Source organism: Daucus carota, chromosome 1 (genome assembly GCF_001625215.2).
Source record: "Daucus carota subsp. sativus chromosome 1, DH1 v3.0, whole genome shotgun sequence".
NCBI classification, from domain to species: domain Eukaryota; kingdom Viridiplantae; phylum Streptophyta; class Magnoliopsida; order Apiales; family Apiaceae; genus Daucus; species Daucus carota.
The window spans coordinates 56,235,615-56,306,213 of record NC_030381.2 but is presented as its reverse complement, the minus strand read 5'-3'; the positions used below and the strand labels follow the sequence as shown (position 1 = coordinate 56,306,213).

The window sequence follows — 70,599 nt, the reverse complement described above, 5'->3', positions numbered from 1 at the left end:
CCCCAAACCCGGAACCCCAAACCCCAAACCCCAAACCCCAAACCCCAAACCCCAAACCCGAAACCCGAAACCCGAAACCCTAAACCCGAAACCCGAAACCCGAAACCCTAAACCCGAAACCCTAAACCCGAAACCCGAAACCCGAAACCCTAAACCCCAAAAGTTTCCACGATGCATCGTTTTCTCTCTAGCCCCCAACCCCCCTTCAAGGTGATTTTTTAGTAAATCCAATTTTTAGCCAATTTTTCTTTGATTTTCGTGTTTAATTTGCATCATTATGAAACCTCCTCAATCTCACAATCATCCTCATAGTAAAAATTCGAATTTTCATGGAAGAAATAATCAGTTTGCTGCGAAAGATGATTTTCGTACAAACATGTCATCTGCTACTTAGAAGAGGAAATCTGTTCCCAGGTTTGTGGGAATGGATGATAAGCGTGTAGATGGATTAAGCCAGAATGCTGGGATTGCTCGGACACCCAGATTTAATCAGAGTGTTCATACTCGATTGGGTCGTCATGATTCTGAGTCTGATTTGAATGGGAACAACTCTCTCTCGACTAATCCATTGTACCAAGATGGTGATAGTAATGCGCCTGTGGATGCTGGGTTAGTGGATGGGAATTCGAGCTCTGGTGGTGCTGTGATGGATGGTAGTCAGGCGGCTACATCCTCAAAGTCTGAAAACCCTACCGGTCAGGATGTGAATGGGCTGGATTATAAGGCCCAAACCAGTAGCCCTCCTGTCCAGGGTAATGTTACTAAGGCTCCAGAGAACGTGAAAAAGCCATGGTCTGAAGTGATGAAACCAAAGGTGAGTGTAAATCGTATGAAATTTGAATATCATACTCCGGAGGTTGTCGATGGTCGTGTGTTGATTAAACCTCCACTGCTTATTGATGTTCTTGGTCGGAAAGCTTGGGAGAATTGTCTCGTGGGGTATTTTTTTGAGAAAAGAGTTGCGTATCATGTTATGAATTACGTAGCTCGGAGAAAGTGGGCTAACAGAGGGCTGACAGAGGTCATTATGAATGAGGATAATTTTTTCTTCTTCAAATTTGCTTCAGAACAGGATTTGTTGGAGGTTTTAGAAGAAGGTGTGTGTATGGTGGAAGGGAAGCCTCTAATTCTTCAGCGTTGGTATCCGCAAATTGTGCTCTGTAAAGAGGTACCAAAATATATTCCGTTGTGGGTTAAGATTTTCAATATTCCTTTGCAGTATTGGAATATTGCTGGGTTAAGTCGAATTGGAAGTGGTGTCGGTAACATTAAGATGGCTGATTCTTTGACAGAGCAGATGTGTCGTGAAGCCAGTGGTCGGTTAAGTTTTGCGAAGTTGCTTATTGAGGTTGATGCTCGAAAGCCATTGCCGGAGAATCTGTATGTGCATATTCCTTCTGATGATGGCAGGGAGCCTGTTGAAGTATGTCTTCGTGTTGAGTATCCTTGGCGTCCTACCTGGTGTACGCAGTGCGTTAAATTCGGCCATTCTGTGCATGTTTGTCCTGTTTTAGCTGGTCTACGTGAGATAGAGCAAGCAAAAGTTGCAGAGGAGTCAAAGGTGGGTGATGGTGTGAAGGATCCGGATGCAGGATTTAAGGTGATTCAGCAGAAAGGCAAGGAAAAAGTTACTGAGTTTCGTGATTTTGGAAAATTCGGGAAGAAGAAAGGTGTGCCAGTGAAGCAACCGTTTCACTATCTTAATAAGGGAATTGTTATAAAAGAAAGAAAGGAGCAGGAGGCAATCCCGGTGAAAGCTGATGTGACTAATAAGGATGCTAGGAGGAGAGATTCTTCTCCTGTGAGTACTCGTAATAAATTTGAGTTATTAGAGGATGAGAATATTGTTCAAACTACGCTGATGAATAAAGTTGGGTCTGAACCCATCATTGTTCGTGCGGAGGGGCTGAATGATCATCAAAAGCGGCCAGATAATATGGAGGTGGAGCAACAGCCCACTGCTACTGATATTTTCGACCAAAAAGTTCAAGAGTATGTTTTTAGTGGCAGTAAGTTGTCTCCTGCTGAGATGGCGTTAATGGAAAAAAGAATAGAAGAAAGGGAAAAATTGCAAAATAGGAAGCATGATGATTTCCTCGAGTGTGAAACCAATACAGAGACGGAGTATGATTCTGAGCCTGATGATACGGATGTGTTTATGATGCAGGGTATCAAAAATCCAGGATCAGGAGAGGAAGTGGGTGTTACAGATCCGGCTGCGGAAGGTTTTATTGATCAATAAGAGATAGTCTCTTTTGGTCAGGAGGTTTCTTTTGCTATTCATTATTTGTTATGGATAAGTTAGCTTTCTGGAATGTTAGAGGGTTCAACCAACCCTCAAAACGTAAGGAGGTTGCCGACTTAATCATTGATAATCAGATTGGTTTGTGTGCTCTTATTGAAACTCATGTTGCTAAGAGCCGGGTTAATAATGCTTTTAACAGAATGTTCAGGGGTTGGGACTGGTTTTCTAACTCTGAATATTGTTTGAAAGGGTGTCGTATTGTTGTAGGTTGGAATCCGGATTATTTTGATGTGTTGGAGATTATTTCGACGGATCAGGTGATTCATTGCGTGGTTACTATTTTAGAGAGTAAAGAGTCTTTCCATTGTTCGATTGTTTATGCAGCGAATGAGCATGTGAAAAGGAGAGATTTGTGGCATTCTCTTCAGTCTTATAGCATGCTTACTTCTTCTTCTCCTTGGATAGTTATGGGAGATTTTAATGCGATGTTGGTTGATTCTGAAATTCTTGGTGGTGTTGGTTGTGGGTCTACAGCTATGCAAGAATTTAGAAATTGTGTTAATTTTATTGAAGTCCAGGACTTGGTGTACTCAGGAATTCAATACACTTGGTCTGGAGCTCCGCAAGGGGTTGGGGTTGTTAAAAAGCTAGACAGAGTTTTGGCGAATTTGCAATTTTCTCAGAAATTTCAGGGTGCTGCGGCTAAGTTCTTGCCAAGAGGTGTTAGTGACCATAGTCCGGCTATTGTGGAAGTTATTCAGAGTACTAGAAGGCATAAAGGCTCCTTTAAATTCAATAATTTCTTGGCTTTTCGAGACAACTTTCTGGATTTGGTTTCGGGTGTTTGGAACCAGAGAATGGGGGGTGTTAAAATGTACCAGGTCACAAAAAAGTTGCACAGCCTCAAGAGAATTTTTAAAGCTGAGTCGTGGAAGGGTGGCAATATTCATGATAGAGGCTCTATTTTAAAATCTAAATTGATGGACATTCAAAATCAATTAGATTTAAATCCTTTTGATGATGACTTGAGATCTCAGGAAACTGTAATTTCTCGTGAGTACAGGGCTTGTAAATTAGAGGAGGAGAGGCTTCTGAAACAGAGGGCTAAAATTCATTGGCTGAAGGTTGGGGATAAAAATTCCAAATTTTTTCATAAAAGTCTTCAGGCCAGGAGACTTAAAAAAATTATTTTAGAAATTTCAGATGCGGAAGGCAATTCTTTCCAGGGGGTCGATATGAATGAGCACTTTGTAGACTTTTATAAGAAGCTCCTGGGATCCAAAGATAATTGTGATAAATTCTTTGGTTTGGAGCCGTTTGCCAACAGATTGGATTCTTCTGCTGCGGCTGATATGGTCAGGGAAGTGACTAGTGAGGAAATCAGATTGGTGATCTTTGCGATGGGGGATGATAAGGCTTCGGGTCCCGACGGTTACTCAGCTTTGTTCTTTAAGAAAGCATGGCCGATTATAGGTGGGGATGTGTGTTTAGCTGTGCAAGAATTTTTTCGTACTGGTAAACTTCTTAAGGAAGTTAATGCTACGTTAATAGCGTTAATTCCTAAAGTCGATCACCCTACAGAGGTGGGTCAGTTCCGTCCCATTGCCTTGTGTAATGTGATTTACAAGTGCATAACTAAGATCATTGCCAACCGTATGAAAATTTGCTTGGGAGAGTTAGTGGATGATGTTCAGAATGCCTTTATTCCGGGGCGTCGAATCAGTGATAATATTTTGCTTACTCAAGAGATTATGAAAAATTATCACAGGCCTGTGGGAGCTCCAAGGTGTGCGATGAAGGTTGATATTAAAAAAGCCTATGATAGTGTGTCTTGGGATTTTTTGACTGATGCTCTTCATCTGTTTAATTTTCCGGAGAAAATGATTGGGTGGATCCGCGAATGTATTTCATCTCCGTCCTATTCAGTTATCTTGAATGGCCAGATGCATGGTTTTTTTAAGGGTGAGAAAGGCCTCCGTCAGGGCGATCCATTATCTCCGTATTTATTTACGTTGGTAATGCAAGTTCTTTCTTTGATGATTAAAAGAAGAATAGCTGAGGAAGGAAATTTCAGATATCATCTGAAATGTGCTAAGCAGGGAATTACTCACCTCTCTTTTGCAGATGATTTGTTTCTTTTTAGTGCTGCGGATCCTAATTCTGTTCAGGTTTTAAAGGACTCTTTAGATGAGTTTGGGAGGTGTTCTGGTCTGTGGCCTAATAAAGATAAAAGCAATATTTATTTTGGCAATGTTGCACCTGCAGACAAGTCCTTGATTCATAGTATCCTTGAGTTTAATGTGGGATCCCTCCCTGTCCGGTATTTGGGTGTGCCGCTGATTTCTTCTCGGCTATGGGTTAATGATTGCAGGCCGTTAATTCAGAAAGTGCGTGATAAAATAGAATCTTGGGAGAATAAGTGGCTGAATTATGCGGGAAGGGTGCAGCTGGATACCTCAGTGCTCCTGTCTCTTCAGGTCTATTGGAGTTCTATTTTCTTGTTGCCAATTTCGGTGACAAAGCAAATAGAAAAACTGATTCGTAGCTTTATCTGGTCTGGTCGAGATGTAGCGAAAGGAAAAGCCAAAGTTGCCTGGAAAGATGTTTGTTTGCCAAAGCAGGAAGGAGGCCTCGGTCTTAAATCTTTGAGATGCTGGAATAAAGCTTTAATGTCGTATCATGTCTGGAATATTGTCTCGGACAAGTCCTCGTTATGGGTCAAATGGGTGCACGAGTATCGTATCAAGGGTAGAAGTTTCTGGGATATTAAAGCAGCCTGGGATTCTTCGTGGTGTTGGAAGAATATTTTGGAGGTTCGAAAAGATTTGAGACAATTTATTCGTGTTAAAGTTGGCAATGGACTGAATACGAATTTTTGGTTTGATTGTTGGGCTTTGAATGAGCCATTGTCTAACTTTTGTTCTCACAGAGAAATTGCTGAGATGGGGTCGAATAATCTAGCAAAAGTGGCAGATTTTGTTAGTGATGGGTCTTGGGATTGGCCTGAAGGTCTTTTAATTAAAATTCCTCAGCTGCAGGGGGTTGTTCCGAGGTTGTCGGATGAGCTGGACAGAGTGGTATGGATTTCGAGACAGGGGAGGCAAAAGGCGTTCTCGGTTAATCAAGTTTGGGATGATTTGAGGGCTACAGCTCCAATTGTTGAGTGGTGTGGGCTTATCTGGTATTCTAAAAGCATCCCCAAACATTGCTTTACGTTATGGCTGGCTATTCGAAATAGACTACTCACGCAGGATCGTTTAAAATCCTGGCAAATTCAGGATCGTGTGGCCTGTAGTTTTTGTGATAGTGTCCCTGATTCGGTGCCTCATTTGCTATTTGAGTGTGTGTTTTGCTCTCAAATTCTGCTTGAATTTCAGCGTCGAGGGTACTTGTTACTTTATCAGGGGAAATGGGATAATTTTATTCACAATTCTGCTGCTAGTTGGAGAGGTAAATCAGTTCATGTGTTAATCAACAAGTTGGTTTTAGCTGCTGTGGTGTTTCATATTTGGCAGGAGCGCAATCGTCGTTTGTTTCAGCAGAAACGAAAACATGTCTGGCAAATTATTGCGGAAATTGTTGATGACATTCGGCGAAAATTGCAGGGCTTGCTGGTGGTTAATTCTTTGAGAGTGCGAGAGGAGCTCTCGAGGTGGGATGTTTTTATTGAGCGGCCTTCAATCCAAAATTAATTTTCATGGGAAACTGGGGTGTTTATTCGATAATGTCAGCTTTCTGGCTTATTTTTTGCTTGCTGAAGTTTTTTTCTTTATGCTGCCTGAGTAAATCTGAGGTCTGGTATGAAGGTGTTAGTAATTTGTGTGCTGAGTTTTTTGTTCGAGGTCAGGTCTGGCGGGTTTTTGATCAGTTTTGCTGCTGGGTTTTGCATAATTTTGCTTGTTGCTGTGGTATAGCCTGGGATTTTAATTCTGCAGGTCTGTTTGTTTCTCATATTCTCCGATTTTTGAATTTGAAAGTGCTGCTTAGCCGCTGGTTTAATTCTATTCCGGAGGACTGGTATTTAATTTCTATGGGAGGCTGGTGGATTTTTTTGTTGGTGTTAGTGTGGGGGATGTACTTTGGCTTGCTGAAGCTCGACTATGTGAAGGGTGCGGCTGCTCTGGTCTTTTTCTCTTGTTGCAAATGGTTTTGCTGGAGATTTCAGTTGGCTAATTGCTCTGAATATTGTGAGATTGTGGAATTTCTGAGGGAGAAAAATGTTCAGGGATTTCCTTTGCTTGATTTGGTTGTCGAGAGGGTCTTTCACAAGCTAAATTCAGCCTGGGATTTTAATTTCAGCTGCTATTTTTCTCAGATTATTCTCTGGTCTGGTTTGCTCGCTAGTGGTACCACTGCTGTGATTATTTGGTGGGGCTGTGCAGATTGTTATTGGCGTCATAGTGAGGTTAAGCACTCTGATTTTTATGGGTATGTGGCGTCGTCGAGGGAGAGTAATGGGTTTCTCTGTGATTCTGTGGAGGTCGTTTCCAGTGGCTTGGTGAGAACTTGTGGTTTTGTGTTCTGGTGTAATGTCCAGGAGGGTTTTTCTTTCTCTCGAAGTATTCTTTGTTGCTCCTGGAATTGCGAGTTTGAGTTGCCTCGGCAGGAGTTTGTGTCTTTTGTAGTGCTTTTCTTGCTAGCTTTCGCGGTGTTTATCCGTTGGAGATTTTGTTGTTTTTTATTGTTTTTCTGGTTTATTTTTTCTTGGTTGGTGCTGCCTCTTGGAGTCTGTTCTTAGAGGTGGTGGTTGAGAGGAGTCCTCTCGTTGTAATTTCTCTTTTCTATTTATAAAATCTCACGAGGTGCCGCCCTCATTTACCCAAAAAAAAAAAAAAACCCTGAACCCTGAACCCTGAACCCTGAACCCTGAACCCTGAACCCTGAACCCTGAACCCTGAACCCCTAACCCTGAACCCCTAACCCTGAACCCCCAACCCCCAACCCCCAACCCCCAACCCCCAACCCCCAACCCCCAACCCCCAACCCCCAACCCCTAAACCCTAAACCCTAAACCCTAAACCCTAAACCCCTAGCTTTTGAAATGCGAAGTACTAAAGTAAGGGTTATGGTTATGTTTAGTTTTAGGATTAGGTTATGTTTAGTTTAAGGGTTAGGTTAGGGTTATGGTTATGTTTAATTTCAAAAGTAAAATAACCATAACCCTAGCCTAACCCTAAATTTTGAAATGCGAAGTACTAGAGTGAGGGTTATGGTTATATTTAGTTTTTGGATTATGTTATGTTTAGTTTTAGGGTTAGGTTAGGGTTATGGTTATATTTAGTTTTAAAAGTAAAATAACCATAACCCTAGCCTAACCCTAGATTTTGAAATGCGAAGTATTAAGGTGAGGGTTATGGTTATGTTTAGTTTTAGGATTAGGTTATGTTTAGTTTTAGGGTCAGGTTAGGATTATGGTTATGTTTAGTTCCAAAAGTAAAAGAGCCATAACCCTAGCCTAACCCTAACTTTTGAAATGCGAAGTGTAGAGTGAGGGTTATGGTTATGTTTAGTTTTAGGATTAGGTTATGTTTAGTTTTAGGGTGGGGTTAGGGTTATGGTTATGTTTAGTTTCAAAAGTAAAATAGCCATAACCCTAGCCTAACCCTAGCTTTTGAAATGCGAAGTACTAGAGTGAGGGTTATGGATATGTTTAGTTTTAGGATTAGGTTATGTTTAGTTTTAGGGTTAGGTTAAGGTTATGGTTATGTTTAGTTTCAAAAGTAAAATAACTATAACCCTAGCCTAACCCTAAATTTTGAAATGCGAAATACCAGAGTGGGGGTTATGGTTATGTTTAGTTTTAGGATTAGGTTATGTTTAGTTTTAGGGTTAGGTTAGAGTTATGGTTATATTTAGTTTTAAAAGTAAAATAACCGTAACCCTAGCCTAACCCTAGCTTTTGAAATGCGAAGTACTAGAGTGGGGGTTATGGTTATGTTTAGTTTTAGGATTAGGTTATGTTTAGTTTTAGGGTTAGTTTAGGGTTATGGTTATATTTAGTTTTAAAAGTAAAATAACCGTAACCCTAGCCTAACCCTAGCTTTCCAAATGCGAAGTACTAGAGTGGGGTTTTTGAATATGTTTAGTTTTAGGATTAGGTTAGGTTTAGTTCTAGGGTTAGGTTAGGGTTAATGGTTATGTTTAGTTTTAAAAGTAAATTAACCATAACCCTAGCCTAACCCTATCTTTTGAAATGCGAAGTACTAAAGTGAGGGTTGTGGTTATGTTTAGTTTTAGGATTAGGTTATGTTTAGTTTAAGGGTTAGGTTAGGGTTATGGTTATGTTTAGCTTCAAAATTAAATAACCATAACCCTAGCCTAACCCTAGCTTTTGAAATGCGAAGTACTAGAGTGAGGGTTATGGTTATGTTTAGTTTTAGGATTAGGTTATGTTTAGTTTTAGGGTTTGGTTAGGGTTATGGTTATGTTTAGTTTCAAAAGTAAAATAACCGTAACCCTGGCCTAACCCTAGCTTTTCAAATGCGAAGTACTTGAGTGAGGGTTATGGTTATGTTTAGTTTTAGGATTAGGTTATGTTTAGTTTTAGGGTTAGGTTAGGGTTATGGTTATGTTTAGTTTCAAAAGTAAAATAACCGTAACCCTAGCCTAACCTTAGCTTTTGAAATGCGAAGTACTAGATTGAGGGTTATGGTTATTTTTAGTTTTAGGATTTGGTTAAGTTTAGTGTTAGGGTTAGGTTAGGGTTATGGTTATCTTTAGTTTCAAAAGTAAAATAACCATAACCCTAGCCTAACCCTAAATTTTGAAATGCGAGGTACTAGAGTGAGGGTAATGGTTATATTTAGTTTTAGGATTATGTTATGTTTAGTTTTAGGGTTAGGTTAGGGTTATGGTTATATTTAGTTTCAAAAGTAAAATAACCATAACCCTAGCCTAACCCTAGCTTTTGAAATGCGAAGTACTAAGGTGAGGGTTATGGTTATGTTTAGTTTTAGGATTAGGTTATGTTTAGTTTTAGGGTTAGGTTAGGGTTTAGGATTATGTTTAGTTTCAAAAGTAAAATAACCATAACTCTAGCCTAACCCTAGCTTTTGAAATGCGAAGTACTAAAGTAAGGGTTATGGTTATGTTTAGTTTTAGGATTAGGTTATGTTTAGTTTAAGGGTTAGGTTAGGGTTATGGTTATGTTTAATTTCAAAAGTAAAATAACCATAACCCTAGCCTAACCCTAAATTTTGAAATGCGAAGTACTAGAGTGAGGGTTATGGTTATATTTAGTTTTTGGATTATGTTATGTTTAGTTTTAGGGTTAGGTTAGGGTTATGGTTATATTTAGTTTTAAAAGTAAAATAACCATAACCCTAGCCTAACCCTAGCTTTTGAAATGCGAAGTACTAGAGTGGTGGTTATGGTTATGTTTAGTTTTAGTATTAGGTTATGTTTAGTTTTAGGGTTAGGTTAGGGTTGTGATTATATTTAGTTTTAAAAGTAAAATAACCGTAACCCTAGCCTAACCCTAGCTTTTGAAATGCGAAGTACTAGAGTGGGGGTTATGGTTATGTTTAGTTTTAGGACACTACAACAAAAACAGTTATCAGCGACCAAAATTATCAGCGACCGACAATCTGTCGCTATTGTTTTCGATCAGCGACCGACTATAGCGACAAAGATGACACTTGGTCGCTAATACTTTTTAGCGACCGAAAACAGTAGCTAAGCGGTCGCTATAACCTTTTTCCCTCCCAAAAATGAGCGCCAAAAATTTCCGCCACATGCTTTTGCGACTAATTTTTATTAGCGACCGCCAGCAGTAGCTAAAAGTGCCATGTCAGCTATTCTTTAGCGACCGCATTTGGTAGCTAGTTGGTCCCACTAAAAAATTTGAAAAAAATAGCAGGGTTATCAGCGACTGTTTTTTTAGCGACTGATTTTGGTAGCGAATAGTGCCACGTCAGATCGGTAGCGACCGAAACCTGTTGCTATAGCCGGTCGCTGTTGTTATGTACTTTATTTTTAGTTTTTTTTCCTGTTTTTTTACTTTAATTTTTGAAACTATAAAATATAAATCTTTTATTAAATAATTAAAAATATGTTTCAGGGTTAATTGCAACTTGGATATTTTTTAACAATTTTGAGTCATTTATAAAAATTAAAAATATTTGAAATGAGTTGTAGTATATTTTTAATTAATATGTTAGTTAAGAAATATAATTTTTATTTATTTTTTTTCGTTTATATATATATATTATTTTTTTCATTTATTTTTTATATTTATATTTATATTCCTTTTATCGAATAATAATTAATTAAAAATATGTTTCATTATTGATTGCAACTTAGTATTTTTTATTTTTTTCAAAAAAATATATATCGAGTATTTTAATAGAAAGGTCAAATAATTTTAATTGCATTTATTTAGACGTCTACTTTGCACATGTATGATTGTATGTGATATGCCTTTTAGTTATAATGTTTTTTTAATATGTTAATAAAATATATTATTTTGTTTTATTTTGTTTTGTTTTTTGTTTGTTTAGACGTCTACTTTGCATATGTGTATATGTGTGTTTGATGTGCCTTGAGTTATAATGTATTGTTAATATGTTGAGAATATATAATTTTCATTTTATTTTACTCTAGTTGTTTTATTTATATTTATACCCTTTAACTGAATAATTAAAAATACATTTCATGATTACAACTTGGAAATTTTTGATTTTCTTAAAATATAATTTTTTTTAAATCCTCAATAATTTCAACTAGAATTTCCTCAGATGTATTTGTACATATGTTAATTTGAGTTTACGTATAATGAGTAAGTAGATGAATTGAATAACAACAATATTGTATATAATAAAAATTGCATATTTTTCAAAATAAAATAAAATATTTTTAATTAAATAATATATATTAATTTCATGAGTGCTTACTACTAACAAAAAAATTTAATCATAATTAATATTTTATTTGGAAAAATTATTACTCTAACTAAATTTAAATAAAATATATTAAATTAGTCACAATTTATTTTAAATAAATTAATATGAAAATCATATAATATTTTTCATTGTTTAATGAGGAATTAAATTAAATAACTACATTAGAAAAAGCTGGGAACAGAGGTTACCAGAGGTTAGATTACAAACTGTAAAAAACCCTCGTCCTTCATCAGAGTGCTTCTCGGCAGGATCAAAGCTGCAGTTGGGTGCTCGGTACTTATCTCCTCCCACGTTCTCTTGCACGGTAACAATCCCCTGTGTATAGGCATATTATGATTTGTGTAATTTCTGCGATTTCCTTATATACTGTGTTTCGTGTATGTGTATGTATATGAATTCTTGATTTTACTGTTTTGGATAAACTTGATCAATTTGGTGCGTGCTTATGAAATTATTGAATGGGCTTGTGAAATTATTGTTTCTTATGTATGTGATTTATTGATTCATCTTTGTATAACATAAGTTTGGAAAATTTTGGGTGAAACTTTGATTGTTCTGTTTTATGGTATATAATCTTGGTTAAAGGAAGTTTTAGATGGTTTCTCTACTGAGGTGTGGGCTAGCTTGCCTTGGCTTGGTGGGTGGTATATAATTACTCATAAAAAAAACTCAGAGAGTAAGATCTAGGTGAAGTACTGCTTGGTCCCTGGTTCCAAAGCAGAGCCTGAACTGCTGCAAGAACCTTTGGTTCTGAAGATGCTTTATCTATCTTACTAATCACCCCCAACAAATTTTTTTACAAATTGAAAACTAAGATATAACAAAATTAAAATATTAGAGGGTTGAAGTAGGTTTACTATCTCCATCGTATTCTTTGCAATTCACAGGGCTTTTGCAGAGGAAATATCTGGTGTTTGTGAAGCAGGTATAATAACTAAGAATATTGCAGCACTGTGCTCGGCATATTTGCTCTGCAAGAAAAAGTAGTAGTGAGGCTTTCTTGAAAAAAATATGGCCCTTGTTAATAAATTAAAAAAAGCTTATTCAAATAAAAGTTTATTGTAAGAATGAAATTTTTATGAGATAATTAAAGTAAAATCAATCCTACTCACAAAATTTATAAATATACTGTAAAAAATAAATCAAATAGCAAGTATTTTGAAATCAAAATATAAAAAATATTCAATATACATAAGAGTTTATATACATATATATATACATATTGCAGATTACAAGATCTTTTCAATAGTCATCTAGTCAATAATTACCAAGTCATATATTCAAATGGCCCAACTTAATTTAGCATATATCCCATATTAGTGCTGTATGTGCATATCAAGTATATGTCCAGATAATGACATCAAGTTTGTAGTAAACATGTAAATGATAGATAGGAGCAGGACCTAGCTGATTAGCATAGCACAATATTGAATCTTCCTACCTGTGAAATAAAAGGGATTCTGATCTTTGGGTAGGGTTTGATGAGCTTAAGCAAGACTTGGGTTCTGATATAGATCATTTTCGTTTATCGTTTAAAATTAAGCTACTAACAGTTTTCAGTTTTATAATCAAGTATTCATATATTCAATTTCACGGCCTTGCACGTTTATATCATTATTTGAAAATATAATTTAATAAATACAAGTTGACATTATAATTTTAAATACAAACTAATAGTCTGTTAGGCAGATATGACCCTATGACCATGACTTTGTTTACTGCATGAGTTGCACTATTCTGCATTCTAAGAAATCAGATCAAATTATATGTTATACATACCACTTGCTGCTAACAGTCGAAGAAACTAGTATCCTATAAAAGATAAAGACTGCTGAGATTAATGGCTTACCACGTGATTCTGATAATTTGAAACATGGTCAGGACTGGTTGTTTACTAATCTCTGCCAGATCTCTGTTTTCTTGCAGGTGTCCAAATTAACAGAACTAGTCCAGTAGTACTTATATTTTCTAGTTTGCAGACAGTCTGATCTTTGTTTGTTAAAAACAACTATACGTCCGTAACTATTATATTTTGTCTAGATCTTTGTTTCCTTTATTTTGTAACTAAAGGGGCTGTATTGTCCTTGTAAGATTGAAACTAATAGTTAGTAGTTACTATGCAACTTTATAGTTTTTTTAGTAGTGAACTGCAACTTTGTTATTAATTTTTGAAGTCCGTTTTTCATATTTTGTTGTTCATATAAAACTGAGATGTCACTTCTTTAAATAATTTGATAATGACAGGGTGATCGTGATGACTAAGATGCTGATGATTATGATCATGATGCTGATATTGGAGGATCTTAGTGTATCAACAAAGTGATGGTCGTAAGGTATTTATCTATTTAATAGTTAACTTCAATTGTGTTATTAGCTGCTGAAGTCTGTTTTTCATATTCTGTTGTTTATATGCCATGTAGATTCACTTCAAATGACATTGACAGGGTGATCATGCCGATTAGGATGCTGATGTTGGAGGATTTTCGAGTATTTAGGTGTTAGTATTGTACTGCTTGGATGATATTTGGAACATATGGTTGTGTTGCTGAAATTTTAAGGATATTGATGTAAATTTTGATGTTAATATTGTTGGGTTATTCAATGCGATCAATTTAAATACAGGTCATCGTGAAATTGTTGAGACAAAGTTATTGTTCGTGAGAAAAGCAGGTGCAAACTGAAATTATGTAAATCTGCAAAAAAAAAAAAAAAAAAAAAAAAGGCTTTAGCTACCGCAAGCAGTAGCCAATGCTGGTAGCAAAAGCTCTCAAACTTAGCGACTAAAAGCGGTCGCAAATACCTGTAGCTGTATTAGCTACGGCAATCCGTAGCCAATCGGTCGCCAACTTTAGCTACAAAATCCGGTAGCGAATCCGTCGCAATAGATAGCAACCGCAATCGGTAGCTAATGGCGGTCGCAAATAGTAGCGACCATCGGTCGCAAAAGTGGTCGCTGACACGTGGAATTCGACGGTCCTGTGCTGACTCAGACTAGCGACAAATTCGGTCGCCAATAGCCGTCGCTAAACAATCGGTCGCTGAAGGTTGTCGCTGGAGTGCATGCCAGCGACGAGATTATATGCGACAGTTTTCAGCTACCGGGTTCCGTCGCTAAAGCCTAGTAGCGACGGCGTTCGGTCGCTGATAGTCGGTCGCTAAAAGCTGTTTTTCTTGTAGTGGGATTAGGTTATGTTTAGTTTTAGGGTTAGGTTAGGGTTATGGTTATGTTTAGTTTCAAAAGTAAAATAACCGTAACCCTGGCCTAACCCTAGCTTTTCAAATGCGAAGTACTTGAGTGAGGGTTATGGTTATGTTTAGTTTTAGGATTAGGTTATGTTTAGTTTTAGGGTTAGGTTAGGGTTATGGTTATGTTTAGTTTCAAAAGTAAAATAACCGTAACCCTAGCCTAACCTTAGCTTTTGAAATGCGAAGTACTAGATTGAGGGTTATGGTTATTTTTAGTTTTAGGATTTGGTTAAGTTTAGTTTTAGGGTTAGGTTAGGGTTATGGTTATCTTTAGTTTCAAAAGTAAAATAACCATAAACCTAGCCTAACCCTAAATTTTGAAATGCGAGGTACTAGAGTGAGGGTTATGGTTATATTTAGTTTTAGGATTATGTTATGTTTAGTTTTCGGGTTAGGTTAGAGTTTTGGTTATATTTAGTTTCAAAAGTAAAATAACCATAACCCTAGCCTAACCCTAGCTTTTGAAATGCGAAGTACTAAGGTGAGGGTTATGGTTATGTTTAGTTTTAGGATTAGATTATGTTTAGTTTTAGGGTCAGGTTAGGGTTATGGTTATGTTTAGTTTCAAAAGTAAAATAACTATAACCCTAGCCTAACCCTAAATTTTGAAATGCGAAGTACTAGAGTGGGGGTTATGGTTATGTTTAGTTTTAGGATTAGGTTATGTTTAGTTTTAGGGTTAGGTTAGGGTTATGGTTATATTTAGTTTCAAAAGTAAAATAACCGTAATCGTGGCCTAACCCTAGCTTTTGAAATGCGAAGTACTAGAGTGAGGGTTATGGTTATGTTTAGTTTTAGGATTAGGTTATGTTTAGTTTTAGGGTTAGGTTAAGGTTATGGTTATGTTTAGTTTCAAAAGTAAAATAACAATAACCCTAGCCTAACCCTAAATTTTGAAATGCGAAGTACTAGAGTGGGGGTTATGGTTATGTTTAGTTTTAGCATTAGGTTATGTTTAGTTTTAGGGTTAGGTTAGGGTTATGGTTATATTTAGTTTTAAAAGTAAAATAACTGTAACCCTAGCCTAACCCTAGCTTTTGAAATGCGAAGTACTAGAGTGGTGGTTATGGTTATGTTTAGTTTTAGTATTAGGTTATGTTTAGTTTTAGGGTTAGGTTAGGGTTATGATTATATTTAGTTTTAAAAGTAAAATAATTGTAACCCTAGTCTAACCCTAGCTTTCGAAATGCGAAGTACTAGAGTGGGGGTTATGGATATGTTTAGTTTTAGGATTAGGTTATGTTTAGTTTTAGGGTTAGGTTAGGGTTTAGGATTATGTTTAGTTTCAAAAGTAAAATAACCATAACTCTAGCCTAACCCTAGCTTTTGAAATGCGAAGTACTAAAGTAAGGGTTATGGTTATGTTTAGTTTTAGGATTAGGTTATGTTTAGTTTAAGGGTTAGGTTAGGGTTATGGTTATGTTTAATTTCAAAAGTAAAATAACCATAACCCTAGCCTAACCCTAAATTTTGAAATGCGAAGTACTAGAGTGAGGGTTATGGTTATATTTAGTTTTTGGATTATGTTATGTTTAGTTTTAGGGTTAGGTTAGGGTTATGGTTATATTTAGTTTTAAAAGTAAAATAACCATAACCCTAGCCTAACCCTAGCTTTTGAAATGCGAAGTATTAAGGTGAGGGTTATGGTTATGTTTAGTTTTAGGACTAGGTTATGTTTAGTTTTAGGGTCAGGTTAGGATTATGGTTATGTTTAGTTCCAAAAGTAAAAGAGCCATAACCCTAGCCTAACCCTAACTTTTGAAATGCGAAGTGTAGAGTGAGGGTTATGGTTATGTTTAGTTTTAGGATTAGGTTATGTTTAGTTTTAGGGTGGGGTTAGGGTTATGGTTATGTTTAGTTTCAAAAGTAAAATAGCCATAACCCTAGCCTAACCCTAGCTTTTGAAATGCGAAGTACTAGAGTGAGGGTTATGGTTATGTTTAGTTTTAGGATTAGGTTATGTTTAGTTTTAGGGTTAGGTTAAGGTTATGGTTATGTTTAGTTTCAAAAGTAAAATAACTATAACCCTAGCCTAACCCTAAATTTTGAAATGCGAAGTACCAGAGTGGGGGTTATGGTTATGTTTAGTTTTAGGATTAGGTTATGTTTAGTTTTAGGGTTAGGTTAGAGTTATGGTTATATTTAGTTTTAAAAGTAAAATAACCGTAACCCTAGCCTAACCCTAGCTTTTGAAATGCGAAGTACTGGAGTGGGGGTTATGGTTATGTTTAGTTTTAGGATTAGGTTATGTTTAGTTTTAGGGTTAGTTTAGGGTTATGGTTATATTTAGTTTTAAAAGTAAAATAACCGTAACCCTAGCCTAACCCTAGCTTTCCAAATGCGAAGTACTAGAGTGGGGTTTTTGAATATGTTTAGTTTTAGGATTAGGTTAGGTTTAGTTCTAGGGTTAGGTTAGGGTTAATGGTTATGTTTAGTTTTAAAAGTAAATTAACCATAACCCTAGCCTAACCCTAGCTTTTGAAATGCGAAGTACTAGAGTGAGGGTTATGGTTATGTTTAGTTTTAGGATTAGGTTATGTTTAGTTTTAGGGTTTGGTTAGGGTTATGGTTATGTTTAGTTTCAAAAGTAAAATAACCGTAACCCTGGCCTAACCCTAGCTTTTCAAATGCGAAGTACTTGAGTGAGGGTTATGGTTATGTTTAGTTTTAGGATTAGGTTATGTTTAGTTTTAGGGTTAGGTTAGGGTTATGGTTATGTTTAGTTTCAAAAGTAAAATAACCGTAACCCTAGCCTAACCTTAGCTTTTGAAATGCGAAGTACTAGATTGAGGGTTATGGTTATTTTTAGTTTTAGGATTTGGTTAAGTTTAGTTTTAGGGTTAGGTTAGGGTTATGGTTATCTTTAGTTTCAAAAGTAAAATAACCATAACCCTAGCCTAACCCTAAATTTTGAAATGCGAGGTACTAGAGTGATGGTAATGGTTATATTTAGTTTTAGGATTATGTTATGTTTAGTTTTAGGGTTAGGTTAGGGTTATGGTTATATTTAGTTTCAAAAGTAAAATAACCATAACCCTAGCCTAACCCTAGCTTTTGAAATGCGAAGTACTAAGGTGAGGGTTATGGTTATGTTTAGTTTTAGGATTAGGTTATGTTTAGTTTTAGGGTTAGGTTAGGGTTATGGTTATTTTTAGTTTTAAAAGTAAAATAACCGTAACCCTAGCCTAACCCTAGCTTTTGAAATGTGAAGTACTAGAGTGGGGGTTATGGTTATGTTTAGTTTTAGGATTAGGTTATGTTTAGTTTTAGGGTTATGGTTATATTTAGTTTTAAAAGTAAAATAACCGTAACCCTAGCTTTCGAAATGCGAAGTACTAGAGTGGGGTTTATGGTTATGTTTAGTTTTAGGATTAGGTTATGTTTAGTTCTAGGGTTAGGTTAGGGTTAATGGTTATGTTTAGTTTCAAAAGTAAAATAACCTTAACCCTAGCCTAACCCTAGCTTTTGAAATGCGAAGTACTAAAGTGAGGGTTATGGTTATGTTTAGTTTTAGGATTAGGTTTTGTTTAGTTTAAGGGTTAGGTTAGGGTTATGGTTATGTTTAGTTTCAAAAGTAAAATAACCATAACCCTAGCCTAACCCTAGCTTTTGAAATGCGATGTACTAGAGTGAGGGTTATGGTTATGTTTAGTTTTAGGATTAGGTTATGTTTAGTTTTAGGGTTAGGTTAGGGTTATGGTTATGTTTAGTTTCAAAAGTAAAATAACCGTTACCCTGGCCTAACCCTAGCTTTTCAAATGCGAAGTACTTGAGTGAGGGTTATGGTTATGTTTAGTTTTAGGATTAGGTTATGTTTAGTTTTAGGGTTAGGTTAGGGTTTTGGTTATGTTTAGTTTCAAAAGTAAAATAACCATAACCCTAGCCTAACCCTAAATTTTGAAATGCGAAGTACTAGAGTGAGGGTTATGGTTATATTTAGTTTTTGGATTATGTTATGTTTAGTTTTAGGGTTAGGTTAGGGTTATGGTTATATTTAGTTTCAAAAGTAAAATAACCATAACCCTAGCCTAACCCTATCTTTTGAAATGCGAAGTTTTAAGGTGAGGGTAAACTGAAATATTTCGGTAGTTTTCACTTGAATAAAATATTGGTGCAATTAAATAAGATTTTGATTTATAAAACTAAAAACAATTTTAATAAAGACAATATAATAAATCCAAATCCTAACTTATTCGCTCGGACAAAATTTAAATAATTAAAATTACACATTTATATGCTCAACAATGTAAACCAGATAATTGCATGGTTTCACATATATTGTAGGAATGATATTCAATTAATTCTAAATTTAAAAATTCATATAATTCTAAAATATTTCAAATCTCAATTTATTTCGATTCACATAATCAGGCAGATGCTAATAATCACGTAAAAAAAATAACTTTTTTGCATGATGAAATTATAATTGCTCGAAACCATTATCATAACCACAAATATTATTATCCACATATCTTTTAAATAAAATAAATTCCCAATACCTCTCTAGACTGAGAATTAATTTATCACGAAATAATCACATTGTTGTTTTTTTTGGAAATGCAACAATTTGGAATAAAATATAAAAATTTATTCCTCCACTTTTAAAAATTAATATCAAACAAATACATAATTATAGAAAAATCCAAGTCATTACAAAACAAGCAGCCCCCACGGTGATAGTATCCCTCTGTTTTTTATTATTTGACGTTTTAACTTTTGGCACACGCTTTTAGGTGCTTTGACCTGGTAGTTAAAAATATAATTTTTGATTAATTTTTTTTTTGAATTAAAATTTTGATTATATATTTTTATTCTGAAAATAAAAACTTAAAAAATAATATCTTTAACTACCCGATTAAAGGACTTGAAGGTATCAAAACGTCAAATTATATTATATACTTATATATAATTAGCGTAAAAAAGATAATTTGGTCGCATGGTCACATGGTCCAAAAGCTTGTCATCCGTTGGATCGTATATTGAACAAATAAGTATCGTTAGATTAGAATAAAATTAACTTCTAATTCTATAAGGCAACTTTAATTGTAGAATCATAAAAATCACACTGTCACAAAATTATTTTTATCTAATATATTTTAAAATTAGTAAGCCAAATTTAAATCATATTATAATAATTCTAAGATAAAATACATTTATAAATATAATCTAATGGAAGTTGACGTCACATATTCTACTCAATATATATTTAAATTTGATAAAAAAATTTAATACTTTGGCATGATTCATAAGAGAAAAGAAATGGCTTGACTACAATATTTTATTTGAAATTATTAATGACTGTGACGGTGTATTTTATACTGCATCGCCACTTTCGGATGATCCAACATGTGCAACCAATTTTTTTTATAGAAACAAGTCTGAAAAGTAGAACTTATATATTTTTACAATAGTTCTGACTTACAAATAAATCATAATTTCAAATTTTGTTTAATTGAAAATTTTAATTTATTATTTATAAATTAAAATTTCTTGGAAATATCCCCGGGCAGTTTCTTTTGATATTTCCACATAAATGGGTCCCTATGGATATATGAATTTGGTCACAATCATATTTGGGGCAGTCAGAACTGAATCGTAGCTGATATAATGAAGGTCGAGTTTTTTACGAATTCTCAAAGGGGTTAGTACATGGGAATTTCTTGAAAATATCATCGGGCAGATTCTTTTGATATTTTCACATAAATGGGTTCTTATGGATATATGAATTTTGTCACGACAATATTTGGGGCAGTCGGGACTAAATCGTAGCAGATATAATGAATTTCGAGTTTTTAACGAATTCTCAAAGGGGTTAGTACACGGGAATTTCTTGAAAATATCCCCGGGCAGTTTCTTTTGATATTTCCTCATAAATGTGTCCCTATGGATATATGAATTTGGTCACGACCATATTCGGGGAAGTCGTGACTTAATCATAGCAGATATAATAAAGTTCGTGTTTTTGACGAATTCTCAAGCGGTTAGTACACGGGAATTTCTTGAAAATATCCTCGGATGTGAAAATATCAAACATGTCTGCCCGGTGATATTTTCGAGAAATTTCTGATATTTTCACATAAATGAGTTCCTATGGATATATGAATTTGGTCCGACCATATTTGGGGAAGTCGGGATTGAATCAGAGCAGATATAACGAAGTTCGAGTTTTTGACGAATTCTCAAAGGGGTTAGTACACGTGAATTTCATGAAAATTTCACCGGGAAGTTTCTTTTGATATTTTCACATAAATGGGTTCCTATGGATATATGAATTTGGTCACGACCATATTTGGGGCAATCGGGACTGAATCGGAGCAGATATAACGAAGTTCGAGTTTTTGACGAATTCTCAAAGGGGTTAGTACACGGGAATTTCATTAAAATTTCACCGGGAAGTTTCTTTTGATATTTTCACATAAATGGGTCCCTATGGATATATGAATTTGGTCATGACCATATTTGGGACAGTCGGGACTGAATCGGAGTAGATATAATGAAGTTCGAGTTTTTGACGAATTCTCAAAGGGGTTAATACACGGGAATTTCATGAAAATTTCACCGGGAAGTTTCTTTTGATATTTTCACATAAATGGGTCCCTATGGATATATGAATTTGGTCACGACCATATTTAGGTCAATCGGGACTGAATCGGAGCAGATATAACGAAGTTTGAGTTTTTGACGAATTCTCAAACGGGTTAGTACAAGGGAATTTCATGAAAATTTCACCGGGAAGTTTCTTTTGATATTCTCACATAAATGGGTTCGTATGGATATATGAATTTGGTCACGACCATATTTGGGGCAATCGGCCCTGAACCCGGAACCCCGAACCCCGAACCCTGACACATTAAGGTGTTTCTAACTCCTTAACTTTCCTCAAGGCAAGAGAGCGCACAACATTCTGTTTGGTTCTTCGATCTATTATGTTCATGCATGAGCGTAAAAGCTTGGAACTACTTGCCATGAATCTGTGGATTGCTCTGAAAACTTACATAACATGTAGTAAACTTGAATCTGTGGATCTATTATGTAGTATAACTAGTATGACGTATAACAACTATCTCAAAATTTAATGTCACAATAATTTGGAATTACAATACTCGTTATACTAAATATTTTACCAATTTTGTTGTATCAGGAGTCATCATTCCAGGTGCTGTTTCTAGAACTTTGCCCCCTGCACAAAAAAGAATTTTGAAAAATTGGGCCATTGTCATTGTACTGCATTGACAGTCATAACATAAACATACCAATAGGATTATCCGTGTTCAGATTTCTGCAAGGGGGTCGATTGCATCCGGTAGGTTGGATATAACCACGCCGAATCCTCACAGACCTCGGCCCCTTTACTGGACCCCGGACCCCACCTACACCTGATAGGAATTGGAGGAAACTCATACTCATTTTCAGGATGGGCAGTTGTGACACCAATAGATAAAATGTTCGTCACCAGCCTATATAAAATCCAAACCCAGCCTTCCTTATTCACTCCCCATTCAAAATCGCTGTTTTGAAATTTAAAACAGCCTTCCTTATTCAAAATCGCTATATAATGTTTAAAATCACCGGGTCTGCCCCTCTTCGAAATGATTTCTCTCTTATAAGTCCTAAATTCAGTTGACATGACAATCGTTCCCATCAGTGGGCCAGAGGTGCGTCTTTAGTCAGGCCTTTAACACCGATCTTCCCCAGATCATGAAAACTCTGTATGTACACCCGAGGATCCAAAAAAGTAGTAATTGAATTAAAATTAAATACTGTAGAAATTAAGACATTATGCTAGTGTGTGGCTGGAAATGGGTACTTTTAAACAAAGTGAGCTGTAACTAGTAAAACTATTCCATGAAATGTGAAAAAGCTAAGCTTGAAAAGATTTTAATATAGTATCTATAACAACTATAATTTATATTTTAACAAATACAAACCAAAAATCATGATGATAATATTTCAAAATAAACGAAATATACCTGAGAATTGGGACGAGGAGGAAACTCTTTTCTCCATCCCGTGAAAGAATGATCTCTCTCATACCTAATCCCATATCGGCATGCAAATTCCAAAGTTGTCGGAGGGCTTAAACAATAGCATCCAAATCTATCAAAAATAAAGTTTCTCCTATTTCTAGCTACGCTAGTTAGATAAGCATACAGCACATAATCTATCAAGAACTGAGGGGCAAGATTGATGAACTCCGGAGACTTGATTTGATTCGTACGGACAGCTCCCACACAATAGGCACTGGCAACAGCCCAGCAACAATCTAAATATTGATAATTAAAAAAAGATAATTAGGTTAGGTTAACTCGAAAGGGAAGTATTTAAATAGGTCAACTAGGTCAATTAAGTTAATTAAAAGCGGGTAATTAATTGGGTCAAAAAAGGAGGTAATAATTAGGTTAAAGGGAATACTTAACGAGATAATTACTGTTTAGATAGGATTAATTAATATTAATCGGATAATTACTGATTAGATAGCGGTTAATTAATACTTCATTGGATAAAAGCGACAACTAGAGAATAAATGAGAGGGAGGATACTGTAAATTCATACTTAATTTTCGGGGTCTTACGTGATTGGCTAGAAGCAGTGGCAGATCCAGCTCCGAAAATAAGGGGGTCGTAAATAATATTTTGTAATGATGATTAATTGAAATAATTAACACAGGAAAAAAAATAATATTCATATTATATAATTCTTTACCGTATCACAATATAAATAAGTCATGTCCACTTTGATTAGAATGTTGGATACCAAAATGATAACACTGAAAACAAAAAATTAATATTCAGATTATGTAATTTTTTACCGTTGCACGACATTATGTAATAATGTAAAATTAAGAACAAAAATTTAAAGGGGGTCGATTGACCCCTCTTGCCCCTATCAAGATCTGCTTCTTACTGATAATTCAAGGTGGCATCGCACTGTTCAAAATGTATACAAGTTGAAGGCAGACGTGTGGAATGGGGATCGTCCGAAAAGGGAGTCTCCTGCTGTTATGCAATCCATATTGTCGGCAGTCTTGGATTATCATTGCAGAACTGGTCGCCCTCTTGGCAATTTGGGTGACATAGTAAGATTGTTCTTTCTGAGTGCACCCACAGTATTTTGGGCTTCCAACAAATCCGGTTTCGAATCACATTCGCAGAGCCATTGGAACTTGATGACAATTTGGTCAACTTGGCTAAAGACATGGAAGAAGTTCGAAAGATATTTCAGTTGATTCTTCGTGGGAGAGAGTTGAACCCTGAGCTGGATTATTTGCTTTCAGTTCTGTTAACTACTTACCCCTATCCCAAACATATGAACTGGAAAACTCTGGTTCTTCAAAATTACACAGGTCTGTGCATAGCAAGTTACGAAGATGTTTCATGATCACTCTCTTCTATACTTTGGTTTCTGAAATGCAAGAGAACGAAACGCGATCCATAACCAGTAAAATGAATAATTGCTCTGTCCGTTTTAAGAAAAAAAAATTCAAAGGTTACAAATGGCTAAAAAGGATTCCCGAGGATGATTCCATCTTTTACCATATTCTTACCTACGTGCCGCCCTGCAAACAAGATCCCGTAGGTCCTGAATCCTCGGAACCTCCTCCTCCAAAACCTCAATATAAGGATTATAGGGCGGATTCTGCTATAAAGTATTTTAGGGATTGCCTGCATCACAACAAAGATGCCCAATGCTCATTGAGTTCGAATGACCTTGAAGTTTGTTTGACAAATCTTTTTCCGGGTCTCGTGTTTGGGTCATATCAATGCATGTGCGAGACAAGAAAATTTCTAGGCTGGTGATGTCATTTTCCACTTGATAAGATGTGTATTATGGTTTGTACTTTTCTATTCTGTAAGGTTGTGGATGTAGTGAATTGCATATTTTAATATTTGGTGACTTCCAGTTTTTAAATGTTCTGATTAGCACTCTATTAGACAACAAGGTTTAATGCCTTTGAGTGAATGTTACGACACTGGATAGGCGACCATTCTCTGGGTTTGATCAATCACATTTTTGTTTCTTCTTCCTATTCTCCTCCTCCATTGGATTGTTTGGCGTCGTTGAAGGTGATGAGCAGTCGGTTACACGGGTAACAGTGTATTCCTCGCAGCCATGAGTCATGTTGTAAGTAGTTACCTTGATTTGGAAGGCACACTGTCTTCCAATAAGGTTCTTAATCGCTGTGGGTAAATCTTTCATGGGTTGTTTCTGGTATTGAATACAAACGGTTTTCTTATAGAGCGCTAAAATAGTATATATACTTTTGTCATTGCCAAAAAGAAATAAATTATCATACCTCGCCTTCCTCGCTTAAGAGTGTCTGTATCGGGACGCCGATAATCTGCTCAGCTTCCTTGTTGAACAGAGTAAAGGTTGTCGTTCCCGAATCATCCTCACCACGCACCACGACTCTATAGTTTTTCCAATTTTGATAATATATGTGAGCTTATATTAGTTGATAACCTTTCAGCAGGAGTGAATAATGGATTAGCAAATACGCACCGTTGGGTATATTGAATGTCCGCTCTCGGACATTGTGTGCATGAATATTTTCCCTCCACTGGCCGGACGGTCCTTGCACAATTTGGGCAGCAGATGTAGTACCAACCATTTCCATTCAGCACTTCTACTATGTTTGCCTTGCATATACAACGAATCATCTGTAAGATTTTCATTGGATTTAATACTGTGTCCTAGTATGTGTTGTATAATATTAGTGTATGCTTGTCTTCCTTATGTAGTATATGGATGAGTAGGATTTTGTTTTCTTAACCTCTTTTCCTTGCGGGAGTTTGAGTTCCAAGATAGACTTGATTTGTTTATTTCGTAAATGTATTTATAGCCTTAAATTTATAAAATACCCACCGGAATACCTACATGTAATGGGATAAACCTTGGCTCCACCGTACCAATATAGATTTCGCAACGGAGAGGAAATATAATTCTGTCTACACTTGTATTACTACGCATTACACATTAACTAGGATAGATGCATCGACAAGGTGATTGCGGAAATTGGCCTCCACTCTTCCCATAGTCTGATCGCCATGCATTCTTGCATTATTAAGTTCCGCAAGTTGTGATTTTACTCTTACTAAAATGTTATCAAGATTATGAAGCATTGTAAAATATTCGGGATTCTATTGTGTTTAGTTTTCAAATACTTGACGCTTGACTTTTTGGCACATAATTCTAAGAGCTTTGATGGTATACTTAAAATTATTATTTTTAAATTTTTTTTTTGAATAAAAATATTAAATTTATACTTTAATTTACAAAAAGAAAAATTTTAAAATATTAACTCTAGCTATGCACTTAATACACTGAAAGTTAGGTATTTGAAAATAGAGGGAGGAATGAATATACTTCTCAACAAGGATGTACCCGGGTTGGCGGAACAGACCAACCTGTTCCAAACCGACCATATTTTGTCTCATCGAATCCTAAATTTTTAAACCCGATTAGTAATTGGATTAAGAAAGTATTAACTCGCTTTAGTTGGGTTGGACATGGGTTTAGGGTTTTATAAACCGATCCGACCCAACCCGATTGAAAAATATGAGAACATATTAAATTTATCCATCACATCACATATCAGCATAGTCCATTTAGTTTTATTGTATTCATGTTTTCCTTAAATTTAATATAATAATTTGTGTATGCTATTTAAATATATATATATATATATATATATATATATATATATATATATATATATATATATATATATATATATATATATATATATATATATATATATATATATATATATGAGTGAGGTTCCAGAGAAAACCAAAGTATGGAGAAAACCGAGAAAACCTGTATTAATTACGTATATTGTACCGTATTCCTTTTTTAATTGCAATCATAAATATGAGGACAATCCTAGACAGAATCTGGTGAATAATAACATATCCTCTATTTATGGTATTTCCAAAATTCAATTATGTATATCAATTAATGTGAATTACATTTTCAAAATTCAATCAATTAACTTGATTTCTTAATAAATATATTAACTTCTAATAAAACACTTAGTGGAATCAACTAAATAATAAATTTAGCAAACATAAGATTCTACTAAACGTCATACTAATAAATACATTGAGATTCTATTAAAAAATTTATTAACATTCTACAAAATGTCATATCAATTGTGACATCCCCAAAATCCGGGGGTCTGGATTTGGTGCCACTAAAACAAAATCATTTAAAAACCTGTATTTTGCGGAAGAAGGTAAAACAGATATTTGAAAATATCTGGACATTTTAAAAGAGATTTAAATCAAAACCACTTTGACCCCCTAAAAACAGGATCGCTAATAGGTTACAGCACTGAAATCAGAAACCAAAAACTATCAAATCTTATTACAACTTAAACTACATTATCAGTTAAACCTCGATAAGAAGAGTAACTGATAACCAATAAATAAATCTATTATACAATAAACTGAAATAGAACAATTCTAACCCATACTATTCTTGCAGACATCTCACTGGCAATTTCGCCTAGCATTACTTCTACGCGCAGCTTGACAAACGAATCATCTTAATCCCTAGCTGAAAAGGTTAAAAGGAATAGCAAGGGTGAGCAATAATGCTCAGCAAGTATATGAATGAACAGTTGTAATAAATAAAAGGAGAATGACATATATCAGATTTTGTATGTAACTTGCCGGGTATTTTCAACAACGGAGAACAACAGTTATAATTCTATAAAAGTATGGCAATTACAAGAGAATATAATCATTTAAAACTATTCTGTGAAAAATCATTCGCCTACGGTGCGTGGTGTTGACACGGTGATCAGCCGAGCATCAAGCACCGGGACAGGGCGCTACCTATCCCAAGAACTAAGGGGCCCAAGGCACACATTGGCCTTAAAATAATGTAACAAGTAACCACGACCGGCACCACGGTCCAGCAAATGAATTCCGATTGGTTAACAGTTTATAAATAATACTTCTATATTAGAAGTCTTTTAACATCATTTTCATGTTACCAACCCAAAAAGGTATCCAACCTCTTTAAATCCAAAACCTGCATAGTAATCCTCTGTATACCACAATTTACTGTTAACCAAGTTTAAAATCATATATAGTTGGCTATGCTCAACATTCTTAAAAGATATAATATCAAAGAGAATATTGAACAAAATAACCAATTGCCACTAGGACAAAAATAAGCCATGGAATACGTTTACCAATAAAGAACTCCAAAAAGTTTCAAAATCATTCTTGAGTAAATAGAAGAAACTAAGAACTTGCTTTTAAATATAGAAGTTGAATAAGAATACTTGCCTTAACTCTGGTGTCTAACTCAGATTTCTAATAGTACTATCTACTGAACTGTTCCCTTCTGCTTAGATTCTGACAGACTTTAATAAAATATCCATAGCACAGCTTCACTTCATTGGTTTATGCCAGCCTCGCTCCATGATACTATTCACTATATCTGAACATCCCAGTCGACTCTGTACGGCAGTAAGACAATACTTCAATCGTCGAATCAAACGAAACTAATTACTAAATGCTATTAGAATCTACCACTAACTACCCTTCGCATATCCATATATTGTAAACAAAAAAATATATATAGACATCCACATAATAATATATATACACTGGATCAGTCAAACAAATAACCACATAATCAAGAAACATACATATTCCATCCAACTATAATATAATGCTATTAACTGTCAAATATCTATTTACAGACAGAATAAACTTAATTTCTAAAGAAAATTTCGGCATGAAGTATTCGTAAATAGGACTATCCCCCTGTTTTCAAACTAATACCTACAACCAACTAATCGAATCCCAAATCAAATACATTGACAATTACTGACTAGCATCAACTAATGCACAATTATAATCCAACAATTCACATATTTCAATTAGAATACTTGTTGAAATCTAATTCTAGATGCAAATCTCGAAAACAATGCATATAATAAACTCGTAATGTCATCCATATCATTCACTAACAATAAATCCAATTTAATAAATTAATAAACAAAACACAATCTCATTTGTATTATATATCATATAGTTCAGTGACTACTTACACACAAACTAAATATGTAAATTAAAATCAGATTAGACCAGTTTAAAAGATGTACAGTTTGCAATATAAAGATGAACTCGGATGAAAAAGTGTAATGCATAAAAGTTGTAGGAAATTCCGAGACCTTTCCAGAATGGTAAGGCTCGCTAAAAATGAGCAAGTAACGAATTCAGAAACTTTAAAACAAGCAGCTGCATAAGTAGACTCAGCCCTGTTTTTGCAAGTAACTTGACATTTGACACGTATAAAACATAAAACTAGTTAAAACCGTATACATAACTTTTATAGCTCCAGGAATTATCTATTCAAACCACTAAACCTCAAGAGCATATCATAAAAATTGAATTTACTGTGATTTTTCAAATAACAGGCAATGTTTTTGAAAATTAGTACGTGCTTGATAAAACTCACATAAAACATGAATTTCAAATCCAAATTAAACAAAACTCAATGAATAAACATTTTAGAAAAATTCAAGACCGTTCTAACAGAGGTGGAATCACTAAGTTTAGGTAATCGAGGAATTAACTATGATATTTACAAGATCACAGACTTGCATGACAAAACAGGATTTCGAACCCATTGCACACCACATACAAAAATGAGCAAATCTCTTAGCTCACTAATCGAAAGGCTATGATTCTTTTTCGTACTTAAACTAGACTTTAAGCTAAACATTTTCACAGCAAAAATCATCACTTATGTGTGCTTTTCAACTGTCCTAAACCGTGCTCAAAACAGGGGCAGCGTAGTAGAAATTAATCGAGAAAGACCCAACTATACGCAAGACTCAAAACCAACAAAATCAGCTAACACAATCACAACTAACATTAGTATAAACATATACACACACACACCGAAATACACATACTCAGCCACCACCAAATAGCTCTACAACTGCTCGCCTCCATCATCTCTCTCTGCGCTGCAACAACAGCAGCTACAACAACCTGCCCGACTTGCAACCATCTTCAACGGCCGCTATAATCCTCTGCCTCGACCTCCCTTTTACCACCTCTGTTTCTCTCCTCATAGCCCCCAATCACAAGCAAGCAAGTATAGATATATGTATACACACATATTTGCAATTACACACGAGGATATATACAGGAAGAAGCTAAAAGAAATCGACAATTGATTACCTCTGTGGTTTGCTCAACTCACCGACTGCAATCAATCCCTAAACCCCAATCTATTACTCGCGTGCTTATGTGTGTGAATAGAAAGAAAAATAAACTCTCTCTATATTTATACTTTTAAAACCTGTAGCCCCAAATTTGAAAAAGAATGCTAGTTTAATCAATTTATAAAATTTAGGGACCTGAAAACATTTCCGAAAACAAAAATTAAAATTTTCTAAAATCTTTAAAAATCCGATATACAGAGAATGTGCAAAAGTAATAATTTTTAGACACCCTCTAATTTTATAAATAATTAATGAAGTCCTCACTAATTTAAAAATAATAAAATATTCATTTGCAAAACTATCCAATACTTTTAAAATCCACAGAAATATAAAAATACCAAAATTGGTATATTTTGGTAATTTGTATCGGATAAAATTTTTGGGTATAAATAAATACTGTTGATTTTAAAAATGAAAAGACAGTCTCGATTTACTAAAATAATAAAATAAATCGAGTTTCTAATCTACCCGCTCGAACAAAATAAACAATAAAATGCACATATAATAGTTACCACAATTAATCCAAATAGTTACATCAATTCACATTTTGCACGTAAGATATTAATATTCACATAATTGCAGTAACTTATAAAATCATTTTTTTTGAAATTCAAACAAATTGGAATAAAATATAAAATTTTATTCCTCATCTTTTAGAAAATTAATAACAAATTAATAAATAATTATAGAAATTTCCGAGTCGTCACATCAATATTATTAAGATTCCACTAAGTAATTTACTAATGACACTAGATTTCTATTATTTTAATATTCGATATATTTATTCTAACATTTATATTAAGTTATAGGCGAATCACTTAATAGAATCTTAATATTATTAATATATTAATATATATAGATGATTCTCTAAAATATTTTATTATTTCTAGTAATAAATATTTGTATCGTGCAAGATTCTTTTGGAATATTTAATTTTTCTTGTATAAATTATTCACATTGTAATATTCTTTTGACTCTTCAAATATTTTTAAATTAATATTCTTTTGAAGAATTTAAACTAATTAATATTATAGAATCCTAATTTAAAAATTATAATATTATTTAAAAGAACACTTCAAGAAACATTCAAATGTTTAAAAGTTATAGGTGAAACACTTAATAGAATCTTAATATTATCAATATATATTGAAGATTCTCTAAAATATTTTATTATTTCTAGTAATATATATTTGTATCGTGCAAGATTCTTTTATAATATTTAATTCTTGTATAAATTATTCACTCTATAATATTCTTTTGACTCTTCAAATATTTTTAAAATAATATTATTTTGAAAAATTTCAAACTAATTAATATTAAAGAATTCTAATTTAAAAATTATAATAATATTCAAAAGAACACTTCAAGAATCGTTCAAATGTTAAAAGTTATAGGTGAAACACTTAATAGAATCTTAATATCGGTAATATATATAGAAGTTATTCTAAAATATTTTATTATTTCTAGTAATAAATATTTGTATTGTGCAAGATTCTTTTGGAATATTTAATTTTCCTTGTATAAATTATACACCCTATAATATTCTTTTGACTCTTCAAATATTTTTAAATTAATATTTTCTTTGAAGAATTTCAAAATAATTAATATTAAAGAATCCTAATTTAAAATTTATAGAAATATTTAAAAGAACACTTCAAGAATCCTTCAAATGTTAAAAGTTATAGGTGAAACACTTAATAGAATCTTAATATTATCAATATATATAGGAGTTTCTCTAAAATATTTTATTAATATATATAGAAGATTCTCTAAAATATATTACAAGATTCTCTAAGATATTTTATTATAAATATTATATGTTAAATGTAAAATGTAAAATGTAAGATGTGAAATAGTAGTTTTTAAATCTTTTCAAGGTGAATCTTTAAAATTTGAAATTCAAATTGAATAGACATTAAATGATTGATTAAGATTTGGAGAATGTATTAATGTCTGATTGATTTGGTTATATTTATGTTAGAAAAATACCATATATACGCTAGATTTGATTGACATAATTAAATATTAGAATACAGTATATTATCAAACAAGAATACGTGATCAACGGTGATGAGAAGGGTTCCTCAGTTTTCTTGATAAGCTGGGTTTTCTTAGGATTTTCCGCCTATATATATATATATATATATATATATATATATATATATATATATATATATATATATATATATATATATATATGAGTGAGGTTCCAGAGAAAACCATGTTATCAAGAAAACCGAGGAACCCTCCTAGATACCGTTGATTATTTTTGTCATATTTAACTATTTCCTTAATTATAATCAATCAAATATATATCCTAATCTAACACACACATGGGCAAAATCGTAAAGAATCCGTTGTTGATTAATTAAGAATCTTTTATTTTTGGCATATGCCATACAATTCAATCATAGCACAAAATAATCTGAAATCATTACATATATTTTTCCTCTGAGAAGAATCTCTCTCATTGTAAGAAAAAGACAGCCACGTTGAAACACTATGCTTCATCGATTCAAGGTTTATACTACGTCCCATTATCATGGATCTTACAACTTTTTGATAAAATTTATTTGTTATCACGTTCGTATAACCTCCAGAACCATCCAATCTTTTTCGGAATTCAATGGCGGAGAAGAATCTCCATGACAACTTCAGCGGTAATGATTCAGATTCCGTTGGCTGCTATAGGGATTGAATTGAACCCAAATACTCCGCTTTATTATGTTTCACCATGTTGTTTTGTGTTTCCGTCAGTGCCTTGGTTGATTGTTGAGTTCCCAGTGTTGGGGTAGACTTCGAGTTTCCATTTTGATTTTTGGATTTTTGGGGACAAATTCAATTTGTGCATCTGCTTTGAATCTTGCTGTGTTTTTGCTTGTTCGGAATACTTCTGAATTGACTATGAATGTTGGGGGTAGGTAAGAATTGGTTGTTGATGCTTTTTCGTGATCGGTGATAATGATCAAGTGACTCCGATTAATTTGGCCGGATATGGGATGGCTTTTTTGGGTGTTGCATATTATAATCCCTGGAAGTTGCAAGCAATAAAGAAAAATGAAGCTGAGAAGAAGGCACGAGAGGCTGACGAGGAAGGTTGAAAGTTGTTGGAAGAGAAATCGGAAGTAGTTGGGCCGAAGAAGAACGAGGCGGAAGACTAATTTATGAGAAAATTGGTTCTTTTGTGAGTTCCCAAGTCTGGAGGATAAAATGCGCAAGATGTGCTGGAGGATAAAATGATTAGGAATCTCCATGATCTAAACATTTCATAGAATGCTAAGTTAGGTTCTAAAGAGCTTCTGTATTCCTCGAAGGTCCTTCCTTTTGATTTTTTGATTTCCTGTTTCTACGATGTGAGTAAAGACTTGATGGATGTTGATCAGGTTCTCCTCAAGTTGGAAAGCTTGGCTGATTCTAAGGGATCTTCTTAGAATACTAAGTTCTTTATTAAGGTGGAAGTTGATCTTGAGTTAGTTTTTGGGTGTTCTAGTTTGTATTCTAATTATGTTTATAATCAACCTGTGTTCTCTTGTATTCTGGATTTTATTCGCTTATTAATATAATGTCTACTGCTTATAAAAAAAAGTCTGCAGTTATGTTTCTAATTAGAATTCAATTTGTTTCTTAAGTATGTAATTTATAAGAGTTCCATTGTGTCTTCAACATTTGATATCAATCCGTAGAATAACATGATGTTTTTGAGTTCCATAATCTAAAATATTTAAAATGATTTGATTATTGTCAAAAATATCCCATAATCAATATTGTCATATTATTCGAGCTTAATGAGTGTATATTGGTCTACATGAAAAAAATGATGCGATGCATCAGAACTTTGTAATGATCATGTTATGACTCAATATAACTATTAAGCATCATATAAGATTCTTTTACAATATATATACAAGATTCACTGAGATATTTTATTATTTTTAATAATAAATATTTGTGACATGCAAGATTATTTCAAAATTTGAGATTTTTCTTGTATAAATTATTTTCCGTATGATATTCTTTTGACTCTCCTAGTACTTTTAATAATTATTTTGAAGAATCTCAAACTAATTAATATAAAAGAATCCTAATACAAAAATTATAATAATATCAAAAGGAACACTTTAAGAAACCTCTTACGTTAAGAAATCATAAATAAAAATAAATGCTTAAATAATGTGATAAAACTTCTGTATTTATTAAGGTGAATCTTTTGAAATTTAAAATTTGAAATTCAAATTTAATATACAGTAAATGATTCAGTTTGATTGATTGAGATACTTCATAATATAGAAAAGGAAATTAATAAATTGTATATATTATTATTTATATTAATCAAATAATGTGTATATTTTGTAAGATGTTAATAAGAATGTTTAATAAGAATATTTTAATAGTATTCTTCGTCAAAAAAAATTATTAGATTTTACGAAAATTTGGTATGATAATAAATATTTTCTATTTAATATTTTAATTAATTTTTTACTATTTAATAAAAAAACATGATGTATTATATTTTTTATTTTTGCGGTAAGTTAAAAAATTAATATTAAGATTCTATTAATCAATTCACTAATGATGTTAGAATGTTTACGGTGAAATGTAGTATAAAACGTCAAGGTTTTGTAGAAAAATATATTGATAAGAGTTCGAGAATAATATTAAGATTCTATTAATGAATTCACTAATTATTTTAAAATGTTTAGGGTGAACTTTTTAAAGAATTTCAAAATTTTATCGTATTTATAGATTTCTCAAATCAAATTTGTAATTAAGTATTTCAAAGAATCTTCACTAAAACATAATAAAATCTTTAATAAAAGGTAATAAAATTCAAAGAGTATGACATGAAAAGTGAATAATATTAATCATGAAGATTTAAGATTCTTGAAATTATTCTTTATTGTAATCTTTACATCAACTCTTTAAATCACATGTAAAAATTGTTCTTTGTGTCACCTTTGGATTCCAATTACAGTTCCTTAAAAAAGTTTTAAAATTTTTTTTATCAAAAATACAAGGTTTTGATAAATGTTATATAACATTATAAAAAAAATTGTAAATTATATTAGATGTAATTTTTTAATGATTGGTTTTTGCTAAATTTTAAAATCTAAGATTCTCTAAGGTGTTTTAAAAGTGATTTTAGAATATATAAATAAAAATTAAGGGCTTAAACATTGAATAACTTATGTCAAAAATTTTTAAAATATTTATGATGGATTCTTTTAACATTAAAATTATATATTTTGAATGAAAGATTCGTCCAAATAGTATACATAAATCTTTTTATCACATTAATCATTTACAAATTTATATAAATAATAAGGCTTGTGTGTTATGGATATAAAATACCTTATAGAATCTCACATTAGTCATATACATAAAGAATCTCAGAAAATCTCAAGAGAATCTTAAAAAATTTAAGTTAGTGAAACACTTAAAAGAATCTCTAAAAATCTTAATTATATTTAAATGAATAAAACACTTCAAAGAAACTTAGGAAAAAAACTATTTTAAATTTTAAAATAATAGAGCACTTAGGATAATCTTAGAAAATCTTAACTAATTTTAAATTAGTAAATCTTGGAAAATCTTAAATATTTTTAAATTTGTAAAACACCTAAGAGAATCTTAAAAAAATATTCAATTTAAATTAGTAAAGTACTGAAAAGAATCTCAAAAAATCGTAGAAAATAATTTATTTTAAATTATTAGAGCACTTAAGAGAATCCTTGAAAATCTTAAATAATTTAAAATCAGTAAAACACTTAATAGAATCTTGGAAAATCTTAAATATTTTTAAATTAGTAAAACACTTATAAAAATCTTTAAAAAAATATTCAATTTAAATTAGTAAAACACTTAAAAAAATATCAGAAAAATCGTAAATAGATTTAAATGAGTAAAACACTTGAAAAAATCTTAGAAAAACTTATTTTTAATATTCAATTTAAATTAGTAAAACACTTAAAAGAATCTCAAAAAAACTTAAATATATTTAAATGAGTAAAACACTTGAAAGAATCCTAAAAAAAATTATTTTAAATAAATAAATAGAGGACTTAAGAGAATCTTAGGAAAATATTAAATTTATTAGTAAAACACTTAAAAGATCGTAATAAACAAAATTATTAGATGATCCGTTATAACAATGGTAAGAGATTCGTTATCATACACAAGATAATGCAAGATATATAAACAAGATTCTCTAAGATATTCGATCATTTTTTTAGCAAGGTGAATTTTTTGAAATTTGAAATTCGAATTTGATACTGATTGATTGATTGAGATATGGTTAATATAGAAAAGGAAATCAATTAATTACATATCTTATTAAATGTAATGATTGAATGCATTAAATATATGTACTAATTGAATGCATTAAATATATGTTGAAGATTACTATAATATCCCTTATGAATTAGATTTGATTGATTTTTTGATAAATCATAATTTATATTATGATTATAAAATCAACGGTGATTAAGTGGGTTTCTCGGTTTTCTTGATAAGCTGAGTTTTCTTAGGATCTTCCTCCTATATATATATATATATAGAGTTGGGCTCCTTGGAGTACACAAAAAATTGGAGTCCTTGGAGTACATTCTTAGAACCGTTGGATGGGTTTTGATCCTGTGGCTCTCAATTAAACAGAATTGCAGTTTTATTTCAAATTTTGAAACAGAAATACACAAAAGAGTAGAGTAGTTGTCCGTATGCGTATTCTGCGGGTGCATCAAATCCCGCAACCCACTCCTGAAAGCTGCAGTTACATGTAGTGCAGGATTTTCTTCTCCAAGATTGGTGTTTGAAAAGATATCGACTTTTAGTTGCAAGCGTAGGATAAGTACGGAAGAAAAGCAAAGAACTAATCGGAAGATGAGTGGAGGTATGAATTGCAGAACAAAACATTTTTTAGTTCTGCATCTCAGTTGCATATAATCAAGTTGTTCTTTTTTGGCATTTTCAAGGTAATATGTGAAATGTGTATATTGTTCTGTTGGATTTGAAGGGTTCTGTTTGAAGTTTGTAATTTCAGATTGTGACATAGTGGATGCATGACATAGAAGTGTAATGCGCTTGATTGTAGTTCTTCGAGGGTTTATTTACTATAATTTGCTTTGTTACTTACTATAGATGACTAGGGTTTTTTGATTACGTTGTTTTGTTGTCCTGCTATTTGAGTTTTTGGCTGGGTAAATGTGAATCTTGTTTTTTTTACAGATTTTTATCTTGTGCGCAGTCGGTACTGCAATTTTTTAGCTTGTGCATACAATGGGTACTGCAAAGAGATTAAGTTTCAATGAATTCATATTGGAATGTGAGAATTTATTTTTTTGATTTACCCTGCATCGATGCGGATTGATTGTTACTTACTATAGATGACTAGAGTTTTTTGATTAGGCTGTTTTGTTGTTCTACTATGTGAATCTTGTATTTCTTTTCCTTAAACTGATCATGCAAATGGATTGTCAGTGGCATGTGTGAATGATGCATAAAGTGAGGAACAAAATATAAACAGAATATTATAGGGAACTTAAAGATCTATTTGTTTTTTCTGATGAAATGGATTGGCACCCTTGTGTTGAATATATATCTATTTGTACATGGTATGCACCCCTGTCTTGTTGTAACCGGGCTATTCTTTTTAAATTTGTAATGCAGGTAGGAGGCGAAGTAGCCGTTTAATTGAAAGCCCCTGGGTTTTCAATTTGCCAAAGAAGAGATCAGTGTTTGTAAATTTGGAGGATGATGTTGTGACAGACAAGACAGACGTAGTTGTTGGTGATAAGAGGTCCTTGAAGAGAGCAAGACAAAAGGTAACAACCGTTAATAATTCTGAATAACGGACGATGAATTCCAGCAGTATAGATATTCGCAGTGAAAGGATACACGGTAACAGGCTGAAAAGAATGGAGTTAAGCAAGGAAGAAGATGAATTTGTTACTCCAGGGGAGAATTTTGGCAGCAGTGGCAAGAAAGGGCAATACCGAGGGGGAGTATTTAAGTTGGAAGTGTAGAACAATTATCTTAGCAGTAAATTTGGATAGTCTGAATTGTTCTGGATGCTTGTTCTATTTGTTTTTGTGAGAATATGCACAAGTTTAGTAATTGTCACGCAACATCAGTCCCTTTTTTTAACTCCCTTGATTCTCCTTTTTTCTTTGTGCATAGTATGCTAGTAGCTCCCTTGATAATTTTAAGGGCGAGATTTTTACTCATATTCTAGCTGTAGGCGTCTAAACTTGTAATATTTAGACAAATTTGCTACCAGAACTATTCTTTCAGCCTCTAACTAAGTGAAATCTTTGTCAAGCTCGGCCTTTCCCATGAATCAGGGCCTTCTTTCCCTCTGTATTCTTGTCTTCCTGAGGGAACGACAAGCTAAACTACATTTCAACAAACCTTTTTTGGCACAAGACCTGTTCCTGCAGTTGCTGGATATAGTGGAAGAGGGCCTTCACCAAGTTATCCTGGTTTTTTAAAAATAATCATTATGGCACTAGGGATATTAGTCTTAGCTGCATGGAATCCCAAAAATCCGCTCGTACTTTTACCCAGTATTGCACATAACATACAATTGTCTAGTGATTTCAATGCAATTTCAGGAACATCAATGTCATGTCCTCGTGCTTCTGGTCTTGCAGCTCTTCTAATAGGCGCACATCCTGAATGGAGTCCTGCAGCTATTCGTTCTGCAGTAATGACCAACGTAAACCCTCTGGACAATTCACAGCACAAGATTAAAGATACTGGAACTCATTTGGAAATTGCTACTCCCTTAACAATGGGATCTGGTCAAGTTGTAACTAACCGTGCCCTTAATCCAAGGTTGTATACGATACAACACAGGACTATGCCCATTTCCTCTTCGCGACAATTTTACAAAAAAATCAAATTTCTACCATCTTAAGATCCAGTTTCAGTTGCTCAAACCCATCTTCTAATCTAACTCACCCGTCCTTAAAAATTGCCAGCTTAAAAATTGTACTGTCTTGGCTTATAAATGCACATATTTCACTTGCCAACTTAAAAATTGTACCATCTTGGCTTATAAATTCACATATTTTCACTTGCCTTAGCTTTTAAATTCACATATTTCACTTGCCAACTTAAAAATTGTACTGCCTTGGCTTATAATAAAATTAAGCACTTGAAATACTGAAGCATGTCATTTAGTTAAAGTTCCATCCCATATGTATAATATAGTCTTTTAGAGTTGTGTGACTCCATATAATAATTGAACTGATTAACCTTGACTGTCTTTTAAGTATAAAGGGTGTATTGTAATTTTATGCATTGCTTATGGCTTACAAAACAGCGCATAGGCACAACTAATGAGGGCATCACATTGATAAACTTAGGAGACGACTTGAAAATATCTTGCAAAACAAAACAGACATCTAAAATATATTTTAGATACCACAATAACTCTGAGAGTATCATCTGCAATATTTGACGAAATAAGACAATCCATAATATTTCTAAAAAACTGGAGCAATCATACTATATGCCTCTCAATAAAATATTGAAAGGAATTTGAAGTTGTGTAAGGAAGTACAGAGTGTTATATAGTAATAGTTTCTGGAACCGTAAACCTCCCTCCAATGTTAATACCTGAATTAGACACTGTTTTGAAATAATGTCAATTTTAAAAATAATATTAACAAACAATATGCAGCCTAGGATTTAGAGACATTTTTTCTTCTGGACATGTACGAGCATTGTGTCTTGCAAGCTTGTTGCAGGTGCTGCATTTTCTTGTCCTCTGGTTCTCCATTGAGATCTCGCGACTATATTTTATCCTGCTTCCAGACTATATTTTATCCTGCTTCCATAACCTCTATTTCGACTTATATTTGGATTCCTTGTGGATATTTCAGATGCAGGAGTCCAAACTTTAACACCATTAGGAGAAGTAAAAAACACGGACTCAGAACTATCAATTTCATTACGTTCTTCACCATCTTTATCAGAATTAGAACTCCTAGAGCTTTCGGAGATTTGAGATTTTATATCATGAGCGGTTTCAATTGACTCGGAACTTTCGATGTGCAGAATTATCTATGAAATTACAAAATAAACCAACCAAAATATAATCAACATTTAATCATGCTAACCAAGCGACAAAAATTCAAAAAAACATTATCTCAAGTACTTGGCATGCACTGGGCATTTGCTCAAACATAACATATAAAGCAGGTACAAACCATCTCTAGCGAAAACCTATCAACGAAAACAAAGACACATACTTTCATATTGTAAATAATTGAAACAATCCCACGTACCGGTGTGCTTGTCGGCAACTGCCATAATTATCCGTTAGTCAAGAACAAGATTACGAATTCGAATACAGCGGAACAAAATAAATTAGAAAAAAGCCACGGCTGGAACTATGTAAGATCTTTGATAATGGAGTGCAGGACATAATAAAAACATTGATAAAATAAAGTTTTCTGTACACGTCTGTTGATCAGTAATGGATATGCTATAATCTTGGTTCTGTTACAACTGCCGATTAAAGAGCACAACATACATATAAACATACTCAAACATATACGGTCTGACTTGATGTTTTAATTTAATATTAAAATTAAAAAACTGCCAAACAAATGCTAGCCCTTGGATGAGAAATGAATGGACGGTAGATGCTTTGTCCTCCAATACTCCAACAATTATGTGTACTCCATATAACTTTTCTCTCTCTCTATATATATATATATATATATATATATATATATATATATATATATATATATATATATATATATATATATATATATATATATATATATATATATATATATATATAGGCAAGTGCTCAAATGAGAACCCCAATTAATATGAGATATGAGATCTAATATCAGCCACACATTTTTTTCCCCCAAATTAAATCAGAACCTCACAATTATAACCCACCCATACACACAAACAACATACTGCTCTCTCTCTCTCTTGGTCGTCAACTGGGGTTGTCTCCCAACACCACCTCCGGCCGCCATCACTTTCCCCAGCCGCCATCATCCTTGCCCACAGCCCAGCCCCTTACGTCCTTCTTCCCCGCTCCTTTATCTCTCATCCTCCAATCGCTTCGCACTGTCGTCAAACTAGAGCATTCGGTGTTGTCGATCACAAGGCCTCCGAGTCTGTACCACATTCTCAGAGTGAGCAAAGATGCGTCGACGATGGAGGTTAAGTCGGCGAGAGGGCTTTACGATCTCTCGCGGCGTTTTAGAACGACGATTGTTTAACTATGTAGTGGTGTATAGTAATCAGATTAGTGGTGGTAGTTAAGTGCTGATAGTTTGGTGCTAAAGGAAAATCCACACATGTGTAGATGGCAGTGATGGTTAGATGGTTGTGGTGATGATACGGTGGTGGTGATTTTATTTTGTTGTAATGCTTTATTTTTAGATCTGGTGATTTGTTTTTATAATGTTGGTGGTCGGAGTTGATGAACGGAGCTGGTGATCGGATCTAGTGAGCATGAATACCGGCTGGGTGTAGTGATTTTCATTTTCTGGTGGTGATTTTTATTTTTCCGGTGGTGATTTTTGGTTTTCCAGTGATGATTTTCGGTTTGACGGTGGTGATTTTATGTTTGCCGGTGGTGATTTCCTGGTGGTCGCCGGAGGTAGTGGTGGCCGGAAATAATGGTCAGCGGTGGGGTGAGGTGGTAGGTGGTGATAAAATATTTAAATATTAAAATTAATGTGTGATGAGAGATTGATGTAAGGTATAAAATGAATGGTTGTGATTAGATCTCATATCTCACTAAAAAAGTGGTTCTCACTAGAGCATGACTCTATATATATATATGAGATTAATTTTTATGAACGAGAATACGAGATTATATTCATTATTATATTTGCTTAATAGCACACAAATATGAATATTATTTGTTTATTTTGTATATGTATTTATGGCTTTAAAATTATCAATTTAAGTAACAACAAACATGAAAGAAAATATAAAATTAAATTCATGAATATATTTGTTCATTATTTGTTACTACTTCGTTAAACTAATTTTAGTGGAAAAAATTGGATAAAATTTGGATGTTAACACCGGCAATTGTAATATTTTCTTCTCAGTTTCTTTTCCTAACCTTCTTTGAATATACCCTCGCGTCAGTCTCTTTCCCCTATCTCTCTTTCATATGGCAGTCGGCGGCTGCGCTTTCTCTTCGGATGATATAGTTATAAAATCGCCGACTGATAGACGACTATACAGATATATTCGACTTAACAACGGCTTATGTGGTCTCCTAATCCACGATCCAGATATTTACTCGAATGAATCAATTACAAAAGGGGGTGGTGGTAGTCCAGAAGATGAAGAAATGGACGAGGACAGCGGCGAAGAAGAAGAGGATAGTGAAGAGGACGACGATGTTGATGACGATAATGACAGCGAAGATGACAAGGGGAAGCAAGGCGCATCCCAGTGTAAGAAGGTAATTTCCCCTTCCTCTATATACTTGCACATAAAATTATTGTAATCGTAACAAACAGAGTAAATAATTTTACTGTATGTTCTTGCATTATCTTCTCCATTTCTATTTAGTATGAGATTTTGATTTTGTGCGGATTCTTGATAAAATGTCGCAGAGTTGATTGGATTTAGGTACAATGCTTCAAAATCCTATTGATTTTGGTGAGATTTCAAAAAACTTAAAATACACTGAAAAATGCCACAAAATCCATCATTTTATGAAATGAAAAAAAATCCATCAGCATTTGAATACCATCAGATTTTAATGGATTTTAAACAATCCCAATTGAATACCATCGGATTTTAAAGCATAATTTAAAATCTCAATTGAATACATCAGATTTTGTAGCATAATTTAAAATCCCAATGGAATACCTCAAGATTTTAATGGATTTCAAACAATCCCAATCGAATACCCTCGGATTTCATGAATGTAAAAAAATGCTTTAAAATCCCAATCCAATACACCCCTCTTAATATGCATTTTCAGGCTGCCGCTGCAATGTGCGTTGGTATGGGCAGCTTTTCTGATCCATTGGAGGCCCAGGGCCTTGCCCACTTTCTAGGTTAAAGGCCTGTCTGTCTACTTATTTTCTTTATTGACATCTGCAGCATGTTTATATAATTCTAAATGCTCTACCATTCACTGCTTTTTGTAGAACACATGCTGTTCATGGGCAGTAGTGAATTTCCTGATGAAAACGAGGTGTGTGATAGGATTATCACCAATATTAAATACTATAACTTATTAGTCGGATTCAGAAGCATTTGAAGTTTTATTGATTATTCTCTTTACTAGTATGATAGTTACTTGTCTAAGCATGGAGGCTCTTCAAATGCTTACACAGAAGCAGAGCACACATGTTACCATTTTGAAGTTAAACCAGAGTTTCTAGAGGGTGCTTTGAGAAGGTACTGGTTATTTTTCAAACATTTTTTTTGTTTAATGCGCTGTTATGAAAGATAAACTATGTTTGTGAAACATGGTTGTTACATCGGTAATTTGAAGCGAGCTGATGAACCTCCTGCTAGTCGACTAGTCGATCGGACGTAGTATAGTCATAAAAATATAATTTATAATAAATTAAATATGATATATAAACATTATGTAATGTAGGTTTCTAATTTTTAACACCTTCCACAATGTTTATTTCAGAATCCAAGAAATTAAGAATCAAACACTTGAATAAAATGAGGGAAAAGCGGAAAGAGTTAACAAATAACAACAAAATAAAGTACTTGTGATTATGTAAAATATATAACTATTAACAAATCAATTGTGTGATACTGTGATGTAATCTAATTTGTAATGAAGTATGGTACTGGTAGTTTATGTTATTCATACTTGGCTACGATGTGTCGGACACGACACATACCCCAGTGTGGATTCGAAAAATCTGAAATTTTGGGGGGGGGGACAATGAGAAATTGTCTTATTTTTGGACACAGGTATAGGGACACGACATAATACATTACTAAAAAAAGCATGGGAAATAGATACCTTAGCAAAAGTATCAACCAAAATTAGATTAAATACACATTTATAAAGGATTTTGCAAATTAGTGATTTTCTATGCTTGTTTTTTTTTTTTAATTTTTGCTTCTTTCTTTATGATTTTTTTTTTTGTTTGCATTGTGTATTCAATTAATATGCGGTCTTGAAGTTGGTCAAAGTGTCCACATTTCAACCAAAGGATCCAATACGGATAAGTGTCGTGTCCAAGTGTTGGACACTGGTACAAAAGAGTCAGAGTAACATAGCTAGTAGAGATTGAAAGCTTGAAGTGTATGGATAGATTAGAGCCATTAAGTGTCACTTTGGAACATATCCGATATTTGTATTCTTAAGCCTAAACAAAAACTTAAATCGGCCTACTAATAACTTGCAGAGATAATTGTAATTAATATTATATTATCATATTAAGTGCCCGTGTGTGTGTCGTAAGTAAATATGATTATGATATTTCTACAATATTTATCTATATGTAATAGTTTGAAATTACATATCAACAGATTTTTGTTCTTGCTCTTTGTTTCCAATATCATCGCTTTTTTCATACTCCAAAAAAAGAGTTTTTAGAGATTTATGTAATTATTCATTTTTAACAGGTTTTCTCAGTTCTTTATATCACCTTTAGTTAAAGCTGAAGCCATGGAAAGGGAACTACTAGCTGTTGATTCAGGTTTCAATTTTATCTTCATATTTTAACAGAAATATCATTTTTATCTTTAAAATTGCTTCTTTTTTTCTTATATTGTTTCTTCACTAATATTTGTGTATTACATGCAACAAACTGGTGCAGAATATAACCAGGTACTGCAAAATGATTCTTGTCGCCTACAACAACTTCAGTGTCATACAGCAACATCTGGTCACCCTTTAAATCAATTTTTTTGGGGTAGGTGACACTTTTGGCGTGTTGTCTCGTCTAGGTTTTATATTATAAGATATTATGATGCAGTAATTGACTATACTAATTCTTTTTGGCGGAAGGTAATAAAAAGAGTTTGGGGGATGCTATGGAGAAGGGAATCAATTTGCGTGAACAGATTTTGAAATTATACGGCGATTATTATCAGGGTGAATTAATGAAGCTAGTTATCATAGGAGGAGGTGAGTTTGTCTTGTGATGTCTCGTTTGTTTGTTGTGTTTTCAATTTGGCTGTTGCAGCCTTATTTCCTCCATATTTTTGTGTTCATTATTTAGGCTGACCGGCTATGGTGAGTGAAATTGACGTGTCACTTTTTCTGCCAACTACATGTTTATAATATATACTTGTTCAAATAGTTTACAATGGAGTATTGTAAATAAAGGTAGTTCCTTCGGAAATTCTAAGGCCCCTGCTTAGCGATTAGGAGTTAGTTATTAGCAAATTGAATTAACTGTTTTGACTAGGATATTGTATTAGTTGTTTTGTCCAGCGGATTGTGTTTTGAATGGAAGGTGAACAATTGTTTTAAAATAGTTTGTACTTTAACCAAGGTCGTTTTTGAATGGAAGGTGAACAATTGTTTTAAAATAGTTTGTACTTTAAGCAAGGTCGTAAAAGATAAAAATCGGTTTGACTCGGTTGTGTTCGAGAACAATGAGTACTTGAAAATTGGAGAGTACTCGGAATGAGTATCGGAGGACTATCGGGATTCATTTTTTTCTCATATTTAAGTTTATTACAATCAAATTTTAGGGTACAAGTGTTTAAACTTGAAACTTAATAATATTAGTTGTTCTTTGGAGTCCACAAAATATTGGAGTATTAGAGTCCAAAATTGGATAAAATTTTGATATAGTCATTTTGATTTTAATTTGTTTTGTTTTAAAATATTTTAAAATTCTGCAGAAGCGCTGGATGTACTGGAAAGTTGGGTCCTCGAACTTTTTGGCAAAGTGAAGAGTGGAGTTGCACCGAAACATGACTCCAGATTAGGAATTCCAATTTGGACACCTGGTAAACTCTATCGGATAGAAGCTGTTAAAGATATTCATATGCTTGATGTATCATGGACATTGCCCAGTCTCCGCAAAGACTACATGAAGAAATCAGAAGATTACCTGGCTCATCTTCTTGGGCATGGTAATTTTATGCTTGCCTACATTAACATGGAGTATTAATACATTTATACTTTTTTTTAGGGGGTACATGGTAGCTTTAATTAACTTGACGCCAATCTATTGATGGTTTTGGCACTTAATAGGGTTATTGTTTGATTAACTTTGCCAACTGAAATTGATCTTTTCCTGACCATCTCTAAAATGCTTCGAGGGATATGTGTGCTTAGATAATTTGATAAAGTGAATTAACAAGGCTGGGGCATACTTAAGAAATTGGTATTCGATTTATATTATTTTGCCTATTTTTTTATTGGCATATGTATTCCATCCCTCTTGGTCATTCCATCTGTCTTTATATCTTTACTCATGAAATATCATCCAGGTGTTTGATGTGAACTTGTCTGCCACATTCTATAGTAGTTAGTCGTTACCTATCAGTGTCGTCATTTTTAGTTAATTTAGTATTTCTTGTAGAAAAGATCATGTTAATGTTTAGTATACTCCTCTTTTAAAATTGATTATGTCTATGAGTTCCTTCTAAAGTTAAAGAAAATATATTTGTTATGTGGGAGCAAATAATGGAGTGGGTTTTAATCCATAGACCGTAGTTTAACAAATGTATTGCATGATTTGTATTGCTTTTGAGATGGAGAGGGGGCATGCTTGACGTAAGCATATCAGGTCACTTTGACATCTGGTAATGTTTATATTACTTGGACTCTAAAAATCTTAAAAATTAAGGACACTGGGCATTGTCCAAAATTTGAGCAAGGGTACGGCAGTTGGGGACACGACATAATATACTAGTAAAAGTTATATTATTACAAAGAGTTATACGGATATATTATTTCAACTTTAAGTTTGCTTTACAAAAAAAACTGAAGGATAATACACAGACACACAAAACAGAATTTTAATAAAATAAATTTAATTTAAACAATAGTTTTTTATTTTTCAAATTGCTAGAAACAAATTTTAAGCTTTTCTTTTTATTTAATGAGTTGTAAAATATCCTAACGTATATGTTTATGAGACAATTGAACTTCCAAGATTGTTTTTTTATAATTATAAGTTACTTTGGGACGTAGTTTTACATCACTTTCTAAAGTAATCGGTTCACAAGGTTCACATATATCATTGTTCGGTGCATATCAAAAGATAAACTGAAGTGTGTCATCTTATAACTTGTGGCTGTAAATCTTACCTGCTTGATTTGCACACTATTTTCTTCCCTCTTCTAATTAAGATGTATCATTTTTATATGAATGGCTTGAATCGACAATACCTGTTCAAAAATATCAAGCTAACTTGCAATTTTTCTAACAACCGCAACGAAAGTTGAATTTTCAGCAAGTTCGTAAGAATTCCGCACCTTTTTCCATGTTGCTGGAGTAATGGAGGGTACCTTAAACTTCTACGTGCTTAGGGAGCAAGTGTTGTATTCCTGTATATGCTCCTCTTGTTATATTTGAAGTGCCTCCCTTGTTATATTATAAATAGTGCAGACAGAATCTGTTTAACACAAATATTTACTTTTTTGCTTTTTTTTGTGTTAATCATTGATTTCCTATATGCAAACACACACAATATATATATATATATATATATATATATATATATATATATATATATCCTACTCTTGTACAAACTTCTTATTGTACAAACATACAAACTAGTGATTATGACAATAATATTTAGTGATTAGCAGTTTTTAGTCTCTAACAACTTCATCTCCACTTCCATCTTCACCAACCCCATCTCCACTTCCTTCAGCTCCGAATTCGCAGTCACCTCCGTCATCACCACATCCAGCTCCATGCCCGCCCCGCCCCCTCCATAACCACCACCTCCATGTCCACCTTCATTATTTTTATCACCACCAAATCCACCCCCACCTAGCTCCACCTTTGTCTCCACCTTCACCATCATCACCTCCAGCCTCACCTCCGTCGCCTGAAATCACAGCCCCATCATGTTGTAACTGTCACCCGGTTCTGTTCTGTACTCGATGTTTCACAAATTTTTAAAATGATAATCACTAATTTATACGGCACAAATCACTAATTTGCAAAGCGAAAATCACTAAAGTATATAGTAGAAAATCCCGAATTCTGCAGCAACTTTCTTCGTCGACGGGACTAAATGGAATTGCACAGCTTTTGCCTCTGCCATTATCATGGCACCACCACCGTTGACACCTCATCACCAACATCACCACTGCCAAAACATAGCATCATCAAACATCAAAAGCACCATAGCTTCATCACTAAATTATATCAATATGTGTGTATCTATCTCGATGGGAACAAAATCCAATTGTAGCAAATTATATTAGTTTATAGCGTGGCAAGTTGAGAAAAAAACAGAGGTGAGAGAGACGAGAAGAGAGAGAAAGCAGACCTGAGTAAAGAAAGAATGAATAAACTACTGTGTATCAGAGTTATGTTATTTTTATATATGGTTTGTAGTTTGTACTTTAAAATTGGTTTGTATTTGAGCACCTCCCTATATATATATATATATATATATATATACATATATATACATATATATATATATATATATAAAAGGTGGTGCTTAAATGAGAACCCCACATAATATGAGATATGAGATCTAATCTCAGTCCTCCATTTTATATTTATCTTCAACTCACAGCCGCATGATTTGGAAAAGGATTTACAGCGCTTGTTACATAAGGCATATATCTCCATCCGCCATTTATTCAACCCACCTCCTGTAGTCATATCTAATCAACCCCAATTATAAATACATAATTTCTTCACCTCTCTACAGCCTCCATTACTCTCTTCTCTTTACACCTATTCTACAGCATCCATTACTCTCTTCTCTTTACACCTATACATACACACAGTTTGTATGTATATATTGTAGAATCAATGGGGTGGATAGAAGGGGTGGTGGAGGAGTGGACGTGCCGATGTGGGGAGGAGTACAAGTGGAGAGATGGCTCGCGGGTGGGAGGCGGTGGTTGAGTTGGAGTTATGGTGAGGGATGAAACTGGGGCTGTGGAGGCGATGCGAGATGAAAGAGAATGGAGAGATAAGGGGCGATTGAAGGAGGTGGAACTGCTGAGCTGCTGAGCGGCGACGACAGAGGGTGAAGTCGGCGTCGGACAGAGTGAATGGAGGGTGCGGAAATGATGTGGTGATTTATGTTTTTACGGTGGTGATTTTTGTTTTCTGGTGCTGATTTTGCTTTGTAGTTGGTGATTTTTCAAATTTTGGGGGTCTATAGATGGTGGTGGTGGTTTGTAGATGGTGGTGATGTGGTGATTTTCGTTTTCTGATAGTGATTTTCATTTTTCAGCGGTGATTTTTATTTTTCTGGTGGTCGGCGGAGGTGGTGTGGCCGGAAATGGTGGTCGGCGGTGGTTGGAGGTGGCAGGTGGTGGAATTAGAATAAAGATGGTGATAAAATATTTAAAAATTAATGTATGGTGAGAGATTGATATAAGGTATAAAATTGTGTGGCTGAGATTAGATCTCATATCTCACAATAAGAGTGGTTCTCATTTGAGCATGACCTTATATATATATATATATATATATATATATATATATATATATATATATATATATATATATATATATATATATATATATATATATATATATATATATATATATATATATACGGTTTTTCTAGTGTGTGCCCATGGGCACACAATAAGCACAAAATTTGATAGTTTTTCTATGTTTTGATTGGCTTACACTCCTTTAATAATGATGGCCCCCTGCATTCACACCAACCACATTACCACACCAATAAAAACACACCAAATTTATGAGTTTCCGTGCTTAGCATGTGCCCATGGGCACACACTAGACAAACCCATATATATATTATCATGGTATCGGTGTGGTTTTGTGTATGTTGATCTTTATTGGATTTTTCCATGTGAAAGTCAAAGTATTCGGAGGGAAAGTTGAGTTCAACTTTTTTAACGTGTAGCGCCTTGAACAAAATCCAATTAAGCCAAGAATCACATGTCACCCACGCGCTTTTCAGTGCAAATCGCATGGGACAGTTTTCAGTAGTTTCCGTCTTTCACACCTCCTTTCTGGAAAGGTGGACTACTTTGTTCCAAGTTGGGTGAGTTCTAAGATTGTTTCCCTTTTGGACACTAAGGGTATGCTCATTGGGTCCTTGTGATCCACAGGGAAGTGTTTTTTGAGTGAAGAGGCTTGTTAAGATGGAGCAAATGCATAGCATAAGCACATGGGATCACTATTACATCATGGCACTGTAGCAAGCTTAGGTAGCAACTGAACAAATTTTCTATTCCTATACAAGAGGCTGTGCCTCCACTAATATGAATTAGAGAAGTTGACAAATTGTATATATAGATATATACACACTGTTTTGCCTTCTCTTTGTGTTTAATCACTGATTTCCTATCTACAAGATACACACGTATTTATTATTTACCCTTCTTCAGTCTTCTATCTTTTTCTTGTGCTAATGCTTAAGCCACATTACTAGATAGACATATACCTGATCTTCAATAATCAACCCCTTTTTTCTTTAGAGGGCAAAGGAAGCTTGCATTATCTTCTGAAGGCTAAAGGATGGGCAACATCTATATCTGCTGGGGTTGGAGATGAAGGAACGCACAAGTCTTCAATAGCGTACATATTTGGCATGTCTATACATCTCACTGACTCTGGCCTGGAAAAGGTAGTTTTTTTTTTTTTATTGTATCTTATTATTATGCAACCAGAAATAGTTGTTTTTACATAAACTTCTGTCTGGAACTGATGCGCGCCGATGCTTCTTCGTGGACACTTACATGGTAGCTAATTATTTTATTGTAGAAGAACTTCTGAAGTTGAGAGAGTATTGAAAGGAGTCATATACTTATCTATGTATCGCCAAATTGAATATCAAATACTGGACTGTATACGAGATCTCTTGGTAATATATTTAAGTTTCATCTTGTTGGGACAAGTGAACTATTTAAAAAGGAGCTAAACCTCAATTTCTTCTCAGTAAATAATAGGACTAAAAAAGAATTAGCAAAACAACAAACTATAAAGGACTAAGACACAGGTATATATCTCTTTTGATAACTTTAAATATAATGAAGTAATGAACTACTTATAGAGGACCAAAACCTAAAGTTCTGCTTATCAAACTGTAAAGCCAAAAGAAACTAGAAAATACCTGGATATATATTTCCTGATGTCTTTAACAGTAGTCATAGGTGACCCACTACACCATAGCTTAGGTAGTGCATCTATGTTTTGCAATTGTTTTACATGTCATCATTAAATATCTCTTGCTTAATAGTGTTCTGATATATGTTTCCTTTAACTGGTGCTGTCAATGGGATAGATCTATGAGATCATTGGTTTTGTTTATCAATACATTAAACTCTTGCGCCAAGTTTCTCCCCAAAAATGGATTTTTAAGGAACTTCAAGATATCGGAAATATGGAATTTAGATTTGCTGAGGAGCAACCTCAAGATGACTATGCTTCTGAACTCGCAGGTTATTTCTTCTTTCAAAATTGATTTCACTTGTCTAGAAATAATTTCACTTTCTAAAAGTTGAGTGAATAGTAGTCAGTAAAGACTATAATATATTTTTTTTCTTCATGCCTTGATATTTTTTGGGTAACGTGAGACTTGTTCTTTCCTGGCTAAGTGCTCCTTAGGTATTGAATTTGAAGGTGGTGATAACATGATGATTGTTTCACTTTATTAGTTAATTACAGATGAGAGGTGATAGTTTATGAAAAAGGAATTAGATTCTTCATCTATTGTGTAGTTGACTATCTAATACCATAGTGCTGACTTGTAACCTTAAGAAATGGAACATTTGTGCCATAGTTCGTGGAATTCGTATGGGCACATCAGCATCCCATGCTGCCAATGAATATAAGTTGGAAGCTAGCCCAAAAATATTAAGGTCAGGTTCACCCCACGCATTGCAAATATTAGACATGTAATGATATTGGTACCTGAATGTCTCTATAGTCTGTAATGTAGAACCTCAGCCTTGCTCTCGTGACTCTTGCTGACAACAGCAGATAGCTGAGATCAAACTTGCCTCTTTGCAAGGTGTGGTCTTACGCTTTCAATACATCAGTACTTCATCATATGTACTTATTTGAATAAATGTAAATATATAAATTTTAATGATGGCAAAAGACAAATTTAGAAAAATAGATGTTACGTTTATGGAAGTGATACAGAAGATGGTGTTTTACATTTTCTCTCACTCACATACTTCCTACATAATACTTTATCTGATATATTGGGAATTTTTTCTGAAATGTTGTGTTCTAGAGCTTTCTTTGATCTCTATTTAGCCCCATAAAATATCAGAAAACCAAATATTCGGAAAAGAAAAAACTGGCGATGTGAGACAGATTTAGCTGCACTAATAATAGGTGCTGCTAGCTTGAGAAGAGAGTGATTCAACTTGTTTTTGATGACTTGCATCTTGTTTTTTTTATAAAAGTATCTAGACAGTGCTGCATTTTTCAAGCAGCCGGCCGGGATTTTCAGTTAAGTAAGATTATTAAACCCTTGCCGAGATAAAGAAAGTTAAGATGGTGTTAATGAAAAGGGGAACATCAGAACATGTGTCACAAAATGTTCTGAAGAAACTACATCTCATTGATTTTGTGTCAGTGCTAAAGCTATAATTACAGAAACTGGTCGGCTTTCATACCATATGTCACAAGATGTCCTGAAGAAACTGGATCACGTTAATTTTGCTGTCAGTGCTAAGGCTATAATTACAGAAACTGGTCCGCTTTCATACTATAATAAGTGGAGTATTCTCATTCAGCAGCCTAGAATATTGTTTTTAACTAACACAGTACATGTAACCTGCTTACAACATTTTTTTACCCATTAGTACTGACTACTGATGTAACCTACTTTTAAGAATTGCTGTTAGTATCATATTAAGTATTGATAGTGCAATACTATGGTAGGGTTACTATGGTCTTTTCACAAAGAAAGTTCGTTACAGGACTAGTAGTAGTATATATAGATGCTGAGTTTGTACTTCTCATTATGTTTGAGCAATTATCAGAAAATGAAATTCCTTTTCCACCAACACTTTCTCTCTCTAGGTATTTATCTCGTTTTTCTCTCTATGGCTGAATTCTGTGCTTTTCTTCTCTCAAGCTATTCTCTCTGCTGTTCTTATCTCTAAACTCTGTTAATCTCTGTATTTCTAGCTGTTATCTTCCCTTAAGATAAACTAAAACACCGAAAACACTTGTTATTGTTATAATTTTGTACTGTCAGGCAACAATTCCTGACACCTGCTTGGAATTTTATCGTTGCATAGAGACATCTTTTTTTATCATGTAGCAAATACGCTGCCAAACACATTTTGGTACCTTATTTATTTTGTCTAATTGTTGATAACCTAATTTATCATTACTTTGTTCCTCACAGAGAATCTGCTTATTTATCCACCAGAGGACGTTATCTGTGGAGATTATTCTTACAAGATTTGGGATGTTGATATGATCAAATATGTTTTGGGGTTCTTCACACCAGACAACATGAGAACTGATGTAATATCAAAGAAGCTTCAGAGCTCACAAAGTATTCTCCTTCCTCTCTCGTTTAAAAATAAGAGTGCACAGTTTATTATCTGTGTTTTGTATGATTGGTTAATGTGTCTAAGGTGGCATATATTCTGGTGTACGAAGGTTGACTTTAGTGGGTTCTGTTTTAAAGTTTGTCTATCTATATTACTTCCGTAGTATTCTATCATTTTTTATTATTCTTCTAAAGAAATTAAGATAAAAGCAACGACAAATTGTGTGGTCCACCATCCAACCCTCTATTTAAGTTTCTATAGCATATCTTGTACATGCTATTGCCATCGTTACTTTTTCTACTTTTTCTAACTGACAAGTAATCTGCGAATGTTAGGGTTTTCATATTATCACCATTTGTTTTGAGTTCAGTGTTGCTTACAACTTCCCTTAAGAATCTGGAATCATGGCCTAATTAACCGTTACACGTCTTTTTTATCGTTTCAGAATTTAGTTGTGAGCCATGGTTTGGATCACAATATGTGGAGGAAGATATTTCTCCGAGGCTAATGGAAATGTGGAGGGATCCTCCAGCAATTGATATTTCTTTACATCTGCCTGCAAGAAATGAGTTCATTCCTACTGATTTTTCTATTCGTGCTTGTAAGACCTCTGATGATACTACTTGCAATCCATTCCCAGTATGTATACTTGACGAAGAATTACTGAAGTTCTGGTACAAGCTTGATAAGACTTTTAAACTTCCTCGTGCAAATGCATATTTTCGCATCACATTAAAGGGAGCGTGTAATCATTTGAAGAATTATCTGTTGAGTGAATTGTTCATTCACCTTCTCAGGGATGAGCTAAATGAGATTATTTATCAGGCAAGTCATTTGAACATCAAATATATATTCATCTTGGACATGCATGCATGACCACTCTAATTTATGCAAAAGTTTAATTTGTTTTTAATTCATGTGGCTTTGAGATCTTGATGATTGTGCATGATGCTGCGCATAAAATTAATAGTTTAATTTGTTTACAATTTATCATACCTTTAAAGAATATGGTTAATGTAATTTATTGGGAATTTTATCTGTATAAGATATGCAAATTGCTAGAAATGTTTTATTTAGGTTATAATAGTAGAGTAATGTAATAACCAAGCCTATTTATTTTATATTTTTATTCAATAAATACATGTTTGATATTCTTGTCTCGCATCATTGCATGTTAGGGGTTAGTAATCAGATGCATCGTCTTCAGTTAGGTGTTTTCTCTGATTTGGGGTTAACATTGCAATATGTTTTATCCAAATTTCTTCTACTTTTATTTGATTTTTCAATACTAATAAAAACTTTATGCATGCAGGCTAGTGTGGCAAAGTTAGAAACTTCTGTATCTCTTCATAGCGACAAGTTGGAGTTCAAGGTGTATGGCTTTAATGATAAGCTTCCAGTTATTCTGTCTAGAGTTTTGTCGATTACTAAATCTTTTGTGCCAAGAGATGATCGTTTCAAGGTATGCACAGAACTTTACACAGCATGCTTGGCTTCATCTTGTGTCCATACGATACCATTCAGTTTTCACATTTAATATGATACTTTAATTGTCTACATTCATTCAAACTAAAAATGGCAGTATTGACTGATTGCAAAATTGTATGTAATGTGCTACCTGTGAATCATGCTCCCACTATAATTTACAATGTTCTTGACCTTGTCATATGGTTTGCGTATCTTCTGGTGATCTGATATTCTACTTGATATATAGAAGCACTCTCTCAGAGTCTCAGTTAGAAAATCTTTAAGTTCAGTTTCTCATGCTGCAATGCTTGGATAAATTATGGTATGTCTAATATAGTGGAAAGAATTGTTTCTGCAAATGAAAGTTATCTTTCATGTCAGACACGATAGAGTATATTAGGAATTACACCTGATCTCAAGTTAGTGCATGTTATATCCTCGATGTTGACTGGAATTTTCAGGTTATTAAAGAGAATTTGGAAAGGACTTTGAGGAACACCAACATGAAACCACTTAATCATTCATCATATCTGAGGCTTCAAGTCCTTTGTCAGAGTTTCTGGGATGTAGATGAGAAGCTGAAATTACTGGATCATATTTCTGTTTCTGATGTGAGAGCTTTTATTCCTGAGCTCCTTTCCCAGGTGCGCAAGTGTTAAATTCATCCTTGACTACATGATCAGCCCTGTTTACTAAGTAATAACTAAATTAATATAACAGTACAAGTAGAATAGGTCAAAATAATCTTTTACATGACAGACAGTTATATAAAGTGCGTAATTTATTCATATTCTAGGTTACAATAATAACCGTATTCAGTAGTCAAGGCTAGAGATGTACAAAATATACAAAGCCCAAAATCCTTTAATTATGGGCTTTTTATGCATCTCTAATCAGACTATTTAAATTGTAAAGATTGTAGTCACGCATATGTAATCAGTATTATTAGTGGGCTTTTTAATATTATAATAAAATATGGCCCACCAGGCTCTTTTGTGCATCTCTAAGCGGACAAGTGTTATTAGACCCTCAATTAATTGATGGCTTGAGCAAGATGTGAAGCACTCTCTCCCATTGCCTAAACTGATTGCCAGGTAATCCCCTAAGGCTAAGGTAAGGCTTGGCCGGAGAGAAAGGTAGCTTGACGGACAGTCATTCTATAATAATAAGTGTGAAATTTATGCAGTATGTTGCTTAAAGGAATTAACATCGGGAATATTATAGTGGTAGTCAGTTATATTTAAAAAAATGTCAAAGAAAATTGATATGTTGATATTAAAAATCTGTGTGTTGTAGTGTTGTAGTCTTGTAGTAAGATAACAGTTTTTCTTTACCTGGAAAGTAGATTAGTATTCAATATTACATTGACATTGGTATCTTAATACCTTGATATCTACTCTTAAATGAATATATAACAATACATACTCCCATGTCATTTTTATCTGTTATATGCAGTTGTATATTGAAGGACTGTGTCATGGAAATTTGCTTGAAGAAGAGGCACTGAACATATCAAACATATTTAAAAGTTACTTTCCTGTAAAAACTCTTCCATTTGAGATGAGACATAAAGAGAGTGTGATGTGTCTATCTTCTGGTTCGAATCTGGTTAGGGATGACAAAGTGAAAAATAAGCTTGAACCGAACTCTGTGGTTGAGGTAATTGAATATTGACCCCTGAAAGGATAATGTCAGGCATGACTCTTTCAGCTCTGTTCATGATTGTATGTTCATTTGGCTTTCTTGCAGCTATATTTTCAAATTGAACCAGAATCAGAGACAGACCTACCCAGATTGAAAGCACTTATATCTCTCTTTGATGAAATTGTGGAAGAGCCACTTTTTAACCAGCTCAGGTGTGGATAAAATAATCCCTCATTACAGATAATCTTTGTGTTAGAGGAGTTTTTCATTTTAGAAGGACAGAAAAACTTCATTTAATTTGACAACGCATTTTGCTTGTCGATGTAGGACAAAAGAACAGCTTGGTTATGTTGTTGATTGTAGTCCACGAGTGACTTATCGCATATTGGGTTTCTGTTTTCGTGTTCAATCTTCTGAGTACAACCCCATCCACTTGCAAGGGAGAATTGATGAATTCATTAATAGCCTTGAGAATTTGTTGGTAAGCATCCAAGTTTCTTCAGTTTCCCCTGTATCCTTTGTACTTGGCTAATTTCTTCTTGCTTCAGTATCCACTGTTCTGTGCAGCGAGAATTGCAGTTTATAACTATCAGTTGCAAAATAAAAAAGTAAATTATAGTGATGTGGAACCTTTGTATAAATTGCAGAATGGACTTGATGACGAATCATTTATGAATTACAAAAGTGGCTTAATGGCTAAGCTTCTTGAGAAGGATCCTTCTCTTGCCTACGAAACAAATCGTTTTTGGGGTCAGATTGTTGATCAAAGGTACAACTTGTTGTCGTCTGTAATCAATATTAATCAGATGTAGACAATTTTGCTGTTCAAATAGATATAGAGCACAAACCTACGATTCATTGATCCTGGTGTCATGAACATATGCATTATTCTTTTTAGTGATGTCAAGGAATATGTGCTTGGGTCATTTTACCTTGAGGTTGCTCTAGTTGTAAGATTCTTACAAAATTTAATACGAATGATCATTATCAGGGGATTTCTTTTGGGGCAATCTGAGTGAAATTAATGTTAATTAGCAATCTCTTTGATAGTTCATTTTGCTTATGAGGTACCATTAAAATGTCAGGTATATGTTTGACTTGTCTGAGAAGGAAGCACTTGAACTGGAGAGCATTCGCAAGTGTGATGTTGTTGACTGGTATAAAACATATCTGAGACAGGCATCTCCAAAGTGTCGGAGGCTCGCTGTTCGACTCTGGGGCTGCAACACTAACTGGGAAGATTCTGATGCACAAATAATATCAGTGCAATCTATTCCAGACATTGTAGATTTTAAAAAATTGTCTACGTTCTATCCAGCTATTTGTTGAAAATTACTGTCTGTTCTCCAAACGTAGAGTATCAAGTGCAGGTTGTACCTATTAAAGTCGATGTCTTAACAGCCAAGGAGTATGGACTTAGTTTCCGAGAAGAGAAATGAGGTGAGGTGGCATGACAGACGGTATTGAACAATTATAAGAAAGTGTTTCTTATTATGTTCAATTGCAATTTGAGTGAGAAATATTACATTATTATATATTGTTGACCATTTTTATAAAATTTGTGGTGTCCTGAGCGATCAGTTGCATATATGGGGTATGTATGATTAATAAATTTTCATTGAATATTTCACCAGAGTTGGGGTGATGCATCTAGGGTTCAGGGAGTTTGAGTCTAGGATTTAGGGTTTCAAGTTTTATTTATTTATTTTTTTTTTTGGGGGGGGGGGGCTGGTTTTTGGGTTTCGGGTTTGGGCTTGGATGTTCGGGTTCAGTTCTCTTGATTACATGCATGAGTACTGTCAAGATTTTTTAGATTTGAAAGCGTATAATCATTATCTTAAACGGCTGAAAATGAAAATGAGGAAGTTGGTCATGATTCATGGTGACAATAGTTTTTTTTTGATTTTTTTTTTTGACTAATGGTGACAATAGTTAATAATTCAATTCTGTATAGTTGAAAAGGATATGTGCAACTCTATTCTAAGGATTATCGAAGGCGGTCAAAATAAAAACTTTTCAATGTGCTTGGAATTTGGAAGGAAGAAATATCTAAGAAATAGTATACTAGTAATTGGTGCATTTATTAATTATTTTAAACTTCGTGTAGAATTTTAAAAGTTTACCTTTCACTTAAAGGACGTAATAGAAATTTTAAGTCTTTAAAAAGAGTGAGACAATCAAATTTATCGAAAATCGCATAAAAATCCAAAACACAAGTAAATAAAGACATAATTTCTTAAAAAAATTAAAATGATAAAGATCCAGTGCACTTCTATGCATAATTCACCGAAAACTTATCATGATAAAAGATTCCATTCACTCGAGGATTTTATCAAACATGACTGGTATCTTTTTTCTAATTTCATGAATGAATAAATTTAACATGTTATAGATATTGTGATGATTTGTGTTTATATCAAAAGAACTATACGTATCAATCAAAAAACTAATAAAAGGATTATACGCATCAAACAAAAAATAATAAATAACATTCGAAAACTATTCAACATAGTGATATTACTTCTTTATAAGGAAAATAAGGAAAGAAGTGGAGATGTATGAAAATTTTAACATTAAAATACTTGATCTTAGTAAGTTAGTGAAAATAGATGTGCAAATCTTAGATCCGTAATTAAAATCAAACATATTAATATCAGATAATGTCTAAATAATTCAAAATTAAAATTTAATATGCATTAGACTCTAAATAATTTTGAATATCAAATATTTTAAAACTATATTATCTTTGTAGTTTATTATATTCTGAATTAAATTTGGAGATGATAATATTATCATAATTTTTTTTTTTTAAAAAGTATACAAATTGGATGTTAACTAAAAATAAAATCTAAAATTGGAGGGCGACTTGGGAGGCACAAGGCGCGCGTACAACGAATAAAATTCAATTGAAGTCGTAGTTACTCTGCCCGACCGACGGATGTAGGAGTATATTGTTGTTATTAATTGCAATTCTGTTGTGCTAATAAGCAGCGATCCAAGTGTGATATACATAGTGTGATATATATATATCTCATCTGGTGAGTAAGATTGTACATCTACTACATCTGTATCTCTAACTATTAATAGAAAGAATAGATGGATTATTTGTAGATCTAGGGTTTGGTAGTCATGTGGTCTGTGCAAGTCAATCAGAAACAGTCATCATCATCCTTTACAAACAGTCATAATTAAACGAATATGAGTAGTGGCTTGATTAAATCTTGGTCTGTATCTAGGTCGAATATGGGTGAGAATCAGCAGCAGCAGCAGCAGCGTTTTCAGCTGGGGACCATCGGGGCTTTGAGTTTGTCTGTTGTTTCTTCCGTCTCCATTGTCATCTGCAACAAGGCCCTCATAACAACCCTTGGTTTCTGCTTTGGTCAGTTTGCATCGTTTTGTCTTCATTTTTGTTGATTCAACTTGCATCCGGCTTTCTTTATGGATTGATTTCTTCTATTTACTTGAATACTCATTGCAGCAACGACTTTGACAAGCTGGCACCTACTGGTTACTTTTTGTTCACTCCATGTTGCTTTGTGGGTTAAGCTATTCGAGCACAAGGGTTTTGACCAGAAAACTGTCTTGGGTTTTGGAATATTAAATGGAACTTCCATTGGACTTTTGAATCTCAGCCTTGGTTTTAATTCAGTTGGATTTTACCAGGTAACCTCTATTACCTCACTCAACTTCCCACTCACTAATCCCCTAGCCTTTGTTGATGCTTGATATAGGCCAGACTTAGACACTAGTTACTTTCGATAAGTGATTTTAATTTCTCTCCTTTTTTCCTCTATGCTAGAAGCATATTAGCCTGGTATCATGATATCAAATATCTGAATTTCTCTACCCTGCGCCTGTTAGTATGTTATTTGTATAATGGTAACTAGCCCTCTCCCACACATGTCATGTTCCTATCTACATACCAGAAGCAGGTCGTCATATTCTCACAATATTGCTGAGTCTCGGTTCTCCGACCCTGTGCTCTTTTGCTTTGGTTGCAGATGACAAAACTGGCAATCATCCCTTGTACAGTACTTCTGGAAACTCTCTTCTTCCGTAAGCAATTTAGGTAAAGTCATATATTTCAATCTTATGTCCGTCAGACTCGTGCACTCACATAAGCAATATGCACCTTCTCCTTTGCTATGGATTTCATAATATCTGTTGTATAGAATTTCGTAACATATGCCTTTCTACAAATTTGAACAACTTTTGAATATTTGATATCAGAACTACAGAACCTTCTCCAATGATCCTTGATCTGGAGGTCAAATCTTTTGTTTTTTCTTATGAGTTGAGAAGTTTGAATCTACATGCACTTTAGATCAGAGGCCATCTTAAAATAATTATTTCTTTACATAAATGTGTGATATGTTTCCACGAATCACCAGCATGTTCGTCCCTGCGGGTTCTTTTTTGGATTACAGTATTTATCTTAGCGTGTCTTGTTTGTTGGTACAAATTTGCACATTGTTATGTCGTTTATTGATACTGTATAAAATAATATGAACTGTATCAATTATTCAAGCCTGTTTTCACAGTCTCTGATTCTGCTACTAGGGTATGATTAGTTGAATACACAGAGATCAAAGCTGCTAGATAGGGACAAAATCTTGGTTTTATTTGTTAAAGTTTAAACATGTAATTTGACCTTCTTCCTAGGGAAGGATCTACAGTTGGGGTACTTGCCCAATGCTCCCACTTTTTCTTTATATTTGTATGTCTTGTTTGTACTCAAAAAAGGGGTTTAGCTGTTGCAGATCATATTAAATAACTGGGGTTGGATTTGCAGATGCTGTTTTATTTTTTGTGTATATAAATTACCCGACCTAGTAGTAAAAAGTTATAGTGACTCCGTGGTTGAACTCTTTTTATTTAAATTAAACATAACCATGGCCTAGGTTCAAATGACAACTGGTACAATGTTCTTTTTCTTTTATTTTTATTAACCTTGAACAACTAGTCAACTACTTAATGTATCCTGAAAAATTAGTGAGTGACCTGCCATTAGCATGTGTTCAACTCCTGTAGAATAGGTTTTTTACACCCGTACCACACCATCCTAGATTTGTTCCTCATTAATGTTGTCGCAACGATAGTCGAACCGAGTCTACAGGAGTTCCACTCGTCGGCTAGGTGATGTGAGTGTGACTAGTCAACGTATTAATCATAAGTAAATAACGTGAGTGATGTGATGTGTGTGTGTTTATACCACAATGTTTATGTCATTTCAAAGTTAGTACTAAACTTGCTTACACACATGACAAATCAGCATATATTATCACTAACATAGTAATTACTAATTAGCTATTGGTGACTATAAATACCCAACATATGATAAAAACAACGGAATAAACTATTATAAAATTTGATTAATTATTTAGCACAATCATATTATAGTACTATTAACATATAGGTTCAGTAATTTCCGATTATATAGTTGTTATAATTAACAGATTTATACAAGTAACACACACATACACATATAGAGTCTTATAAACTCCCTTATTTTACAAATTAAAAGCTCAGTGGAATTTCACTAATTTCTAAAGCAAACTCACTAACATTCTCAATAGAATTCTGTTGATTTCAACTACTAACATTCTCGATTGTGCCACCCTGGGATATATCCCCCACACCAGACTGAGCAGTTTGCTACAAATTATAAATCTTTGAGTTCACATGAACATTCTAGATTAAAGTTTTCTTGTACATCCGTGGTTGCATCATAACCATCAACTATTCAACTTGATACCACTTGTATATAGGGTTCTACTCCAATACAAACTACTAAAATACAAATTAATTACAAACAAATGTGATTAAGTAGAATGAGAAGGATTTTGGGACCGGGGATGGTGCCCGAGATGCGCCTAGACAGGGTCTAAGTGGGGCCTAGTAGGGTCGGGGTAGGGTCTAGTGGGACTGTGGTCGGGCCAAGTTTTGGCTCTTAAGATTGTCTGGAGCCTGTCTAGGGCTTGTGCGGAACCTTGGCGAGGCTCTAGCGGGCCCGGGGTGGATTTAGTGGGGGTGAGGGTGGGCCCTAGGTGGGTGATGACATATAGGGGTGTGTGATGTCGTTTAAGGATAATTTCTCTTGGTTTGTATTTTATTTTTTATTTTAGTGGTTTATAGTTTTAGTGTCAATAAATTGGTTTATCTTATTATCTTTACAAATTGCCTCGTATTGTTTTAATGTAAAACATCTTCAATAGTGGAATCATTCTAAATTGTGAAATTCTTAAACTTCATTGTGGGTGTAAAATGTGAGGCAATTGTTTAAGTTTTTCTTCCTTACTTGGCCTCAAATTTCCAAGGAGGCCAAGAAGATCTATGGTGTAGCCCAATTAATATTCTAACTATGGAAGGGAATAAGTTGTAAAGTTTAGGAGTGTCAGGAAAATGTACAACACCAAAGTGTGTCCTCTCTGGATTTTGTCACTGCTCAGGGGTGGAGGCTCCAGCCAACAATTTGTCTGCAATGGATTTTACTGAGTTTTGGGAATATATCATTTATATATATCAGGTCTAATTCTATCATCAAGAATCAAGATTTTTATTTTTGTTTAAAATAAACTTTTTATACTGAGTAAATGGAAGCGCTGCCACTGCAGTAGCCGTCATAAGGAACCAGGAAATTCACCTCATACTCTGTTCACCAAAGTATCCAGTTTGGAGTTTGGACTGTGTATGTCAAAACCGTTGAAACCCCATTGCTGCTAGTCGTTTTCGGACAATTCTATGTATATTGCACTTTGCCTCTTAGATTTGACAATGTTTCACTCATTTTTGAATGGGGTGCGAACATGTAAAAGCACCCAAAGAAAAAGGAGTTGCGTACACAACTTAAATCATTTGAGCAAAAAGACATCAAAAAAAGCACACTACTGTATTGATGAGCTTGTGTCTTGTATGATTCGATGCATTGGATTTCTGAAAGTTTTTTAATGAAGGGTCTCACAGATTGACTTTTAATGGATTGTAATTGTAAGATGATGTGTTGCTGTTAGTTCTATATTATTGACTAAGGATAGTGGGGTGAAGTGGTTAAATTATGTGCTGATGTTAGTTCTGTATACTTCCATGCTTGCTGTGTGCAGTAGAAACGTCCAGCTTTCGCTTACTGTGCTCCTGTTGGGTGTTGGAATTGCAACTGTTACTGATTTGCAGCTCAATGTTGTGGGCAGTGTCTTATCTCTGCTTGCTGTGGTTACCACTTGTGTTGCTCAAATTGTATCCTGGCTGAAGTGACTTTGTTTTTTATAGTGCATGTTATTCACAGGCTTCCATTTTTATTTACTGATTCAAAAGTGATTTAATTCCTAAAAGATATGTTGCTTCAAGAAATTGAAAACTTACCAGGCTGGAACCTATTTGTGCCACTCCCTAGTCATTGTAAATCCTTGATTAGTTGTTCGCAGATGACCAATACTATTCAGAAGAAGTTCAAAGTTTCTTCAACACAACTCCTATATCAATCATGTCCTTATCAAGCATTGACACTGTTCCTTGTAGGCCCATTTGTCGATGGTTTTCTGACCAATAAGAATGTATTTTCTTTCACCTATACCCCGTATGTGCTGGTGAGACTCATGACCATTCCTTCTTATCATTCAGAGGCAGTTAAAATTTGGATGCAATTTTATATACTCATTTTACTTTTTAATATTTGCTAACTTCACTTTACTTTTGATGATATATATTGTAGGCATTCATTGTATTGTCTTGCCTAATATCAGTATCAGTAAACTTTAGCACCTTTCTGGTAATTGGAAAGACATCTCCAGTAACATATCAGGTCCTAGGACATCTGAAGACATGTCTGGTTCTGGCATTTGGCTATATACTTCTACGAGACCCATTTAGCTGGCGAAACATTCTAGGCATTTTGGTTGCTGTTGTCGGAATGGTACTCTATTCTTATTATTGCACACGTGAGAGCCAACAGCAGAAGGCAAGTGAAGCATCAGCACAGTTATCCCAGGTGCATTCATGCTCATAGATTTCTTGTGTTGTATATAGACTTTTGCCTGATTAATTTATTTGATGAGAAAGATATTGTTTCCCTTTCACTACTTTACTGATATATTTTGAGAATTCTAAAACCCTGATCAGCAATTTTTATATATGGTTGCAGGCTAAAGAAAGTGAAAGTGACCCCTTGATTACTGTAGAAAATGGAGGTGATGCTCAGAAACCCTCTGCATGGAAATCTAAAAAAGACTTGCAAGCGTGAAGTTCACGTGATACTTGAATTATTTTAATTAACATACATATGAAGCAATTACTGTGACAAAGATGTTGGGAAAATCTGGCTGCAGGGAACTTTTGAACAAAGTGAAAGATATTATTATTACCCTATTTATATCAATCTAGTTAGAAGAATGTAATTGTTTTAAGGTTTTATTGTTACAGATGGACTAGGAGATCCAATATACAGATTGTCCGGCAAAGAACATGGAAAGCAAAGCCTCATGTGGGTATAGCTTAAAAAAATTGAAGTGTTTCTCGAGTCAGGTTTTCCACTTGAATGGTTGTGTTGCCTCTGTGCAGAAGTATGAGTATCGACCATGATAAAGCTGGCGAAAAATTCCATATTTATGTTAGTCACTACATTGGTAAAAGGTGCTGCTGTGCCATGACTAAATGAATTCAATCTTATGTATTCACTATCTTCAAAAATCTTATGTATTCAAATAATTATAAAATTTTTATTGGGGTAAGTTAACAATAATTAAAATATAAAGTAAAAGTAATATAAAATAAAATGATAATAAACATGTAACAGAAATGTAGTCATTAGGTAAACATATCAAAGTAAATATATATTGAAAATAATGATAATTCTAACTATATATCTCAATCATAAAAATGAATGTATTTAAGTTTAATTTGCATCAAAATTAATTAATATGTTATGTATATTTAAATATTAAATTCATAAAGAATGAATTAATTTAAAAAATATATGACTCACTATTAAAAATGAAAATAAAAATCATCTACAATGATAAAAATTATTATGAATGACACATAATGATCATCATATGTGATCAAAAAATATATGACACTCCACGGTAATACAAAAATATATGATATATATCTTTTTAAATAAGAAATGTATCATATTATTAAAATATACTTCATCCGTCCGTCAGATTGTTTACGTACACTGTTTGCATGTATCTTGATACTCTTGTAAAGTATTGTTGTATGACGTATTTTTATTTTTTGAATGAAAATTTAAACGTCGAACTTTTTTCCAGAAAAAAAAAGTTGGAAAATATATTATATAAGTATAGTTTGTAGGAGTCTCAAAATGTGCCAAAAAATAACGTAAAGAACCTGGTGCGATAGAGGGAGTACTGAATTTTAATTAATAAGTCTCATATTCAATAAATATATAGACAAAAGTTCTTTAATAACCGCTTTTTATCGGAGACCGTGGAGACCAGATTTGTTTTGTAATTAAAACACTATAAAAAAACTTAACTCTAAATATATAAACATAAAAAGTTAAATATGTGAATAATTGAATAAATGTCGACATCTCAAATAACATCTAAAACGGAAGGATAAACATAACCACATTAAGAACTAGAGAAAGATTAGATATTGAAAGCACATAGGTTAAAATATTTATGGTTGACTAAAATATATTTACAAAATTTACATCAAATTGCAAATTCCTAAAATTTTGATTCAATTATGAGATATATAGCATACATAATTATTAATTAGCAACATTATTTCAAGAATATTTAAATTTAAAATCTTAACAAAAAAATCAAAGTTCAAATTAAAAAGATAACAGATGATCAAATGAGAAATAATCTCATTTAAGGACAATAAACAGTCTATTATAATTAAAATTATGATTCAAATTTTACCAAATTCCTTTTATAAAATTACATACAACTAATGTGTCTCATAAAATTAAAATATTTTTGTGGTGTTTTTATCATAATACAATTCCAGTGAGAGACATTTTGAGAAGTAAAGGTGTCAGGGTCCCTGTGGAGCATAGGCTTCCTATTTTCATTGATTGCGAGTATGTTAAATCTTGTTGGCAGTACATGTGTGTGATATGAGTGAAGTATTTTCTGCACCTCATTGGCTCATTTGTCTCGGGAAGAAGCCATAAAAGTGGCTACAACTCTGTGGGGAATTTGAATATACGAAATAAAGAAGTACGGATTGAATGAATTTTGTACTCAAAAATGGTGTTGATCAAAGAAAATGTATATAACTTTCATTCCTTCAATCATTCCATTCCGACTATTTTAACTATAATTCTAACCCACATGTTTTGGAAAAAATACTCATTCCATTTCTACATCATATTTCTTTACAATCTTTCTCACAAGAAATTTGAATACATTCATATTTTGTCACTATCATCTCATACTTTCTTCTTAAAACTTCAATATAATTTTTGATTCTATTCTCCCCTCATTTCATTCCATCCAAGTGAACACAGCCAAAATCCATTACTAAAATAGGAGAAAGGGAATGACGATTTTTACAAATCAAACACCTACAAAGGGAATGAATGAGACTGATTCCTCTTTCCTTTCTTGGTTACCCCTCACCAAACGGCCCCTTACTTGAATTTAGTGTTTCTCTGTGCTGCTCATTATACTACTAGCGGCAACTCTGCTACATCAAGTTTAAACTACACAAAAACTGGGGACTTGGTTAAGTCGATAAATTTTGACTCATCATTTCGTCTGTTCTTGGCGTGTAACCTAGTTCTACAGCCAGTCTCTGGAGTAGACAGATCTACAACTTCAACATTAGAAAGGACAGTAGGATCCACAATTAAGACTTCATCTTTCCCGAATACATTTATATTTGGCATGTCTCTTTCAGCTGGCGAAATCAGTTCAGCGCTGCACGATTTTCCCTGTGAAAGGATACTTCCCTGGAAAGCTGCTACATGAGAGCATGAAACTACTTCCTCCAGGGGTTTATTAGTACGTGATGGCTGTGGGTGATGATTATATTCTAGTAGGGTGCTTCTTGGTTGAACCAAATCACTCCTGCTTATATTCTGAGTGGAAACAGCAGTCTTTTTTTCAGCCCTCTTTATACAGTCTACTGAGTTAGGACCAGTGTTGCAGTCTAATGTTTCCTTGACTTTAATATAGCCAAGTCCAACATTTTTTCCTTTCTTGTACTTTGCCAATCCATCACTTTCTTCAATGTCTGACCCTACATGATGATACACTTTCTGCTCATATCCTGTATAACATGGAAGTTCATCCATAGAACACATTTGGATGTTCATCTGCTCAGGCAAAGGTGGGCAACCAGCACAGTGCCTTTGGTACTTTGTTGAGAAAAAGTTCACTGTGAGATCCAGGCTGACCATATACACCAACCATACACAATATATGGTCAATTAGTTTGTAGTACAATTCAAATTCTATAAAATTATATTTCAATAAAAGCAAATGATCTTAACACACGTTATATACAAACAGAAATCGTGTCATACCTCTGCCAGGAGGATAATGCGAGCATCGTAAATGCCAACTTAACCTTATTAGCTATTCCAGACAATGATTTGAATTTAGAAGCCGCTTTTCTTACTGCAAGTGATTCTGTAGGATGTTGCCATGCCCACTCAAACTGCATTTAAAAATAAAAAATCATCATTGCATCTTCAATTTGTGGTATATAACCAAAGCTAACCAATATATAGGTATATAATATTACATATTTAAAATGCTTAACCAAAAGTAAAGCAGCCAAGAAAACAGAGTCTGTTAGACTAACATAAACTGCCAAAAATAGGTTCAAATATATGTTCTTCGAGACTTTTGACCATGACACTGAAATTTAGGAGTTCCATTCAGGTCTAGTCACTGGTGTTAACATCACCATCATACAAAAAAATGAATATTTCTCATATAAAATTGAATGGAGGAAAAGATAGGCACTGATTTATAATTTAATTGCAAATCGGTAATTCATATCAAAATTTAATTCGAAACAAAAACAATGAGCATCTTCAACATTTGAAACTCTTTTAGCACTAACCCAACATGCTTCAGCGAAACAAAGAAATTGAACTTGTTTTTTAATGTCATTACAATTTTTGTTATAAACATATGTTATATATGCATTTGTGTTTCTGGGTATAAACACTGATTACAAAAGTACGTTGTATAATATGCTAAATTTGCATGGTTGAATTCCAGGCCGATTATTTATTCTGGACACATAGTTCCGTATTTAGGAGTTCTAGTATTTTCAATAACCGAGAGCTCAATGCTCAAATTAATAATCCCGCACCCAGATCTGGGTTTAACATGAATATACCTACTCTCTATGTTTGGTGTCTTACTTTAGTATTTTTTATAACTATAAATTAGTTGATGTGAGTTATTATTGAACCAATACACGTGTAATAATTAGTGGTGCTAATAGTTTGTTACAAATTACAAAGTTTGTTATTCTGTTTCTATTAGTGGAGTAGTATATAAACTACAACAACTGTACATTACTACTACTTCTTACTTCTATAGTATTCTCTCTTCTCTCTGCAACTCTCTCTCTCTCTCTCTCTCTCTCTAAGTTCCATTACAGTTCTTCATCCATGGCTTCTATACTATATTTCTTGCTGTAGTTTCTATGCTTATTCACAGTTTTAGTTCAGTATTAACATACTTAATAAGTTATAACTTATATAATGCTTGCTAATTTATTCCTGCACAATTACAAGTAACAAGCAGAATAATTTAGGCTTGATTTTCTACTGCCCTAGAATATTCTCCAGGTAGTCAGGACAAGCCTCAAGGGCATAAAAGAAGTAGAATTGATGATACTGTAACAGTATAAGTAACTTCATCGAATTATTTATTTGGAAAAAATCAATTAAAGAAGTGTTAAAAAAAAAGAGAATTTAATTTGATACCACACAGAGTACATTTCATCTCATTCCTTTCAACCTAACAGACAATGAGACAATTCCTGAGAATCAATGCAAGATATCCAAAAAGAAACATTATAAATCACAAGTATGTAACGGAGGTACTTACACTGAGAAGCAAGAGCATATCCATTTGGATAAAGATGTTTGTGTTAGCAAACGGCAAGGTTAAAGATGATGTATGTACCTGGAGAGCAGCTGTATTGGTAGGGAAGCCATAAATGCAAAGAGCCATTTCCCAAGGGCGCTTACTCTTTGTTCTGAAAGCTCCACTTGTCATTTCACCATTATGCTGCTTAATACGACGCTTTGGATTCACCGTAAATCTGGGAAATCGACAAAAAAGAGACATCACAATCATTAAAATCCCAATTCTCCTTGCACACACAAACCCAGTCAAAACCCATACAATTTTGTTAGGCAAAGAAAAATCTCATCCCAGTATACTTGGTTAATTCAATTTGAATATTAAATTTACCAAAAACAGCACAAATGGGTTTCAAATGGGTGTCAAGGGATAAAGCAGAGTACCCAATGTATGTGTGTCCCTTATATCTGGGGCTAAGGGAAGTAAGCAGATAGCACGCGAAAAATTCTCCACCTCCTTCTTTCTCCTCTTCTTCTCCTCCTCCTCCTTGTGTTTCCTCTTTACCTTGTCGTCGTCGTCTTGTATCACAAGGATTCACGTGCTTATCATTATAATTTTCGCATTCGCCATTCTCACCACCAACCCTTCTTCCATTTTTACCCATTTCAAGATCTGTCTCAACGCTTGCTACAATTGAATTCAGTGGCTTGCTTTTGTTAAAAAAGCCGCTCTGTGCCGATAAATCTAACCCCTAATCATTTGGTTTTCATTTTTAAGAACCACTGTTAAATACGGTTTGGATTTGGTTTTTAGGTATGTCTAAGATTTAAATGACAGTTTGATCACTCAAATGAACACAAATTTGCAATTGGATTATCCAATTTAAAAAATTTTAAATCAAATAACTAAACTCTTTAAAGCTTTCAATCAAATAACTAAACTCTTTAAAACTTTCGATCAGATCACTTACTGTTAGGGACGTTAAAAATTTGACGGGAGGATGAATTGTCCAAATTAGTACAAGGCATGTACACATCAGTTATGTATTTTCACCCTACCCATAACCCAATTATATATATGAAACTCAATTATTTATATGTGAAACTTTTTTCTCAATTAACAACATAGGGTAATACTAAATCTTATATCTATATAAAGTAAAAACTTGGTCGGCTGACGTGGCGC

General features: G+C 33.7%; 3 protein-coding genes and 3 long non-coding RNA genes across 8 annotated transcripts; 3 read left to right on the top strand and 3 right to left on the bottom strand.

Moving 5' to 3' along the window:
• Nucleotides 1-11,307: 11,307 nt before the first annotated feature.
• On the top strand, nucleotides 11,308-13,766 carry LOC108206850 (uncharacterized). Its single transcript, XR_001804180.2, has 3 exons — nucleotides 11,308-11,449; nucleotides 13,390-13,478; nucleotides 13,590-13,766. It is a non-coding gene; the product is annotated as an uncharacterized LOC108206850 (long non-coding RNA).
• Nucleotides 13,767-20,870: 7,104 nt separating this feature from the next.
• On the bottom strand, nucleotides 20,871-25,042 carry LOC108206822 (uncharacterized). The gene is made up of 4 exons (XR_010288314.1): nucleotides 24,892-25,042; nucleotides 24,686-24,800; nucleotides 22,362-22,654; nucleotides 20,871-22,098 (listed from the first exon to the last, which is right to left on the bottom strand). It is a non-coding gene; the product is annotated as an uncharacterized LOC108206822 (long non-coding RNA).
• Nucleotides 25,043-26,733: 1,691 nt separating this feature from the next.
• LOC135149944 (uncharacterized) lies at nucleotides 26,734-30,341 on the bottom strand. The gene is made up of 2 exons (XR_010288313.1): nucleotides 29,601-30,341; nucleotides 26,734-27,862 (listed from the first exon to the last, which is right to left on the bottom strand). It is a non-coding gene; the product is annotated as an uncharacterized LOC135149944 (long non-coding RNA).
• Nucleotides 30,342-41,710: 11,369 nt separating this feature from the next.
• On the top strand, nucleotides 41,711-57,977 carry LOC108204298 (nardilysin-like). 2 transcript variants are annotated; one of them, XM_017373661.2, is made up of 19 exons: nucleotides 41,711-42,098; nucleotides 42,627-42,702; nucleotides 42,796-42,842; nucleotides 42,936-43,048; nucleotides 44,246-44,319; nucleotides 44,440-44,535; nucleotides 44,631-44,750; nucleotides 45,476-45,709; nucleotides 50,237-50,385; nucleotides 51,043-51,199; nucleotides 53,128-53,280; nucleotides 53,724-54,103; nucleotides 54,591-54,740; nucleotides 55,207-55,389; nucleotides 56,201-56,404; nucleotides 56,495-56,601; nucleotides 56,717-56,870; nucleotides 57,037-57,158; nucleotides 57,475-57,977. In XM_017373661.2, the coding sequence occupies exons 1-19, from the start codon at nucleotides 41,802-41,804 to the stop codon at nucleotides 57,716-57,718; spliced, it is 3,060 nt and encodes a 1,019-aa protein (XP_017229150.1). In that variant the 5' UTR covers nucleotides 41,711-41,801; the 3' UTR covers nucleotides 57,719-57,977. The 2 variants fall into 2 exon arrangements, with proteins under 2 accessions (XP_017229150.1, XP_017229151.1); XM_017373662.2 differs by lacking the exon at nucleotides 41,711-42,098 and having other exon boundaries at nucleotides 42,944-43,048.
• Nucleotides 57,978-59,260: 1,283 nt separating this feature from the next.
• LOC108204788 (UDP-xylose transporter 3) lies at nucleotides 59,261-64,920 on the top strand. Of its 2 annotated transcripts, XM_017374401.2 has the most exons (9): nucleotides 59,261-59,427; nucleotides 59,626-59,768; nucleotides 59,868-60,052; nucleotides 60,391-60,458; nucleotides 63,490-63,622; nucleotides 63,811-63,972; nucleotides 64,098-64,373; nucleotides 64,527-64,572; nucleotides 64,805-64,920. In XM_017374401.2, the coding sequence occupies exons 2-9, from the start codon at nucleotides 59,633-59,635 to the stop codon at nucleotides 64,873-64,875; spliced, it is 1,077 nt and encodes a 358-aa protein (XP_017229890.1). In that variant the 5' UTR covers nucleotides 59,261-59,427; nucleotides 59,626-59,632; the 3' UTR covers nucleotides 64,876-64,920. The 2 variants fall into 2 exon arrangements, with proteins under 2 accessions (XP_017229890.1, XP_017229889.1); XM_017374400.2 differs by lacking the exon at nucleotides 59,261-59,427 and having other exon boundaries at nucleotides 59,442-59,768.
• A 1,695-nt stretch (nucleotides 64,921-66,615) lies between these two features.
• LOC108207709 (uncharacterized) lies at nucleotides 66,616-70,209 on the bottom strand. The gene is made up of 4 exons (XM_017378144.2): nucleotides 69,858-70,209; nucleotides 69,514-69,652; nucleotides 67,890-68,023; nucleotides 66,616-67,755 (listed from the first exon to the last, which is right to left on the bottom strand). Exons 1-4 carry the CDS (start codon nucleotides 70,076-70,078, stop codon nucleotides 67,065-67,067), a joined length of 1,185 nt encoding a protein of 394 aa, XP_017233633.1. The 5' UTR covers nucleotides 70,079-70,209; the 3' UTR covers nucleotides 66,616-67,064.
• Between the last annotated feature and the right edge of the window lie 390 nt (nucleotides 70,210-70,599).

Bases quoted from the DNA above. Each gene is read 5' to 3' on its own strand.
- LOC108204298 (XM_017373661.2), top strand. From the start codon at position 41,802: ATGGCAGTCGGCGGCTGCGCTTTCTCTTCGGATGATATAGTTATAAAA. The intron at 44,536-44,630 runs GTAGGTGACACT...TTTTGGCGGAAG, and splicing joins TTTAAATCAATTTTTTTGGG to GTAATAAAAAGAGTTTGGGG. The intron at 56,405-56,494 runs GTAATTGAATAT...GCTTTCTTGCAG, and splicing joins AACCGAACTCTGTGGTTGAG to CTATATTTTCAAATTGAACC.
- LOC108204788 (XM_017374400.2), top strand. From the start codon at position 59,588: ATGAGTAGTGGCTTGATTAAATCTTGGTCTGTATCTAGGTCGAATATG. The intron at 59,769-59,867 runs GTCAGTTTGCAT...TACTCATTGCAG, and splicing joins AACCCTTGGTTTCTGCTTTG to CAACGACTTTGACAAGCTGG. The intron at 63,973-64,097 runs GTGAGACTCATG...TATATATTGTAG, and splicing joins CCTATACCCCGTATGTGCTG to GCATTCATTGTATTGTCTTG.
- LOC108207709 (XM_017378144.2), bottom strand. From the start codon at position 70,078: ATGGGTAAAAATGGAAGAAGGGTTGGTGGTGAGAATGGCGAATGCGAA. The intron at 68,024-69,513 runs GTACATACATCA...TTTTAAATGCAG, and splicing joins CCAATACAGCTGCTCTCCAG to TTTGAGTGGGCATGGCAACA. The intron at 67,756-67,889 runs GTATGACACGAT...GTATATGGTCAG, and splicing joins GCATTATCCTCCTGGCAGAG to CCTGGATCTCACAGTGAACT.